The sequence below is a fragment of the Macaca thibetana genome, chromosome 12 (assembly GCF_024542745.1).
Source record: "Macaca thibetana thibetana isolate TM-01 chromosome 12, ASM2454274v1, whole genome shotgun sequence".
Taxonomy (NCBI): Eukaryota; Metazoa; Chordata; class Mammalia; order Primates; family Cercopithecidae; genus Macaca; species Macaca thibetana.
The window spans coordinates 52068923-52141011 of record NC_065589.1 but is presented as its reverse complement, the minus strand read 5'-3'; positions in this window follow the sequence as shown (position 1 = coordinate 52141011).

Below are 72089 nucleotides of genomic sequence, written 5' to 3'. Positions count from 1 at the left end.
TAAGTATTATTTCTGCTCTGGTTTCTGTCTGTAATGAGAAGGAAAAATCAGATTGTGCATTTTAAAAATACAGGTTTTCTCCAGTTCCTTGATGTGGGCCAGTGTGACGGCCCTAATGAGACAGTTGTGCAGGGACTGAGGAAGCAGCAACACAGCAGCATAGATACTGATGACTCGAGAGAAATTCAAAATTAAATATAAATATTGTATTTTACTTGTTTCTTAAATTGAGGGTCTTTTTTTTTTGTTTTTTTTGTTTGTTTGTTTTGTGTTTTTTTGTTTGTTTGTTTGTTTTGAGACAGGCTCTCACTGTCACCCAGGCTGAAGAGAGCAGTGGTGCAACCACGGCTCATTGCAACCCCAACCTCAACAGCTGGGACTGCAGGTGCTCATGCCACCATGTCTGGCTAATTTTTTCAATTTTTTTTAGAGATGGAGTCTCACTATGTTGCCCAGGCTGACCTTGAACCCCTGGCACAAGCAATCCTCCCACCTTGGCTTCCCAAATTGCTGGGATTACAGTTGGGAGCCATTGTGCCTGGCCATTAGAGGTCTGTTTTTGTTTTTGTTTTTGTTTTTGTTCTGAGACGGAGTCTCGCTCTGTCGCCCAGGCTGGAGTGCAGTGGCCGGATCTCAGCTCACTGCAAGCTCCGCCTCCCGGGTTTACGCCATTCTCCTGCCTCAGCCTCCCGAGTAGCTGGGACTACAGGCGCCTGCCACCTCGCCCGGCTAGTTTTTTCTATTTTTTAGTAGAGACGGGGTTTCACCGTGTTAGCCAGATGGTCTCGATCTCCTGACCTCATGATCCGCCCGTCTCGGCCTCCCAAAGTGCTGGGATTACAGGCTTGAGCCACCACGCCCTGCCTCTGTTTTTAAGATGGAGAAATGTTTTTAAAAACTCAAGAGTTTCCTCAACACAACAAAAAATTATCCTCATTAACATTTTTAGGCACATCTAAGGACAAGGTGACCATAAGAACCAATTAAAATATGATTGTTGAGCTTGAAACAGTTGTAATCTAAAACAGACAAGCATTATCCTGAACAAATACAAAGAATGTAATAAAGCATTATAAGCTGCTCACTACTCAGACTCATTCTCTGCTTCCACTCCAGGACATGAATGCGTACCAGGAAATGGGTGCCGTTGGGGGCCACCTGGGAGACTGCCTTCCACAGTGAGGGAGAAAATGAATTCTATTTGGGACCTGTGGAGTTTGAGAGGCCTTCAGTTTATTTCAGTGGAGCTATTTAGGATTCACTTGGAGACAAAAGTCTGGAGATCAGGAAAGCCTGGAATTCAGGTCAAGACCAGGATCTTAGATTTGATAGTCATTGGAGTCTCCTAATTGGCAGCTGAAACCATGGGAGTGAATGAGACAACAGGAAAATAAAAGAGAAGATGGGTAAGGCTAGGTGTCTGGGAAATATTAACTATATGGGATAGGTGGAACAACAACTAAAACCATCAAGGATATCAAGAAAGAGCAGTCAGAGAAATGGGAGGACAACCAAGAGAGAAAAACATCCTAGAAGAACAGACACGAAGTCACAGAATAGAGGGTATTGGGAAAGTCAAACTAGGTAAGAGTCAAGCAGGGTGAGAACAGGCTGTGGAAGTGGATTATTAAAGAGCCTACAGGTAACTTTAAGAATGTTAAGAGAGTGCTACCAAACAGGGAAACTGGGAAGAATAATTGATGCAATAGTTTAATTTACTAAAGTAAAACACAGCATACTGAGAGAAGTAAAAAGGAAGAATATGAAAATGAGTAATGGACTCAGTATATGGCATCTTTTATTCAAATGTAAGGGTTGCCTATTCCTCAATAAACACCACATTCCTCCTTTATACAGAGAAGGTTGGAGAGATGTTCTTACAGCTGTTTGACACATCCAAGCTCACTAGGCATGCCACCTTTGCACTGTCTGTACCTAAAAAGGTCAAAGAAGAATCCCATAGAACAACTGATCAGGCAACACCTAAACTTTACAGCACAGGGAATTAGAGTAAAAGGAAACATGTTTTTATTTTCTTTGTTTTTCCATAAATTTCAGTAAAATGACTTTTTAACCGCAATCTGTTAATGACTCTTGACCCATGACACCAGGAAACCTTCACTGACATCTGGCTGTTTATACTAGCCTGTGTTTCTTTGGTTTAAAACACTTTGCTCATCTTATTACTGCGTACCTGCAGTTGTTATGGCTTCAAAAATATGTAGTAAAAATCAAGGCATGAAGAGAAGTTTTAGAAGGCAACACTAACAATTCACCATTGATTGTTTAAAAAAGGACTTGAAATATGTTTAAGCCTCTAAAGTAGACTTGTTTTTCTCCTGTTAAGAGCAGGTTTGACTTATGATCAGAACACTTTAATAGCAGTAGTTCAACCTAAACATATTCTTCCTGATCTCACAGAAATGATGAATTTTTATGACATTTATTCCATGAAAGTAAACTACATCTGCTTCTAGCTTCTCCCATCAAAGAGAGTGAATGTATACATGACAAACCCTAGAAAACAGTATGTGCCCAACCACATATTTGGGGAAGAAAAAACCCACTAAAACTCAAAGAATGTTGGAATTGGAAGTAAAGAGCTATCAAATTTTAAAATTTTAGTAGCCTACGATACACTATTCTTGAACTAAGTTGCAAGGGAATTAACTCATGAAGACTCCTGAGTTAAAGAACTTAGACTGATTGTTCTCATCCTTCATAGTTTGCTACTTTTAACTTAATAAAAATGGCTTTCAAAATTCACTTCATTCTCTCAAAAATATCTCACAACGTGTCCATTTTGTTTGTTTGACTGCAGATAGGGCACCAGAATGCGAATTCTGCCACATTATCACATGGGCGATGATACACAGAAGAATCAAAAAAGCCTTTCCTATTGAAAGAGTGTAGAATGTTGAGGTCACCTGTCCCATTTCCCAAAGCAAATCCAGGCCCAGCTGTTAAGTGACTTGTCAAAGGTCTCACACAGTCAACAAGTGACACAGCCAGAGACCCCAGGTCCCTGTTTCCCTAGTACAGGTCTTGTTTCCCTGCAGCACCCTTCTTCTCCGATAGGTGAGATTTTTATTACTTAACAAACAACAACAATATAAACACAAACTTTTTACTATTAGTGGTTAGAGATAATTTAGGAAACAGGAGTTTGAGTCCTGGCTCATCTACTATTTATTTGACTGCTATCAAATCATTTTGTATCCCCATATCTACAGCTGCATTTTTCTTATCCAGAGAGGAGCACTTTGGAAGTTCAAAGCCATGTGCTACAGCTCAAAGGACAGGGAGTCAAAAAACCTTCATTTTACAAGTAGTTTTATCTTCAGATCATGAGACCTGTAAGCAAGTCATTCAAGTTTTTTGAGCTTCAGTTATCTCATTTGTAAGATGTGAATCATAAAAGATGCCCTCTAAATCCTGAGATTGTGGTGAGATCGTGGCATATACAAGACATAAAGATGCTGTAAAATTGTAACCGCCTTTTAGGGGGTGCAGATACTTTCTCATCTGATTCCATGCATATCCCCAAGAATCCATGAGATGAATCTTATAAACGTTTAAGTTGTTGCTAATATTTATTGAGGAAAACAAATTCTTGGAGTCAGCAAGCTTTGTCTTGCCATTGAAGAGCATGCTTTGCCTGCTCGTTACAATCCCACGTTAAAGAGGCTTTTATTTGAGCACTCAGTAGGCACTGCCATACAGCAGAAGAACCCTGGATAATGTTCTGGATGTGTGGATTTCAGTCTTTGACTCGGCCATTTGTATTTATGTGTGACTTATCAAGTCACATTTTTGCCGTGCCTCAGTTTTCTGTTAAAAAGAGATTGGGCTTTAACTGGTTGTTAACTCTTGTGTCACGTACCCTGTTGGTTAGGTGATGAAACACATTACTCCTTTCCTTATAACAGTGCATGCACTTAAGCCTCAACTTTTGCATAAATTTCACCCAAAACATAATAAAATCCAGGTTAAGAGGCCCTGTTTGATCTCTTCTAGCTTTAATTGTCTAGGAAAGCTACAGTCAAACTGTCTGTATCTACTTTGGACAAAGATGACATTCCATTTTCAGTTAGCTTTTTCTTCATTAAAGTTCAGCCCAACTCCTACAGTTGTCAGGAGCTTTCTGAAACACTACTAAGCACAGGGTCACTCCACAAATACCTGATATTTGTGAGAGAAAGGATCTGATGGCCTCAATATTATTTAAAATCAGAACTGCTGAATCTGTCATCCCATACTTTAAGCACTGATAATTTTTTGGTTCTCACATTTATGCCTACAACTAATATATAATGCTACTTTTTTTTCTCACTATGTCACCCAGGCTGGAGTGCAGTGGCACAATCTCAGCTCAAGGCAACCTCCATCTCCTAAGCTCAAGCGATTCTCCTGCCTCAGACTCCCTAGTAGCTGGAATTACAGGTCCACGCCACTACCACCTGGCTAATTTTTGTATTTTTAGTAGAGACGGGGTTTCACCATGTTGGCCAAGCTGGTCTTGAACTCCTGACCTCAAATGATCCACCCGCCTTGGCCTCCCAAAGTGCTGGGATTACAAGCATGAGCCACTGTGCCTGGCCATATAATACAACTTTGTAAAATGAATTCTAAAGTCTCTGTTCATATTAAAAAGGAAAGTCAGTACATCCAGATGCCATTTTCTACTCTGAAGAGATACATGGAAAGGGAAGAAATTAACTTAAATTGTGTTCTTTTTCTCTCTTTAATGTTACCTGTTTTGAGAATCACGTGAATGAGTGACAGTCACATACTCTATCAATTATAGAATGACCCCTATAGTGAGCTATTGGCAAGACTCTGTGATTGAATGGCATAGAGCCCACTCAAACGAGCTTAAGCACAGGGAAGTTTTTGAGAAGAATAGAAGGGCATCTTAAGGAACCCCAGGGCAGAAAGTACAGCCCAGCCTCAGGAGGAACTGGAGTCCAAGAAGCTGGGGAATTCAGAAGCAAAGGTCCTCTGCATACCTCTCTGAGAGGCAGAGTGGTTCCTCATTCTCCCTTCCCTTTGCACACTTGCTTTGTCTCTCTCAGACCAGCAATGTCTGTTGCAAGACACTCACGGTTGCCCAGTCCAGCCTGACAATAACTTTCTATCCAAACCCCGATCAAGACTGACCAGAGTCTCTAAAACCCAATTCCAAATTCTCTGCAGGGAGAATTTGACTGCTCCAGTTTAAGGCAGGAATAGGTTTCAGTGAGCTGGGAGAAATTTGGCTGTATCACTGCCTGCTAGCGATTAGTAGGAGCCATGGGAGCAAAATTCCCAAGAAGGAGGCTTGCACTGGTTCCCTAAAACGAAAGCGTCGGGGCAGAGTGAAAATAATAAAGAGGGAAATTACTTTCCTCCCTAGCATGTGGCAGACCTTGAATCAAAGCGAGAGAGTCAATGGCATCAGAAGCGTCATGGCGGCCGGCTAAGCACCGACCTCTGATGCTTGCTCCCGTGGTCCCAACACACAGAGGAAGACTTTACCTGGGGAAGACGTTCATACCATTTAATGGTTCAACTACCATTTAACAAGAGGGGCAGAGAGAGTCTGTCTTTGTCATAGCTCTTTCCAGGTGGATACCAACATGTAAGACTAATTACAACCACATTCTGAAATCTTCATCAGGGAAATGTTAACTAGAGGGGCAATAAATACCCACTTTTATAACAAAAGTTATAGGACCATTTAACTATTAGTGTTCATCTCTATAGCGATATTTAAAGACAGTTGGGAAAATGTAGCTTAGCTTTGCAACCATGAAACTGTATTAATTAGCACTGTTCCGGTTGCTAAAAGTATAAACTCGAGTTAGCTTAAGAAAAATTATAAATTTATTTTAAGAATAGAATGATGTTTAAGGATCTGGGGATAAAGGACAGCTCTACTTAGACTGAAGTTGGGAATTTAAAAAGTGTCAGGAACCCAGACAGTTCTCTTTCCACTGTTTCCTCTGGTTTTGCTTGTTTGTTTGTTTTTGTTTTGTTTTGTTTTGTTTTGTTTGTCTCACTCTGTCGCCTAGGCTGCAGGGTTGTGGCATGATCTCAGCTCACTGCAGCCTCGACCTCCCAGGCTCAAGGGCTCCTTCCACCTTAGCCTCCCAAGTAGCTGGGACTACAGGCACACGCCGCCATGTCTGGATGATTTTTGTATTTTTTTGTAGAGACAGGGGTCTCACCACGTTGCTGAGGCAGGTCTCGAACTCCTAAGCTCAAGCAATGTGCCCACCTCAGTCTTCCAAAGTGCTAGGATTATAGGCATGAGCCACTATTCTTGGCCTCACCATCTCCTCTGTTTGTCTTTGTGAGTCAGCTTCATGATCATCTCTGTAAACTGGCTTATACCCTCTCCCTAATTTACAAGGTGAAATATGACTGCCAACCATAGTGAGTTCACCCACATAGCGAAGTAATTTCTTAAAATATTAATGTGTGTGTGTGCATGTGTGCGCTTCTGTTTTGCATTTCCTTGTGCTCACCCAGAGCCGTCCACACTGACTTAAAGGGAATTAGAGTGGTTAGCTAGAGCTGGTATGCAAAAATAAAGAAACAGCCAATGCTTGTTTGTTGTTGTTGGCAGGCACCTGTTACAAAATAGGTTTGTTTTTTTTTTTTTCCTGAGACGAAGTCTCACTCTGTCGCCCAGGCTGGAGTGCAGTGGTGCTATCTTGGCTCACTGCAACCTCTGCCTCCTGGATTCAAGTGATTCTCCTGCCTCAGCCTCCCGAGTAGCTGGAACTACTGGTATGAACCACCAGGCCCTGCTAATTTTTGTATTTTTAGTAGAGATGGGGTTTCACCAGGCTGGTCTCAAACTCCTGACCTCAAGTGATCCACCCACCTTGGCCTCCTAACGTGCTGGGTTCACAGACGTAAGCCACTGCACACGGCCAAAACAGACTCTTTTCTAAGAACCTATCAGAAACAATAGTTCTGAAAGCCAAAGCTTTTGATTTAAAGAATGAGGTGGGTTTTGCTGAAAGGATTGTGAATTGAAAGGAAAGACCTTGAAGGAAACAAGGTATACAATTTCCGTCCTAACAATAATACATTAGAAAGAGGCTGCAAGAGGTCCCTGACTATGACCATCCTCTCCCCAGGGGGTAGGAGAGGTGAGGTCAGTGGAGTCCTGGGGATAAAGGAACAGGATCTTGGGGAAGCCATATGGATGAAGACAGAGTTGGCACCCAGAGACTATGAGTACCTCACTCCCCAGGGCTGGGAGGCACACGGGGGCGCCTAGCCAGACCTACAGATCAAGGAGCACCTGTGGAGTGAGCCCACACTGCCCCGGTCCTTTTTGCCAAAGTGTCACAGTTAGCTGGGTTTTGTTGCTTTGTGACCTATGGAAGTTATTCCACGGGCAGCAGCCAGCACATTCCCTTGGCCTATCCAGCAAAAAAGGGCTTCCTGGACTCAGGAATTAGCGGATCTCCATCTGTTCAGGCCATTGAGGACAAGCAGTCTTTTGAACAGAGCAGGACATTCCTAAGCCTTACCCAACAGAGGGCAAGTCTCATCCCAGAGTAGGGCTAGTGTTGTGGGGAAAGAGTGCCACTGCCCCGTGCTTGGATACCATTGGACAGTGGCGAATCTGACCTTGCCACTGGGTCTAGCTACATCAATTGCCACTGTCTATCTCCAAGTCTAATTCCAAATTCCCTGAGAAGGGACTCTGATTGCCTTATCCTAGGCCAGGTGTCCAGTCCAGTTCAGCCAACTGTGGAAAGTGGAATGGAGATTCATCCACTTTGGGCATGGGAAGAGGGAATTTTAAGGAAGACGCTATGAACTGGACAGATACTCCAATGCACAGTTTCTTTTCTTTTCTTGAGACAGGGTCTCACTCTGTCACCCAGGCTGGAGTGCAGTGGCACAATCATGGCTCACTGCAGCCTCAACCTCCTAGGCTCAAGTGATCCTACCACCTCAGCTTCCTGAGTAGCTGGGACTACAGGTGTGCACCACCATGCCCAGCTAATTTTTTATATTTTTTTGTAGAGAGTGGGTTTTACCATGTTACCCAGGCTGGTCTCAAACTCCTGGTCTCAAGTGGTCCACCCACCTCGGCCTCCCAAAGTACTAGAATAACAGGCATGAGCCACCGTGCCCGGCCCCAATGCAATTTCATATGGAACTCTTTTCACAGTTTTAGTTTGTAGTATCAGATCATTGCATGTCTTAGCTTTTAGACTTAGAGTATTCAATCTTTTATAAACTATGATGTAAACTTGGACACAATATTTCTGTGTCCCAGTTTCTTTACTTAAACTATAAAGATACTGGTAAAAGTATCTCTAGGATTTCTTATAACTCTATTTCAGATTCTGTGATTCTCTTCATTTCACCATATCTGTAGATGATGAAGGAGTTAAAAATATGCCACTCTCACATGTTGACTATTTTGAATTAAAGACACTTGAAAATAAGCAGGTGCAAGTAGATCATTCTGACTTCGTTTCTGTTTTTACAAAGCAGGAGATGAAATTCCCACTTGAAAGACACCCTCCTATACAAAAAGAAAAGGCAACATTCTTATCATCAAAGGTGAGAAGTTGAGACCAGAAGACCTTGTTAAAGTCACTCTTATTTTTTAAGTCTTCCCAGAAATCTAGTTGCTTCTTCACAACTTGCTTGGTCCAATCTTTTGTTCAATTCAGTATATAAGTAATTGACTCTAATTTCTTCTTTGGGTCTTCATTTCATTACAAGTTTCCCGTGCCATGTAAAACATCTGTTACATTCATTGGTATGCTTTTCTCCAGTTGATCTGTCTTGTGTGAATTTAATTCTCAGGCCCAGACAAAAAGGAACTTAAGGGGGAGCCTCCCTCCCCTACATGGCTACAGGCTGACCTAAATTCTGTTCTAAAATGACCTTTTATACCTGCAAACATGCCACACACCTCCTCACCACACAGCACGCCCCCACCCACCCATACTGTCTCCCACTCCCACCCCGACATAGATTCACATACCAGAAGTTGCTTGTCTCTACTGCTCAGGATTCAAGTCTCTGTCTTTAACTTGAGAGGAAAGAGGGTGTTTTGTAGGATGGACAGGCTGTGGTAGAGGGAGGAGAGGTTAGACAGGGCAGAATGGAGTCTTCCTTCTCCAAGTCTAGGCAGGTTTGGGGTCCTCTGTGCAGTGGGGGGTTGGAGCCTGGAGCTGGACGAGTTATTCAAAGAACTTTGTGAGGCTTGAGGACAGGCCAAGTTGATGCAGGAGCTCAGGTGACAGGTGTGGTTGGGAGCATGGCTGTGACACCCCCAGGACCAGCAACCATGAGCATGGGCCCTGCACCCTGGACAAGGACTCTGGAGGTCTTGGAGGCTGGTGGCCACAGCAAGCCTTCTTCTCCCAGCAGCTTTGTGAGGAGCTGATGCAACGAAGCGAAGCTGAAGTAAAGGTAGAAGAAAGGCTAGGGTGCATGTCGGGCAGTGCTGTTGTGATGTGGGAACACATTTAGGACTCATTTTTCCCTATAGGACAAGGTCCTGCAGTAACTCAAACAGGGACTAAAAGTGAGTAGATCTTTAAGATCCACAGAACTTTGTGTCCAGATGTTATGGGCTCAATTACGTCCCTCTCCAAATTCATATATTGAAGTCCTAACTCCAAGGACCTCAGGATGTGACTATATTTGGAGACAGGGTCTTTAAGGAGGTGATCAATTCAAAATGAGGTCATTAGGATGGGTCCTAATCCAATATGACTGATATCCTTAGAAGACGAGACAATTTGGACATAGATACATACACAGAGAAGACAATGTGAAGACACAAGGAGAAGACCATCTACAAGCCAAGGAAAGAGACCTGGAACAGACCTTTCCCTCACAGCTCTCAGAAATTACCAACACTGCTGACACCTTGATCTCAGACTTCTGGTTTCTAGAACTGTGAGAAAATAAGTTTCTGTTTAAGTCACCCAGTCTGTGGTACTTGGTTTCAGCAGTCTTAGCAAACTAACTCGCCAGAACACTGTTTTCTGAAGGAACTTTCTTGATATCTGCATTTTATGGATTTCCCAATATCAGGGACTAAAAGATTCACTGAGTTACAACTGTAGTTTTCTTAGGGACAGAGAGAAGATACTGGTTTTATCCATGTAAAGCTACAGAACAGAAGAAAAAGCTCCACCTTCAGCTCAGCTGGTGACCAGTGGCCTCACAGGTAGTGCACTGGCCACATTTTCATGTGATTTCCTAACAAAGTTATCTGAAACAAACCAACTAACTGTTTAATTTTTGAAGATTTCCCACAAAAGACATTATTTTAAACTCAGAGGTGGTTTAAAAGGTAAATAGCTTCTTTACTCTGTTGGGACCCCAGTCTTTAAGAATTCATATGGACACACCATAACAAATTGAGAATATTGTGCTAGTTAATGAATTCCTTGCATAATGGGGAAAATGTTAGCTATCCTGTTCCTTTGTGTTCTTGAGAAGAAATACCAAACAAAAATCTCTGAGGAATATCTTTCAACATATACATGCATGTTGCAGACTGCAACTATAAGTTGGGTCTCAATCACGATATATTAGTCCATTTTCACACTGCTAATAAAGACATACCGGAGACTGAGCAATTTATAAAAGAAATAAGTTTAATGGGCTTATAGTTCCACATGGCTGGGGAGTCCTCACAATCATGGCGGAAGGCAACGAGAAGCAAGTCATGTCTTACATGGATGGCAGCAGGCAAAGAGAGAGAGCTTGTGCAGGGAAACTCCCATTTTTAAAACCATCAGTCTCGTGAGACTTACTCACTACCAGAGAACAGCATGGGAAAGACCCACCCCCATGATTCAATTATCTCCTACTGAGTCCCTCTCACAACACCTGGGAATTATGGGAGCTACAAGATGAGGTTTGGGTGGGGGCACAGAGCCAAACCATATCATGTGAGATCAGCTGACAGTCTTCTGAGGTCTCAATCAGCTACAGGTATAACAGTGTGCCATATACGCAAAACAAGTAATTTGTTTCAGTCTAAAATTTAAACCTGTAATAGAACTCCCAAGAAGTTTCCTACTCAAAAAAAAAAAAAAAAAAAAAAAAAACAAAACAAAAAAAAAAACTGCAGAAGAAGACTAATGAGAGAGAGGGGAAAAATCTATAGAAAAATTAGATAATTTTTGCCTTTTTTTTTTTTTTTTTTTTTTTAGTTTTGACATTGGGCTACAGGAGTAAAGCACTAAATGAATGTATTTTTTCCTGTTTCTCCAAAAGTTTCCTTTACAGGCCAGGCATGGTGGCCCATACCTGCAATCCCAGGGCTTTGGGAGGCTGAGGTGGAAAAACTGATTGAGTCTAAGAGTTCAAGACCAGCCTTGGCAACATGACAAAATCCTGTCTCTACAAAATAAAAATAAAAATCAGCTGGGTGTGGTGGCAAGTGCCTGTAGTCTCAGTTATTTGAAAGGATCACTTGAGCCCAGGAGTTAAATGCTGCAGTGAGCCATGATTGTGCCACTGTACTCCAGCTTGGGTGACAGAGCAAGACTCTGTCTAAAAAACAAGTTTCCTATACAAAATATGTTTTATTTCCTGATTATGATATGGAAAAATCAAATAAAGCAGTGTTGGATATCTGTTGGGTCAAATAATTAATTTTACGGCTGTGTAACTGAAAGCTGATTGAAATTGGAAATGTTCTTTTCTAAAATGAAGTAAGTGCCAATTGATTCAGCCAAACAAAATTTGATTGATATTATTGACATGAGTAATGGAAAAACTGAAATGTGAAAATCTTATGCTACAGTTCAAATAACAAATCAACTCTTTTGAACATAAAAAAGTGTACAACTTTTGTTAATAAAAATTCATTTTTCCCTCTAAACATATGAAACAGTATTTAAGTAATATTGGCTTGAATGACTGATATATCTTGGTTGGGCTCCCCTTACATTATCTTCCCTATCTAGTTGGAAGAATTTTGTAATTAAGAAAAAGCTTTATTCTTTCCTTTTTCCTGCTTCAATGGTCTGATTCAAAAATTGTAAGCTTATCAACTTTCATAAAATGATCTGTTCCCACCAACATACGTTTAGAATAAACTTGAAGGAGGAGACGATAGAAACGCCAACTATTCTTACTCCTAAATGGTGCCAAGATTTTTGTCTTCACTCAGACTTGAACCCTGAGTCATCTTTGAAACTTATCTTTCTCTTCATGTTTAGTCAGATATGAAGGCCTGCTTATTCTTCATTTGTATTTTCACACACACACTCACACACACACACACACACACACCTATTTCTTTCTAGTCCCATCATCATTCCTTAGTTCAGTCCCTTTCATCTCATGCATTTTCAGCCTCTCTTTTTTTCTATTTTCCATTCCATTCTGTATATTGTTTCCAGAAAAATTTCTCTCAACACTACTTTTCTCTGCTAAAGAAAAACGAAATACAATACAACAAGCAATGTCAACAACTCTCTACTGCTAATAAAATACAATCCAAATTCCCTAGGCCAGCATGTTTTTCAGGCTAAGTCAGTTCCACTGAGTTTTCTCTTTATCCAGATTCCTGGCTCACTGGAAAAACAAGGTATATGCTTTGCCTCAGAGCATCCCCCATCTGGCACTTCAAACCTTCCGTCCTATGCTGCCTCATCCCTAGATTTTCTTTTCTTTTGTTTCTTTTTTTCCTTTCCTTTTTTTTTTTTTTTTTTTTGAAACGGAGTCTTGCTCTGTCACCCAGGCTAGAGTGCAGTGGAGTGATCTCGGCTCACTGCAACCTCCGCCTCCTGGGCTCAAGAGATTCTCAGCCAGGTGCGGTGGCTCACGCCTGTAATCCCAGCACTTTGGGAGGTCGAGGCGGGTGGATCACGAGGTCAGGAGTTTGAGACCCGCCTGACCAACATAGTGAAAACTCGTCTCTACTAAAAATACAAAAATTAACCGGACGTGGTGGCAGGCGCCTGTAATTCCAGCTACTCAGGAGACTGAGGCAGGAGAATTGCTTGAATCCGGGAGGCGGAGGTTGCAGTGAGCCAAGATTGCGCCACTGTACTCCAGCCTGAGCAACAGAGCGAGACTCTGTCTCAAAAAAAAAAAAAGAGAGAAAGATTCTCCTGCCTCAGCCTCCCGACTAGCTGAGATTACAGGTGCCCGCCACCATGCCCAGCTAAGTTTTGTATTTTTAGTAGAGACGGGGTTTCACCATCTTGGCCAGGCTGGTCTTGAACTCCTGACCTCAGGTGATCCACCCACCTGGGCCTCCCAAAGTGCTGGGATTACAGGCGTGAGTCACCGTGCCCAGCCTCCTCATCCCTAGATTTCTTATTGCCTGGCACTTTCAGATTGAGAGTGAGTTTGGGCACCTGCTTGGCTTTAAATTGAGCTTCTAAAAAGGTGCCTTTGGAATCCAGCTCCGTACAGTGTAGAATGTGACATCCCCTGGCAAACTTAACACAGCAGAGGAACAACGCTCTGGCGCTAGCCAGCTGGAAAGGGGGATCAGATGGTCTGCAGTGCTCTCTTCAATATGGCCTCCACATAGATATTTTTCGCTTTCTCTCATTACACAAATGATTTATTTCAGCAAAGAGTCTAACTGTGGCACCCTAAATCGGAATCCCTAGTCCTCCTCACCAGAGAATGATGGGGCCCCTCCTGTTAAATTGTTCAGGCTGTTCCCTGTTGACATATGGCACAATCAGGGACTCCAGCATGGCCATCTCTGTGGCTCATCATGTTCCCTGCTTCTGTTGGCCATGAGTCTCCTCATTAATGCCATTACCAGGTAGGACCCTTCTGGTAACCCACTTGGGGGCAAAGTCCCCTCCAGCTCTGTCTCTGCCCAACCTATTGGCCTGTCAGTCTCTACTTGGCCAAACGAAATGGGGCCTCAGTGACTGTGGGAACTCTTGTGTTGGTGTTGCTTTTTCTCAAGGGAGGGTCAGCTCTCAGGATCTGTCCACAAGGCAGTGTGAGAAGTGCTGGCTGTGGCTCTATCCACATTCCTTTGTTCCACCTGAGGAGAGGTCCTTCCTGACCTGGGCTTTAAACGGAATTTGTCTTCTGGAGATCCATCCTTCCGTGCTTTCTTCCCTCCATCTCTCTGCACTGCCATTAAAGCCCCATCCTGTAACTGGGGAAATTCCTTCCACGTAAGGAAGAGGAAGCTCTGTCCAGAGAAACCTTTTTTGGGTCTTGAAAGCTTGAGGTCTTCAAGCTTTGACAAATTGTTCTCTGGGGCACTGCTATTTATTCAGTCAGCTCTGGAGGGGAGGGATGGGCTCCAGGCCTCTGAATGAGGATAAAAGTGGCTGTTCAGTCTCCCCACCATGAGAGCTACAGTTGATTTCCTCACTGGTTACCTAACAAGTACTCACCTTTTTGTCAAAGAGGACACCGTCTAAACTCACATCTAAAAAAGGTTATTTCTTCCGTTAGCTTGGCTTTTCTCTTACCCTTTTGAGAAAAATGGAACTCGCTGTTTGTTGTGTCAAAAAGCACTTGTTTCTTTATTTTTTATTTTTATTTCTTTTCAGAGATAGGTTCTCACTCTGTTGTTGAGGCAGTGGCATGATGATAGCTCACTGCAGCCTCAAACTCCTGGGCTCAAGCAATCCTCCTGGCTTTGCCTCCGAACTAGCTGGGATTACAGGTGTGAGCTACCAAAATCAGCTACTTAATTTTTTTTTTTAAGAAACCATCTCTCTCTGTTGCCCAGGCTGGTCTTTGACTCCTGGGTTCAAGCAATCCTCCTGCCTTGGCCTCCCAATGTGCTGGGATTATAGGCATGAGCCACTGTACCCAATTGAACTTGCTTCTTTAATCGGTTACCACGCCAGTTGTCTGAGAGGGGTGGCTCAGGCTTCAATCAGCTTTAAAGTCCAAGTTTCCCTTTTATAGGCTTAGAACGAGATGGTCATCCCACCTCTCAGTATTGTGCTCACATAGCAATTACTCAACTTTTCCTTCACAACTTATATGCGGAAGATACCTGTGAACCTTATGGTACATACACAAAGAAATGAGATAATCTGAATTTCAGAAGTATGCAAGCTAACGAACAATGTAATTATGTAATTAACGAACAATGTAATTATGTCAGCAACTAGGCACGATGTACAAAATGAAATAACCAATAGGTTGCAAATGAGGATGGAGGAAGGTTGATTTTGATTGGAGAGGGCTAACTTTGATCAGAAAAGTTTTCTTGAATGTGATGCCATTTAATATCCTTCAGTGTGAGTAGGGTTTTGATTGGGGACAATGACATTAGGGTCAGATGAAATTACATAAGAAAGGCCTAGAGTGTTGGGGAATATGGCATTGCTGGGGAAACAGTATAGATAAAGAATCATGCTAGGAATTTAAGAACAAAAATGCATTCCAGTTTTTGAGCAGAATAATATTCTCACCTAAATTTTGATTGAGAAATACAACTCTAGTATCAGTGAGAAAACCAGATTGGAAAGGTGTACATATCAAATGCCTCTTGACAGGGCTGGTGAGCTTTGCTTGGACATATCAAATTTCCATAAGGCCACCTGCAGCAAGTAGAAATTCAACTCTACCGTTCTTATGCCTTGGAGAGTCTTCTTTGTTGCTTGCGGCCTTGTGTCTCCACATCAGTGCCATTAACTGGTCTCAACTACTCCCAGCAATCTACAGAGGGGGGCAAAATATCTCTTTGTTTTGTATTACACTAGAAATACCCTTGGAAGTACATAGTAGAAACATAGTTAGTTGTTTACAGACCAAAAGGAAAAATCAGTAAAGCAAATGTATAATGTGCTAATACCACTTTAATATTTAACTTTTCTATTTATGATGGTTATTATATATGTTTGAAGATCCATAAAATTGATTTTCTACCCACTAAGGAATAAATGGGCTATTTAAAACCATAGGCCCACAAACAAATCCCCTGAGGTGCATGAGAGCACATTTCCCTTCTGATAATCACCCACAATTAGAGCAGATTCTTTCAGATACATAAATTAAAGCAATAAAATGAGATAGCTATAAATAGCATTGCCGTTCACACTAAAGGAATTGAGCTGTAAACCACAAATCCTCACCCAAAATAACTTGGTTCTCTAGTTGCAAGCACTGATAAGAATAGGTTATGGAATCACCATATGGGAAGAAATTCTAGTCTAGTGCAAATCTTTTCTTCTAAACTAGATTGGATCAAACCTCACAGAGGGACAAGAATCTGTCTTGTTCTAATCATTCATATCAATGAGTAATTTACAGATTAGTCTGAAAAGAATTGAGAATGCTGGTGAGCATTCTTTACAGGTCACACCTACACAGTATCCCTCCCCTAAAAGGAGAGAATTGGGCAAAGACTGGCAGATTTCAGGTACTGTGGCAAGTGCTCAGGGACAAATCTCTTCTCATCCCTGGTTAGGATGCTTGAGGCTGGACAGAGTACCTGAGACCATTTCTTGGAGATGCTTCTGAGGTGCTAAGTCTGAAATCAGGATGCCTAACCAGGGGCTTGAGGGGAGACTGAGGCTCAAGGTAGAGAACCAAAATAGGATGAATAGTCACAATCAGAGGCTCTGAAAGGCTTGGGAGGATGGGCTGCATCATCTTAAAAGATTTAGAATGAGGTGAACCACACTTCCATTTATTGGTATTAAGTACAGACAATTCTTCCTCAGAACAAGTTTTCTTAACATGAATTGCTTGAAAGACAATTGGCTAATTAGGGAGCATGTTTTGCATAACACAGATATCTTTGATCATAACAATTACAATCAAGAACTACACCAAAATAAGAAAAATGAAAAAGCTGTGGCTAGCACAGTCTGGGAATACATCACTTCTTTGCTGTGTGGCAGGCTGCTCATTTAACTCTGATTTATTTTGTTTATCTCTCCCTTATACCAATTTTGTGTTTTGTCTATAATAACAATGAAGGTGATAGAATTGTGTTAGAAACCCTCCAGATCCTAACCCCATCACCCATGGAAGCAATTATGTTTATAATACATTTTTGATCATGTGAGCTGTCCAGAGAGTATCAATTATTGCACTATGGCAGAATAGGCATTTTCATGTACATTTCTTGGCTTTAAATTTAGTACTACTTATTTCAAAAATATAGAAAATGACAAAAAGTGTGCTTGGAAAGACACACCCTCAAGGAATTTATAATCCAGTTTAGATGAGACCTGCTCATTTCTCTAGCCATTCAATGAACTGCACTTTTCTCAAGAAGCTAAAATTTTTGATCAAGTAAAATGTAGGGCAGTTATTGTGTGTTTAATGAATGAACTGGGTGATCCCAAAATAGAAGACAAGAAACAGTCACCAGTCACATCACATTCAAACATGAGTTATCACAGATCATGCTGTCCTTATATCTCTCTGTTTTGAGGACCCCTTTATAAGAATGGTATAAAAATAGGACCTGAGTTACTAAGGAGGACACTTTTCATATTACCTTCTTGAATATTATTACAGTCATTTTCCCTGAGTGTTTAAAGTTTCATTTTCATTGCCTCTTCTAATTGGCTAATAGTGCCTGCCTGGATCACTGAGTTGAGGAGGATGCCAAAGTCATGACTTGGCTCAGAACAATTCAGTGCCTGATTGATTAGTACTGTCTAGCATGATTGTGGGAAGGAAGTATGCAGGTGTGGACACTGAGAATTGGCCTTCTTGGGTTTTAGACTATTTTTTTTTTTTGGATATGGAATCTCACTCCGTTGCCTAGGCTGATGCGATCTCGGCTCACTACAACCTCCGCCTCCCATCTTCAAGCAATTCTTGTGCCTCAGTCTCCCGAGTAGCTGGGAATACAGGCACCTGCCACCATGCCCAGCTAATTTTTTTATTTTTAGTAGAGACAGTTTTCACCATATTGGCCAAGCTGGTCTCGAACTCCTGACCTCAGGTGATCCGCCCACCTCGGCCTTCCAAAGTGCTGGGATTACAGGTGTGAGCTACCATGCCCAGCCAATGTGTTTGTTTTATAACTAATGAGGATATTCAGGAAGACCCTTCCAGAAAGGCAGAGGCCAGGGGGAAGGTTGCCTAAAAGGATGGCCAAAAAGAGTTTGAGAGAGTGAACAAAGCTGGTGGCTGGAGTCAGGAAGAACCCGATTATTCCATGGTCTCAGAGTAAGCCACTCACTACTGCCCTGAAAATTCATGGAGAACTAGAATCTCTCTCCACCCAGAGAGTAGGAGGCATTTCAAGAGGGGCGCTGAAGTAGAATATGCTTGAGGTCCACTGTGGAAATTGGGTGAGACTGCACAGGCTTTCAGAATAGACCCCCATCATAAGTGCCACACAGCTGTGGTGGGATGAGACAAGGAAGCTGAATTTCATTTAAAGCTGTACCTCAGATACACTGGCTGCATCTTAGATTCACTTGGGGAGCTTCACAAACCTATATCTGCCTGGGGGCTATCCTAGACAAATTAAATTATTATCTTTTGGGGGCAAGCCCAGGCATTTTATTAAAAAAAAAAAAAAAAAAAAAAAGATTGTAGGCCGCTGGCCTAGAGGAGGAAGAGCCAGAGAGCCGATATGGTGGTATTCCCAGTTAATGAGTAGGCTCAGCAAACTCATTCTGGAAAAGAAGGATCAGAAATGAATCATGGTGAAAACATTTGAGAAGCCCTCCATGCTCACCTCCAAATAGTAGTCCACTGACCTCCATCTTGGGCTGCGTCTGAAAGCTTGGAGGCCTGAAAGAAGGATTTCATTCAAGGTCTTTGGCACCAAGTCTGAGCTGAATAGAGAGGGTAGGAAGAAAATAGGAGTTGAAGGTAGGACAGGGAGAAGGGAAAAGGAAACTTGAGGAAATAGCAAGAGCTATGGAAAGGCAAGGGCTCTCTCTGTCTTTAAAGGTGTTTGTAAAATATTGCTTAGGATCTGGAAGCATGAGAAAATCAGATGAAGGAGATGGTGAAGCTTAACTGGGGAGAAGAAACCACAGGGACAGTAACTGTCTTCAATATCTGAATGGAAAGCCAGAATGACCTAATCTCCTAATAATGCCAGCCACATGCCAAATTCTAGAACAAACAATATCCAAAACTCTTGGCCAGTACAATGCATTAAACTTCTTTAGTGCTACTCTAGAGACAGAATTAGGACTGGGATGTTTAAAGTTCCAAGAGTGCAGAATTCAACTCAACCACAAGAGGAAATTTCTATGAGAGACAGTTGAGAGGGGTGGAAGGTCTTTACAGTCCAATACACTGGGTCAAAGTCCTGGGCCTACCACTATTAACTGTGTGATTGAGAAATGTACTTGAATTATCTGAATTACTATTTCCTAACCAACAAAATTAAGGTAATAATATAAGGTTTTAAAGACCCTACTACAATGTCCAGGGTTTGGTAGTGACAACATAACACTGGTAGGCATTTTTCTTGTTGCTCTGGAATTGACAACAGGAATCCAAAGCTGAGGCAAAGAAGTGTCAAGGAGCAAACAATAAAAAAAAAAAAAGTGAATGAATGGGGGTCAGGAATCCCTTTCGGGGCTTGTTAAGAAGTGGCTGAACTTTCTCTGCTTCCCTAACCTTCATCTCTACCACCTGCTTCCAGTCCGTATAAACAGATCGGGGGCGAGAGGAGAGACTCCTGGGAAGTCATCTGCTTCCTTGGGGGACTGCAGAGTGAGGAGGTGCTTTTCCTGCTCCCTCCTCACTCACGGGTTTGCTGTCTGCTTATACGTAGATGGCCTGGCCCACCTCTGTCCAATGTGACAAGTAGAAAAGAGAATTGGAAGGAGGTGGAGAGAAAGGGTAGAGTGCTGCAGTTCCCATGCCTACCATTTAGCATTTGGTGATGGAGATGTGATTTCACAGATCAGAGGGACGCATAGAAGGCAGCCAGACTTGAGCCCGTCTCACCCATATCCTACCCAAGAGAACTGGCTGCCGGGAAAGTGGACCCTGGTAACAACGACAACAACAAAAACCAATGGGGTGAATCGCCAAGCGTAGGAGCAGATGGTGGAGATTGCAAAGTGGGAGGCATCTATGGGGCTTCTGGAAAATTCATGTCAGCATCAATGAGGAAGCCAGTATTTGGATGTCTGCCACCAGCTGCCAGCCCTGGCCAGGCAGGTGAGAAACACTTTTCTGTCTCTCCTGTTCCTCCTCCCTCGTTCGCACAGAGGGAAGGACTGCACAGAATAGAGGAGGATGGCGCGGGAGCAGGTGTGCTCCTCCACACTCTGAGTCCCTCCGGTGGGGGCCGGCCAGGGCTGGCGGAGTGGACGTTGGTCATTGCATTGGACCCAGATGGAAGCTTTAAATTGGACTTGCTAAAGGAAAATATCTTGGGCTTCCAAAATCACTAAGGAAAACTCAAGCTGGAAACTGCTGAGGTCAATCGTGTCTCGCATTCTATTCTCAGTCTCCCCTCTGCTCACTGAGATAGATTCATATCTGACTTGCCTCCTTTGGAAAGGCTAATCAGAAATCCAAAAGAATGTAACTGTTTGTGTATCACCTATCTGTGACCTGGAAGCTCCCTCCCTCAACTCATCCCACCTTTCCAAATGGAACCAATGTACTTCTTACATATATTGATTGATGTCTCATGTCTCCCTAAAATGTATAAACCAAGTTGTGCCCCTACCCCCTTGGGCACGTGTCCTCCGGACTTCCTGAGACTGTGTCACAGGTGCATCCTCAACCTTGGCAAAATAAACTTTCTAAATTAACTGAGGCCTGTCTCAGACTTTCAGGATTCACAGACTATACCAAGTGGGGCTTTTAATCTTTGAAAGTGACTGGAACCCTAGAGATCTAACCAAGATGTTGTCAGGGAACTCAGCAGAGAGATCGTGAACATGGCAGAACTGAAGGCAAGTGATTGTAGAAAACTAAATTATCTCATGCCCGTACTTCCTACGAACAAGGATTTGTTTAGTAAACTAGATGTGGTAGCCACCATTTTCATGATCAACAGAGTGGCAACAGGCAAGACTGAACCATGGGGCTTTGAGGAAACGCACTGGCGATGAATCACCCTGAGATTATGCGGGTGGGGTTTCCCCTGAAGGGCCTGGAACTGCTCACTGCCAGCTGTCCTCAGAAGAGGTCAGTCATGGGGCAGGAAATCAGAATGCTGGGACCAGAGTCAGTCTGACTGGATTTCCCAGGAAAGGTGACTCTCGAGTCCCCAAGGCACTTCCTCCTGGAGGGGGAAGGGGGAAGGACTTATGCCTGGCACTGACTTATTCTCTGTTTTTTGTTTCCTTTCCATTGTCCCTGAACCTTTACTGTGATCTGATCAGTGTCTCAAATATTTTGACTTCTGATGTCCTGAGAGGAATTAAGGGGAAAGGTCCACGCCCACCCCTGGGGCAAAGCAGAGGAGGGATATGACTTCTGTCCTCAGGCCACAGCAGTGGTGGCAGCCACAGGCACCAGCTGAGAATAGCTTTGCCCCAGAGGGACCGGTTTCTGAATACACATGACAGAGTACCCTGAGAGAGTCTCAAGATTCTTTAGCAGAACAGGGGACACTGGGAGTAGGGGCAAAGGGAGCTCATTTATGTCAATATAACTAGTGTGAGTCAAACCACGATGGCTTTGGTTACACTATAATTAGAATTATCCAACAAGGGGACAAGCTCCTTGTCACTACAAGCACTTAAAGGATAAACATTTTTCTTTTAAGGAGTTTTCTAATGGTGTTCCTCTGACATTTAATTATTAAACATATAACAACTTTGCACTTACTGTATATCAAGCATTGTGCTAGGTTCCTTAAATACAATTTCTATTAATAACCTGGTTTTATAGTTGAGGAAACAGAAGCTTACAAAGTGAAGTAAGTTGCCTTAGGTCTTGCAAATAATCGGTAGTAGAGACCCCCAAAGGTGAGCACACTAGAATACACCAGCCTAGTCGGGGAGGATGACCATCATGGAAAACGACTCACTGATGCAGATGTGCACGGATTGTTTTGGGGGCTATGACTTAGTGTGACGGGAAAGGGCAGAATAGAGGGAGTGGTCAGAGAAGGTGTCTTTTTTTTTTTTTTTTTTTTTTCTTGAGAGATCTTGCTCTGTTGCCCAGGCTGGAGAGCAGTGGTGCACAATCTTGGCTCACTGCAGCTCCCCCAGATTCAAGCGATTCTCGTACCTCAGCCTCCCGAGTAGCTGGGATTACAGGTGGGTGCCATCATACCCAGCTAATTTTTGTGTTTTTAGTAGAGACGGGCTTTCACCATGTTGGCCAGGCTGGTCTTGAACTCCTGGCCTCAAGTGATCCTCCCACTTCAGCCTCTCAAGGTGCTGGGATTACAGTCATGAGCCACTTCACAGGCCCATTCAAGGCTTTTTAAAAGACGTGCCTCCAAGGCTGAGTCTTAAAGATGTGCAGGAGTTAAAAAAAAAAGAAGGAGGAATCCACCTGGGGGCAGGTGACAGGAGGCTGACACTCCAGACAAAAGGGCCAGCCAAGTGATTCTCTCAGAGATGGCTCAATAAATATTAAGTTGAATGATGACATGGGCAAAGTCACCTAATCAAGACACTACATAGCTTTGGGGTGGCAGGGGGAGACTCCATGCCTGTCAGGATGAAGTGCAGAGGGCAAGGCCAGGGAGTGCCAGCGAGGTTGCAGAGAGCACAGGTGGCCGTGTACCAGAGGGAGAAGCAGCAACTGTGTGGACGGCAGAAATGTCTGGAGGTTGTTTTCTGAGAGTGGATATTGGAATCTAAGATTTCTGAAGTGGAGCTCTTCCAGGTGAGAGGATCCACGGAGTGATGGCTGGCAATGTTGGCTGAAATGAACAAGTGCTAAGGGTCATTGGAATTAGAGGAATGTCCCAACATTTTGAGGCTATATAGTTTCCTTTCAACCCTAAGAATCTATAATTCTATTAATTACCTGGCTTTTCTTGAAGTGAATGGGTTTGTAAAATGCTTTGGTGTTATACAAAAGCTGGTTGCCTAATTAAAAGTTGCTATTTTACTCAGCTTTTCACAAATACACTGCCAGGGTGTTACAATCAAAGCCTGTGATTTTTATAATAGTGCCAATTAAGCTTTTCAGCTTTGTGATGTGTGGACAGAGTATTTATTTGTGATTCTAATACCCCGTGGACCAGTTCACTGGTTTGCATGCAACTGATCAAGCTCAGAGATGTATTACTTGTAAGAAACAAAGGTCCACTCAGCTTCGAGGATATAGGTAAGCAGCTTAACGAGAAGCCTCTGAGAGCCTGCCTTATCAGCCACCGAAGACGTATTTAGTGTTTGTAGAAATATTGACACACTTGCACCAGTCCCATGCATCCTCTCTTTAGACGTCTTCCTGGTGCTTCAGTGTGATGTTATTATACGTGTGTGTGTTATTATCCATATATATTGGTTTTCGCCCATAGTTCCTGGCTTCTAACTCCCATAGCCCTCATTACAATGCTGGGCACTTCTGGCCTCAGATTCAGGCTTCAGAAAATAGAACCTCTCTCTCTGACATTGTATTTTTAGTAGAGATGGGGTTTCACCATGTTGGTCAGGCTGGTCTCGAACCCCTGACCTCGTGATCCATCTGCCTCAGCCTCCCAAAGTGCTGGGATTACAGGTGTGAACTGTGCACCCAGCCTTTCCTGCACTCCTTTCACCTGCTTTTTTCTCTCCCCAAGGCAGGAGTCTTTTCTCTCCTTCCTGTCTTGCAGCTGACCATCAAGAAATCATGTGACCTACCTTGTCTGATTGTGGGCCACAAGATCCCCTTTTCAGATGGAGTCTACCCCACACCCTGGAGGAAGAAATGCTGCACAGAGAGGCCAAGAAGAATCTGAACAGACAGGCGTTGCTGAGTTTCCCTTCTCAGCCTATTAGTATTGGATCATACCCCTTTTGTCCAATTACATTTCCACAAGGTTGTCAATCATGCCTATCCAAATGAAGTCTCCATGAAAGGCCCACAGTGATAAAATTCAGGGGGCTTCCTGAGAGCTGAACACATGGAGGTTCCCTGAGGGTGGCTGCCCAGGGAGGACATGGGAGCTCTGCACCCATTCACCTATGCCCCACCCTATGCATCTCTTCATTTTTATTATTTGTAATATCCTTTATAATAAATCAGTAAACGTCAGTATTTCCCTGAGTTCTGTGAGCAGCTCTAGCAAATTAATCAAATCTAAAGAGGGGGTTGTGGGAACCCCAACTTGAAGTCGGTCATCAGAAGTTTCGGAGGCCCAGACTTGTGACCTGGAACTGAGCTCTCCACCTGTGAGATCTGACGTTATCTCCGGGTAGAGAGTGTCAGAATTGAATTGGAGGATGGTGTCTGCTGCGGGATTGATTGCTTACTTGGTGTATGGGGGGAAAAACCCACTCATTTGGTCATAGAAGTCTACTGTGTTGATGGTTGCTGTTGAGGGAGAGAATAGAAAAAGCAGTTTGAGGTTTCTTCCCACTCAGAGTGAGATGCAGATGAGTATCAATATAAAAAGGCACATCTGAACATAGTCATATTAGAGAGAGCACATCTGAGCACTTAGGTTCTACCTTTGAACAACTGCCACTGTGGAGGTCATGACCTTAACCCTATGATTAACCCTATGATTCAGCCCATTGTTCTTTTGTTCAAAAAGAAATAAGGATACCACATTGTCTAACACACTTGCTTAAAATGGGCCACTGCTAAATGTAATGAGTACAGCTGAACTTTTTGCCTTCTCCCCAATAAGAAGCTAGCATAGAAATACCAAATAGATAATTTGAGTCAAACTGAAAAGGCAAATTTTGATCATCAGCAAAGGCAATGTGACAGACTGGAGACTGTCTTTGACAACTAACTTCAGGACTGTCTTTATCAATTGTTACCTGCTTCTACACAGCTCCGTAAGTTTTGGGGGAAAAAAAATTGTTCTGGGTTCTACAGAATCTCCATAATTTTTTATATCTTCTGGGTGAAACTCAGAGAGACAGTTCTAAGAGACACAGTGCCAACCTAGGTTCAGTCTTGGAGCTAGAATCCTGCATTGTGTCCCACGTCTCACCGCCACACTCTTTCCCTCCTGCTGCCTGGGGATGGTCCTCTGCTGTCAACTCTATCATTTGAGAAAAACGTTCCCAGCCTTAAAAAAAAAAAAAAATCAGCCGCTAGTTTCAACTTGTGGTGAATTTTTATGGTTGAATTACAAAAGGCTAACAGACTGAGGGGGAACATGAGAGGTTTAGGATGGAAATACTGACTGCTTTCTGGCTTTACCGGTGCTGACAAGCATCTACTCTACAAATCTCACAGATGCAAACACATATCTTGCACTTTTGAGTTTCTTGTGGGCTTCTCGATGAGAAAGGCAGCAGAAGTGCTGACTTCACTGGAAATTCCCTGATGAAAAGACCCTTACTACAGTTTTAAAAATTGGGTCTCCAGGCCGGGCGCGGTGGCTCACGCCTGTAATCCCAGCACTTTGGGAGGCCGAGGCGGGCGGATCACAAGGTCAGGAGATCGAGACCACGGTGAAACCCCGTTTCTACTAAAAATACAAAAAATTAGCCGGGCGCGGTGGCGGGCGCCTGTAGTCCCAGCTACTCAGGAGGCTGAGGCAGGAGAATGGCGTGAACCCGGGAGGCGGAGCTTGCAGTGAGCCGAGATTGCGCCACTGCACTCCAGCCTGGGCGACAGAGCGAGACTCTGTCTCAAAAAAAAAAAAAAAAAAAAAATTGGGTCTCCAGGCTCTGATATCTCTCATTGATCATCAAAGTAATGCATTCCCAACTAATGTAACCTACCTACTAAAATGCACAAAGAGAAATGAGCCTTCTCGCTCAACTGCACGACCACTTAGGAGGCAGCACCTGCCGGGGCATACGTGCTTCTCCAATAGTTGTCCAGTGTTTAAGAGGAAGGGTCCAATCCTGACCAGGGCACAGTAACGGCCTCTACACATAGCCTGGTATTCCCAAGAGTCTTCTGCCTTTAGACAACATTTCTTGGAAACTTGGAATAAAAAGCCTCCATTATTTTGTTCTTTCAGAAAATGATTCACGGTATTTCCAAAATCAACAGAATCTCTCTCATACAGCAGAATACTTGAATTCCCAAAGCAGGAATTGCTCTTTGCAGACCTTCATAATCTCCTTGTTCATTAAGTTTACGTCTGTTAGTCTCTCATTTGCTAGTGATTCTGGCACTTCTGTCGCAAGTATAACAACATAGAATTTTTTTAAAAAATTAATTTCTTAAATTAAAAACAAAAATAGAATTTCCAGTTTCCCTGAAGCACACCCAGGGCCCTGATTCTGTCTTCTAGGAGAGGGATTTGACAGTGACTCAGAGAGACGTTTGCAGGGGAGTGGGAAGAACGCTGGAGATTAGAGTCCAAAACTCAGTCCTGGATCTGCTGCTTACTGGCAGAGGGTCCCTGTGTTCATCCTGTAACCTTTAAATCTAAATTTTCTCAATTATAAGAATTCTAGGCCAGGTGCAGTGGCTCATGCCTCTAATCCCAGCACTTTGGGAGGCCAAGGCAGTAGGATCCTGTGAGGCCAGGAATTTGAGACCAGCCTGGGCAACATAGCGAGACTCCATCTCTAGAAAAAATTTTTAAAACTTAGCTGGGTGTCATGGTGCATGTCTGTAGTCCCAGTTATGTGGGAGGCGGAGGCAGAAGGATGGCTTGAGCTCAGGAGCTTGAGGCTGCAGTAAGCTATGATTGTACCACTTCAGCCTGAGTGACAGAGTGAGATTATGTCTCTAAAACAATAAATTTAATTTAAATTAAAAAAAATTTTTAACACAGACTGTGGGAGTTTCCATGTGATCATAAGACCTAATCTTTTTAAAAGAGATGTGAAAACCAAGGTGTCAAACAGAATATCATTGTATGCACAATTACTTGCAAATAGGATAGGATGCTACCTTTACCTGGCAGTGGGGCAGATTCCTTTGTGCTTGGCAAAGCATTTCAATGCAGAATTCCTCTAAGTGGCAAGTGGGATTGGAAAAAGGATTTAGGCAGATGTTTGTGAAGAGTGGTGCTCTCATATGGCCTTTTGGAGAAAATTTAGGGTTGTTATCGGGGCCCTTAGGTGCCAAGATGCTTCAGAAATTTTCTGTTCTATATACCCTTATTGCTTGTATTTAGACCCCATGGAATTTGAATTTTTAATTAGAATTCCAACATCTTCAATGCGGTTGGATCTCATTAGCAAAGAAGCAATGGAGATATTGATATAACCAGCAACACTCAGTTGATCATGCCCTCTGAAGAGGAAGCTGGGGTATGAAGACCACAGGACCGAAATGCTTATTGGCCCAGTTTTCTGGAAGGTTGCTCTATTCCTTCTTCCTTTCCCAGGAAATGTTCAAGGAGTTGCTTCTCTTAGTTTCAGGGATCTACGAATATCTGGTCAATGTTGGGGTAGGAAGGCCTAAGCCCCTGGCCTCAGTTTAGGACATCTTTGAGAGCCATTTAGCTCCAGAGCTGTCTGTGCAATTGGCTGAGACCTTTGTTGCAACTGCTTTATGGTTCAGTTGAATCATTTTCTCTTGGCCCTGTCCTATTTCCCTTTCTTCCACGTAGGTACTGTTCCTAGGAGCACGCCCATGCTATGAGTTACCACGGCTGCCCAGGACTGCCTTTCTTTGAAACAGAAGCTTACGAGTTTGGCCCTTGGCTGGCATCTAGGAACTTGGATTTCAGTAGCGTTCATACCATTCCCAGAATTGATAAAAGCAGCTCACCGTGCCTAAATTGTTTGTTAAAACAATGTGGTTTATGGCAAACACCTGCTTTTCTTAAAGGAGTCTGGAATTTTGTTACATGCTAGGCCAAGGATACTTACAGGGGCAGCCCTGAATAAAAGCCCTGGGCATAGAGTCTCAGCTGAGCTTCCCTGGTAGACAGCATTTCAAATGTGTTGCCACACATGTCCTGGGTGACTCCACTGGGAAAGAACTCTTGGATGCTTGTGCTTGATTTCCTCTGGACTTCATCTCATGCACCTTTTCCCTTTGCTGTTTCTCTCAAAATCCTTTTGCTATAATAAATTATAGCTGTGAGTACAACTATATGCCGAGTCCTCTGAGTCCTCCTACAGAATCATCAAATTCCCCAACAAACTCCCTGCACGCAAATCTCCATCGTCTCAGAAAACCTGACCTAAGTCACTCTCTTCCTCACCTCTTACCCAACACTTTGTCTTTCTTACAACTCAATTTTAATTAATAGTGCCACCATTCTTCCAGTCTCTCAACCTTAGAATCTTAGACTCAAAACCTTCCCATCCAATTGAGAATGTGTCTCTATCATGTCTTCTGAATGCATGCTCTCCATTCTTGCCATCTCATTGCTATAATTCAGGCCATTGTATTTTCCATCTAGACAATTGCATCAGTGCCCCAATTGTTCTTCTCCCAGTTACACTGATACACAATGCTGCCAAATTAATCTTTCTAGTGTAAACCTTGGAAAAAGTGAGTTTCTTGTTTTAAAACCAAAACAAACCCAAAATCTTCAAGTTTTTTCCCCCACTGCTTTCTAAATAATGTTAAAGTTAGCAAGGCATTCAAGGGCTCCATAAACTGGCCTCAGCCGCTCTGCCAGTCTTTTCCCTTCTACCTTCTACCTATTGTACTATACCTTTTAGCCATATGGAACCTCACGCTATTCACCAAACAAGCCCTGCATTTTTGCCTCCTTTTTCCTTTACTTATGCTATTTCTTTCTTTTCAAAATGTCCCTTACCCATCTTCTCTTATCAAGAGTTTATCAGTGCTTTCCATGCCACGCTTATTTTAGGAAATCTTTTCTATAAAACCTTCCCACTCCATCTCCTCTGGAAGAATTTGAGTCTTGGCCTCCACTCTTCCACAGTAAAAATAGGTTACTGTGTCTCCTATGCCCTTTGAATGTGTGTCTCTGAAAATAATAACAAGGTTTCCTCTCCTTTCTCCTTTCAACTGGAGCAATAGGTTTGGCTAGACAAGAGCTAGAGGAAATTCCTGGGCAAGAATTTTTCTTCCCATGGGATAGGGAACCAGCTGTAGTTTATAAACTGTGTACTCTGGATCAGTGGTCTTCAATCATTCTGGGTTATGTTCCCCTAAAAAAATTGAACATGAGTCTCCAACTTTATATGTATTTATTTATATATTATATACATGTACATTATACTGGCATTTTAGGTACACTATAGAACACATACATACATGGTAATTTTCAAAGGATGAGATAAAAAATAGATATAGAAAATTCTAATATTTTTCATCCCACACCTCAGTGAATCCCCTTATACTGAGATGTGTGCACTCTTTTGTGGAGAATTCTGCTTCTGACTTTGAAGACTCTGTATCCGGTTTTCCCCCTTTGTGACCTTCCTGTCTCAAAGCAAAAGACTCTTCTCAGTTGTGCTATGAGCAAAACTAGGAAATATTAACTTCTTTGTGGCCAGAGTGCAAAAAGAGGTCATCGTTTTCAAGGGAAAGGTGAATTTCACAAACCAAGCAAGGTCCTTGGGTTTAACTGCTCCATTCTTATAGCCAGAGATTGTCCAAAAGGAATCTGAGTCTTATTTTTATTAAAGAAGTTGGGCTATTCAGGCAGTCCCTAAAGACTTTGATTATTGTTGTTGCTGTTGTTGGGTGGTTATGTGTTTAAATCACACCCTCTGATATGCTCCATGATTAGGAAGACTTTTCAAGGTCTGTTCTGGGCTGTAGCCAGGTTGAGGCAAAATATTTCTTCCCTAGTAACGACAGATCCAGCTTGATAATGGAGAACTTTTAAGTGGAAATGACCTTTAAAAATGTGAAGCTCTCAGCTCACTTCTGCTGTCACAACAGATTCTTGAACACATCAAGCAGAAAAACAAGGGTACAAGAAATACATAAAGGAGGGTGGTATAAAAATAACTACAGAAAGGTTTTTGGGAAATATGGTCAAATGCCTATTAGTGTCAAGCATAAACTTGAAAATATGACATAGGGTGAGGCACAGAAAGAAGGCATATTGCAAAAGAACATGTGCACAACTTTGGATTTAATGAGATCCTTGAGTTGCAGTATTAAGGAAAGATAGCCCAGAAAGACAGAAAATTGCTGTTGTACAATAAATTGTTGGGTATTATTCTGGAACCCTTCTCCCACTGGCTTTCATGTCATTATATTTATGATTAATATCAATTTCTACTTCTGCAGCACACTTATCAAACAAGTATTACTGGAACCCACTACATTGAAAGTCATTAAAAACAGATAGATACCACAGTGACCCTGAAAGGCAAGCTGGGCATCAATTGCCATTTCACACACCCCACACAAATGGAGGTTAAGATGGGCTACAATTCACATTTTGGCTCTGAGTAGCATGTTTCAAACCCAACCAGTAGCCCGCTGTTAAGAATGGACAGTTTGAGGTTTAAAGTAAAATACTCTCTTTTCAGGGGGAAATTTCACTTATTTCAGTGAAGGTCAAAATAAGTGGGAGAGAAAGGGCATAAAATTGCTATCTTCTCTCCAGTGGTGCTGGTATTGTCTATGGCTACCTGGGTTCTCCAGGCATAAGTGTTTGCCTTGCACACTGCTCCATTTTCATATGGTTCCTGGGGAGGTAGAGGCAGAGAGGAAGTGGAGAGAAGCCTGTCAAACTCTTAACAATCACTCCAGTTGATTATGTAGCAGATGCAGTCCATGGGGGGTACAAGGAAAGCTGCTGGTTTGCAGTGTTCTCGTACAGAACAATTTGGTGCACATAAACAAACGTACATCAAGTTGTACAGGTAATTAACTTAGGCATATTTGCCTTTTCTGCCACTATTTGAAGAATTTAATATAAACTGTAGGATATTTTATCCAATAGTTGACTTCCCTGGAAATGGTACAGACATCTTGGAATGCAATTAGTCAGTTAATACAGAAACAGTGTCTAAAAAAGAAGCTATTTTTATGTCTCTCTAGAGTAAATGCATAGTGAGCATTTTAATCTTTTTTTCTGTTCATCTTAGGTCAAATATGGGATGCAGAAAGCACTTCTCTTATTCAATAGCCAGTGAGCTAAGAAAAGGAACACACCAGGATTTACGAGTTTTCCTCTAGTTCTAGGGAAATAGTAATACTTGATCTTTGTCATTGAGGCTAGGTGTCTGGATAAATGGATTAAGTATGCTGTTCAGATATAATAATTTTTCAATGGGAGGCAAAGCTGCTAATAATACCAAGTAAGGAAATACCAAACGGAAGTATAGATGGTAACTAGAAGATGAAAATGCAACTAAAAGAGATCGACAATAAAGGAATATTTTTTTCTGACACTAAGGTAAATTTTGAAGCAGGAGTCCTCATTCAGTCAATCAGGATTTTCCAGTGGCATTTAAAGGCTCTCTTAGTAGATTTGTAAGACATTTGCTGCTACTGTGGTTTTTTCTTCATCCACTCCATCTTCAGTGCCCTCTCTGTAATTTACTGGGCTTCTTCTCAGGAAAGAGAGGACCCCCTGGAAGTGGCTCCTCTTCACATGCTCCTGATGTGGTTTAGGCCTGTGTCCCTGCCCAAATCTTAGGCCAAGTTGTAATCCCCAATGCTGGAAGGGTGGCCTGGTGGGAGGTGATTGGATCATGGGGCTAGATTTCCCCTTTTGTGCTGTTCTTCTGATAGTGAGTGAGTTGTCACAAGATCGGTTGTTTAAAAGTATGTAGCACATCTCCCCTGTCTCTCTTCCTCCTGCTCTGGCCATGTGAAGACGTCTGCTTCCCGTTTGCTTTCTGCCATGACTGTAAGTTTCCTGAGGCCTCACCAGCCTCGCTTCCTGTACAGCCTGAGGAACTGTGAGCCAATGAAACCTCTTTTGTTTATAAATTATGCAGTCTCAGGTATTTCTTTATAGAAGTGCAAGAATGGACTGATACACTCCCCATGGACCTAGACTGGTTGAACCCAGTTTACATGTGTCCTTTCCTAGGGGATGTCTGGCTCTTTGGGAATAGAAAAATAATTCCTTCTCATATAAAAGTCAATATGTTATTCTGTATTGAGTCAGGAAATCTGAAACCATGGTAGATATTTCAAACACAAAGGATTTAATACAGGGAATTGTTTACAAAGGTGTTGGAAGAGCTGAAGGAGCAAAAGGAAGAAAGGGTGACACACATAGAAAACTCCTCATGCTCCTAGGCTATCATGCATGAGCCTACTCTTGGTACTGGGAAGTTATGGATGCTGCACTTTAGGGACTGGAACTGTCAAAATTGTCCTTCCGTGGCTCAGGTTGTAATCAAGAAAGAGACTGTGCTGCTGCCTGGGCTGCCAGAGTCTGCAGTTACACTAGCCCCTCTGCTGCTACAGTAGCTCTGGTTGAATTTAGAAATAAAAAGTTTTTCCCCTTTTTCCGACTTTCTGATCTTTCCCAATGCCTGCCTGCCATTGACAGATTGGCTAGATATGAACAGGAAGTCAGTGTCAAGGAGTCTAAGAAAGGGAATCTGCAGAATTCCAGTCCTAAGCAATATAGAGAAAATTATAAATGGTTAAGTATAAAGCCGAGAAACAATAGATATATAATCAACACAGTCAGACATTTGCTCTAAAGCAAAGCTTCCTAAACTTGTTTTTAGGTCATAGCATGTATTCTAATTGGGATAAGCTGGGAGGAATGTGGGGCTTGGTAAAACCATATGTCTTAGTCTATTTGTGCTGCTATAACAAAATATCAGAGACTGGGTAATTTATAAAGAACAGAAATTTATTTCTCACAATTTTGGAGATCAGTGTGTCAGCAGGTTCAGTGTCTGGTGAGGGCCTTGTCTGTGCTTCCAAGGGGGCATCTTCATGCTACATCCTGCAGAGGAGAGGAACGCTGTGTTCTCACACGGTAGAAGGGACCAAAGGGAAAGACGGTGCTCCTTTCTTTTTTTTTTTTTTTTTGACACGGAGTCTCGCTCTGTCGTCCAGGCTGGAGTGCAGTGGCCGGATCTCAGCTCACTGCAAGCTCCGCCTCCCGGGTTTACGCCATTCTCCTTCCTCAGCCTCCCGAGTAGCTGGGACTACAGGCGCCCGCCACCTCGCCTGGCTAGTTTTTGTACTTTTTTTTTAGTAGAGACGGGGTTTCACCGTGTTAGCCAGGATGGTCTCGATCTCCTGACCTCGTGATCCACCCGTCTCGGCCTCCCAAAGGGCTGGGATTACAGGGTTGAGCCACCGCGCCCGGCCCAGGGTGTTCCTTTCAACCTCAAGCCCTCTTCAAAAAGTGCTAATCCCATTGATGAGGATGGAGCCCTCATGGCTTAATCCCATACTGAAGGCCCCACTTCTTAATACTGTTACATCAAGGATTAAGTTTCAACATGAATTTTGGAGGGGACGCCATCATTTAAACTACAGCACCATCAACTGCATTTTATTTATAACTGTAATCAATGAATATAATACAGAGAGGAAGACATTTGATATAAAATTTGTCTGAAATTTCTAAATAAAATATTTTGAAATTTTAATAATAAATTTCAGCTTGCTCCCATAAACCTAACTTTTTATGTTGTGATTTGTACTTGAAATGGCTATGTGTCATTCTTATATGTTCTTCAATGAAGAGTTCCTCAAATTCTTGATAGTCACTATGGGTGAGAGATGGTTTACAAGTGGTGGTAGAAAAAGTAAAATCTTTAAAAAATAACACTTTAAAAATTATTGCCATTTAAATTGTATTTAAAGATGAATAGCCCTTCTTTTCTTCTTTGACAAACATAATGTTCACATTTCTTGTGGTTAATATGAACGATTTTTAAATTCCGTGAAAATTTTCAAATCCAGTTACTGTGCTTGTATCATATACACATTGTCAGCATAGTTACCCTGCAGTTAGCTTAGGTATTCCTAAAAGGACCCACTGGCTGCAAATAGATGGACAGATTGAATAAATGTGAAAGTAGAGGTTAAGGGCTAATGCTGGGTCAGAAGCTACAACAGTCAGCCGTCCTCGCTTAGGCTCCCCAATCCCACTCTCTCTACCCTTTGGGAACCCAGAGCACAAACTCCCCCAGCAGAACACAGACTCCCTCTTCATGTTGAGTCCCTGTTGGCATGCTCTAAGTGGCCTGCTGACGGAAGTGCCAGGTAGTAAAGCACCTTCTTGACTGCAATCCTTGCAGCATGGCAGATTAGGGGTAAAGGATCTTGCTCTGCTTGCCATCTGCAAGTATCTTGTGGCACATTATCACACCTCATTCCACTAAGGCATCCGTACCCCACAATACAATAACATCCATTTGTGGCACACAAATAGTGAGTGAGTTATCACAAGATCTGGTTGTTTAAAAGTAGGTAGCACGGCCGGGCACGGTGGCTCAAGCCTGTAATCCCAGCACTTTGGGAGGCTGAGGCGGGTGGATCACGAGGTCAGGAAATCGAGACCATCCTGGCTAACATGGTGAAACCCCGTCTCTACTAAAAATACAAAAAAACTAGCCGGGTGAGGTGGCGGGCGCCTGTAGTCCCAGCTACTCGGAGGCTGAGGCGGGAGAATGGCGTGAACCCGGGAGGCGGAGCCGAGATCGCGCCACTGCACTCCAGCCTGGGCGACACAGCGAGACTCCGTCTCAAACAAAAACAAAAAAAAAAGTATGTAGCACATCCCCCCTGTCTCTCTTCCTCCTGCTCTGACCATGTAAAGACATGTCTGCTTCCCATTTGCCTTTGGCCATGATTGTAAGTTTCCTGAGGCCTCACAAGTCACACTTCCTGTATAGCCAGAGGAACTGTGAGCCAATGAAACCTCTTTTCTTTATAAATTACTTTATAAATTTGGGGAGCTCTACCCTCAAAACCAGCAAGAACTATATAATTTTGCCTACCGTGGGTTTCAAAAGTTTATTTGAGTCTAGTTCTGCTTAAAACTCTTTTCACAGGCCAGGCACACTGGCCCATGCCTGTAATCCTAGCACTTTGGGAGGCTGGAGCAGGAGAATCACTTGAGGCCAGGAGTTCAAAACCAACCTGAGCAACTAGCAAGAGCCTATTTCTAAAAAAAAAAAAAAAAAAAAAAAAAGCCAGGTGTGGTGATGTTGATGTGTGCTTATAGTTCTAGCTACTCAGGAGGCTGAGGCAGGAAGATCACTTGGGCCCATGAGTTTGAGGCTGTAGTTTGAGGCAAAGAAGCAAACAAGAAACAAACAAAAAATTCCCCCCAAAACCTCCTTTCACTGATTTGGAAAAGCTCGTATTCATTCTCATGATACAGAGATGTGCCTTGACAGAAATTCTGAACAGATTTCTATATCTCTCTAGCAGAACTTTGTATTGCGGCTTTGAGTAAGAATGCTGAAAAACTCTCCTTTGATCAGCATAGTCAGCAGCTCTAAGGTGACTCCCAGTGATCCTCATCTTCTGGTATCCGTGCTCCTGCATGTCAGTTGATCTTACTGGTCTGGTTCTAATGAATACAATATGGCACACAGTGATGAGAAGTCACAGCCAAGATTAGGCAACAAAAGGACTCTAGCTTCCAACTTGCTTAACCTTTCTTGGTCTCTCACTGGCTCACTGACCAAAGCCAGTTGTCATGTTTTGAATTACTCTATGGTGAGGCCTTCATGGTAAGACACTGAGAGAGGTTTCCAGCCAACAGCCAGAGAAGAATTGCAATCCTTAGGCCAAAAGTTTGGGAAGAACTAAATCCTTCTCCAGTGGAACCTGGAATGACTGCAGCCCAGTTGACACCTTGATTACAACCTTGTAGGAAACCCTAGTCCAAGAATCGTAGCAAAGCTGTATCCAGGTTCCCGACACAGTAGTTGTGAGATAAAGCTTGCTGTTTTAAACTGCCAAGTTTTAGGCTAATTTGTTATTCAGCAATAGATAATGATACGCTCAATTTTCTTCAATGGGCAGAATTAAATTCATAAAGCATTTGATACCCGCTCACAGTATACCAGTAGCTCATTAATTGTACAAATTTTGAGATCACTTGAAGAACGCCAAGTTTGAGAGTCAGGAGAGCAACCAGTAGTGACTATCATAACGTGACTCTTTCTTCTATTTTATTTATAGACTTACAACCCTGTTTGACAATTCATAAATAAAAATGCCTTACAATAGATTGCTGACAAATAACCAAACAAATGCAGTCTTAGGAAAAAAATACTCAGGCACTTCATGTTGGTTTGCTACAAAAAAGATAGCTAGGTTTTATCTTAGAATGCTCCCTTATTAAAACAGAACTAACAATTTTTAAATAAAATTCAAGGCATTTAGGCTGGGCATGGTGGCTCACACCTGTAATCTCAACACTTTGGGAGGCCGAGGTGGGTGGATCACCTGAGCTTAAGAGTTTGAGACCACTCTGGCCAACAACGTGGTGAAGCCCCGTCTGTACTAAAAAAAAAATACAAAAATTAGTCAGGCGTGGTGGTACATACCTATAGTCTCAACTACTCAGGAAGCTAGGGCAGGAGAATCGCTTGAACCCAGGAGACGGGAAGGTTGCAATGAGCCGAGATCGCAGTACTGCGCTCCAGACTGGGTGACAGAGCGAAACTCTATTGCAAAAAAAAAAAAACAAAAAAAAATTCAAGGCATTTGGTTACTCAAAAACAAAAGCGATATTTATCATTTGAACACTGGAAAATACAGAGCAGCCCAGAAAGAAAACAAATTTAAATTTCCTATTATCCTACCTCCTAAAGACAATCACTATCAACATTTTGGTGTATAGCTGGTAGGTGAAATTTTCAGGTCCTCCTTTTCCTGAAATATGTGCAAACTGGATGGCTAGAGCTTTGGGAATCATCTCAAGGTGTAAAAATGAGGGTCTCATTGTAAGGATGGTGTGAAAGCTGGGTAAAAAGTAGAAGGGCTGTGGTTCTCAGGCAACATCTTAAATCAGCCAGCCTGAACTACCTTCCTCCAGACTTTTATGTGTCAGAAAAACTCCTAATTTGCTTAAGTCTTTGTTTTAGGTTCCTATTATTTGCAGTCAAACATAATTCCTCACTGACACAATGTCTAAGATAACAATATGGTGATTCCTTATTCATGAGATAGCTGTTTTGATGAGATTGTGTCAGGTTCATATTGACAGCCATTGCCACCATTCTCATACCAAACAATGAACAAACACATGTTGTGTAACTGATACCTTGTCGGGTTCTGTTTTGAGCACACAAAATGAATCAGGTGCAGATCACACCTTCAAAGGTCTTATATACTACCTGTTAAAGTGAGGTTTTGGACCTACTGGAAAGAATGACAATCTCAAGATACATTAATGGAGAAGAAATAAATCATTCTCTAGGGAACAGATCAAATATGATTCAAGGAGCCGTGGAAAACAGACATGAAAAAAATCTAACCTTAAAAACAAATTAAGCATATTTAGAAATGTGAAATGGCATTTTCCTGCCTAAATTAGACACCAAATTATACTTTCATTTGGATCATTGTTTGTGTTGTAAATGTTATCTGTGTCTTTTGCCCATATATTGGGAGTAATTTCTAATAGGAATAGATTAAGTGAAAACTTGCATGATAGTCTGAATTATCTTTAAAATCCCCTAAAATAGCCATAACATATAGTCTACAGTCTGTTTATCATCCAGGTTTGGAATGGATCATTGATCATTGCCAACTGGGGACCTCAATTGGCATTGGAGCCATATTAAACAAGAAAGATGTATCTTTAAGTACTAGGATCACACTTAGTTTAGCTTACACTTGAACTTTGCCCACACTAAAACAACTTGTGAAAACAGAAACACTCTGAAGCATAGCTCAAATCATTTCTTACATCATGGTCACTCCAGTGCATAAGCATATGGAGAAGGGTGGAGAGAGGAATTGTTCTCACTGTGCAAATTGTTCTTTCTCTCTCTCTTTTATTCTCTCATGTGTAGCTAAATTTAGTGCGCATATGATGTAACTCCTCTGTATTTATGTAAGTCCTAATCCTCTATCTGAAACCACTTCAGAAAGCCAATACTTTTTTTAATCAAAGAAAAGGCATACAAATTTATTTAATGTGTATACGTGGGGAGAATCACAAAGTGATTACCCCAGAAAGCCAACAGTTTTTATTATATACCTATATGACAAAAGTCTTCTTTAAAGGCATTACAAATCACCAAAGGCCAATGGTAACTTGGTAATTTGCATGATGGACTGACGAGTTAAGGGTATTTTTTTTTTTTTGGCGTTTTCTAAAGCATATGTACTTAAGTGTGCTGGGTAGTGAAAGGAAGAGGAGTGAGGGGGTCTCCTAATTGCCAGTGGACCTATTCATCCTTGAAATTGACTATTGGCTTAGGTCCATGGCTGGGTTAGTTCAGCTATGATAATGTGACCCAGCCATTATGTGAGCCAGATTGCCCAGGTGCATTCTGACACCTTGAGCAAATTGAAGAGGTACAGAAAGGTACTTAAGCATAAAGGGACTATTTAGGTGGGACAAGAAATATCTCCTGAAGCATGAGACCATAAGGAAAGATGACCCAGTCTCAACTCAAAGTTGGGGATAGAGCCATACAATGTTATAACTCAAAGGCATCACTGAGAGAGTCCAGAGGTAAGAAAACCCTAAGTGCCAATTAAAGGAATATAAATGTGTTTATAGGTTTCAGTTTCACCCCTTCCAACTGGAAAATAATTATATAGGTCTCATGGAGAACTGTAAAGTCTTAGGACTGACATTATCCAATTCACTGAATTGAAAAACATCAATAAAACAAATGGCTTGGCTTTTTAGCCACCAAAATGTTAATACAGTCAGGTATTGGTTAACAGTGGGAATATGGTCTCAGAACTGCATCTTCAGGCAATTTTGTTGTTGTGCAAACATCAGAGTGCACTTACACAAACCTAGATGAAATAGTCTATTATACATCTAGGCTATCCAGTATGGGCTAGTGCTCCTACCCTACAAACCTGTACAGCATGTTACTGTAGTGAATACTGTAGGCAATTGTAACACAATGATAAATATTTGCATATCTAAACATATCTAAATATAGAAAAGGTACAGTAAAAATACAGTATAAAAAATGATACACTGAATAGGGCAGCTTCATCATAATCTTATGGGACCACCGTCATATACGTGATCTGTCAGTAACTGAAACGTCATTATGCAGGGCATGACTGTATATGGGTATGTTTATGAAGCAGATTACAAAAGGCAGCATTATAATTTTTTATTCTGGAATTACACTTTAAACTATATTGCAAAGTCAAGTGATGGATCCCAGGCTGGGGCTGATGAGCACTGATGATCATTATTTTACAGGTAGGAAAACTGGGGATGAGAGAAGGAGGGAAATTCACCCTGAGTTACAGTGCTGATCTGTCTCTAGACCTGGAATCCAAGTTTCTTGACTCCCAGTTCAGACCCTCCCTGAACTCATTAAGGAAATTCAGGATGGGAGTCAGGGTAGAGTGGTTTGGGACTTCAGTGAATACTATTTGCATATAAAATGTTCTATATTGGACAAATGTTTTCATTTAATTGTTATACCAACTACTGTTAAATCCGTTTTTAATAAATTAAGTTAAAATAAATAAAGTGGGTTTGGTTTGTCAGATTTTGATTTTCATAGTAAGTTATTTTTTAAGTAACCATTAGTACTGGGTATTTTTGAAGACATCATCTAATACTATACTATCAAAATAATGTCATGTCTGTTAATGGGAAATTGAAGCAGAAAATATGTATAAAGGTGCATGCATTAAATGAATACTAAATATCTTTCAATGCCTGCAAACATGGAGATAAGAATCATTGCAAAAGCAACTTTGTGGGCTGGTCCCATACAGACAATGACACATGAAAAAAACACAGAAGGAGGATGGTGAACACTGAGTTTTAGGTGACATATCTAGCAATAGAATTATTATAAAATGGACCAGCCCATTTAACATAGACAAATGGAGAAAAACTATTAATAGGATGTCAATTAAAAGAAGAGATCATAAAAATAGATTAAAAACAAAACAAAAACATAACCTAACTATATGCTATCTATGATATACTCAATTGAAATATAAGTCAGTTAAAGCCCAAAAGGATGGAAAAACAATGCCACAAAAACATAAATCAAAATGGAGCTGGAATGGCTGTATTAACACCAAAATCGACTTCAGTGCAAAGAAAATTAGTAGGCTAAAGAATGACATGTCATAATGAGAATTGGGTCAATTCACCAAGAAGCCATAACAATCCTAAATGTGTATTTACCTAACAACCGAGGGTCAAAGTACAGTCATGTACTGCATAACAACGTCTCCATCAACAACCAACCCCATATAAAGGAGTGGTCCCATAAGATTATAAAACCTTATTTATTTATTTAATTTTTTTTATTTTGTTTTTTGAGATAGGGTTTCACTCTTGTTGCCCAGGCTAGAGTGCAGTGGCGCAACCTTGGCTCACCACAACCTCCGTGTCCTGGGTTCAAGCGATTCTCCGGCCTCAGCCTCCTAAGTAACTGGGATTACAGGCATGTGCCACCACGCCCAGCTAATTTTGTATTTTTAGTAGAGATAGGGTTTCTCCATGTTGGTCAGGCTGGTCTTGAACTCCCAACCTCAGGTGATCTGCCCCCCTTGGCCTCCCAAAGTGCTGTGATTACAGGCAGGAGCCACTGTGCCCAGCCTATAATACCATATTTGAATGTACCTTTTCTATGTTTAGATTTGTTTAGATATACAAACACTTACCTTTTTGTTACAATTGCCTACAGTATTCAGTATAGTAACATACTGTACATGTTTGTAGCCTAGGAGCAATAGGCTAGACCATAAAGCCTAGGTGTGTAGTAGGCTATACCATCTAGGTTTGTGTAAGCACACTCTAAGATGTTCATATGATGACAAAATTGCCTTAAGGACACAGTTCTCAGAACATATTCCTGTTGTTAAGTGATGCATGACTGTACATGAAGCAAACACTAACAGAATTGAAAGGAGAAATGGCCAAATTCACAATTATAGCTGCAGATATTAACACCTCACTTTCAGTTATCTATAGGACTGATAGACAGAAAATTAGCAAGTATATACAGTATGATTGGGAAGTTTTTTTCTATAAAGTGTCAGAGAGTGAACACATTAGGCTTCCCAAGCACATATATTCTGTCACAAATTCTCCATTTTTTACAACTTTTTCTTAGCTCAAGGGCAGTACAAAAACAGGCTATGAGCCAGATTTCACCGGTAAGCTTTAGTTTGCTGACTCTGAATATAGAAGAATTGAACCACATCATCAACCCACTGGATCAAATTAACATTTATAGAAAACCACCTATGCCAAAACAGAAGATCACACATTCTCTTCAAGGGCATATAAAACAGCACCAAGATAGACTATAGCTTAGGTCACAAAACAAACCTCAACAAATTTAAAAGAATTGAAATCATACAAAGTGTGTTCTCTGAGTATAATAGCATGAAATCAGTAATAGGAAAATATCCACACACTGAGAAATTAAACAACACCCTTTTTTTTTTTCCTTTTTTTTGGTACAGAGTCTTGCTCTGTCACCCAGGCTGGAGTGCAGTGGCGTGATCTCGGCTCACTGCAACCTCCACCTCCTGGGTTTAAGCGATTCTCCTTCCTCAACCTCCTGAGTAGCTGGGACTACACGTGCGTGCCACCACGCCTGGCTAATTTTTTGTATTTTTAGTAGAGACAGGTTTTCACTGTGTTAGCCAGGATGGTCTTGATCTCCTGACCACGTGATCTGCCCGCCTCGGCCTCCCAAAGTGCTGGGATTACAGGCATGAGCCATCGCAACTGGCCCTAACCAACACACTTCTAAATAACCCAAGGATCAACAAGGCAGTTTCAAGAAAAATGAGAAAATATTTCAGACTGATCATAAATGAAAACATAACATACCAAAAATTTGCAGGATACAACTAAAGCAATGATTAGAGGGAAATTTATAGCGTCCAATGTTTATTTTAAAATGAAGTAAAGTCTCAAATCAGTAACCGAAGGTTCTACCTTAAGAAACTAAAAAAGGAGTAAAATAACCTAAAGCAAGGATAAAGAAGGCAATATTTAAAATAACAGCAGAAATCAATGAAATATAATAGAAAATAGAAAAACAAAAGAAATTCAATGAAACCAAAAGCTAGTTCTTTGGAAAAGTCAATGAAATTAATAAACTTCAAGCCAGATTGACAAAAAGAAAAAGAGAGAAATTTAAAAAATTACTAATATCAGGAAGAAAGAAGGGGATATCACTATAGACCCCATAGACATTAAAAGGATAATAAGGAAATGCTATGAACAACTCTATACACATAAATTTGACAACTGTGAGAAAAGGAATCAATTCCTCAAAACTCCCAAGCTACCAAAACTCACCCAAGATGAAACAGACAATATGAATAGTCCTATACATATTAAAGCAATTAAATTTGTAGTTTAAAAGTTTTTTGAAAACAGAAATCTCCAGGTTGAGGTGGCTTCACTTCAACCAAATGTATGATTGACAGATTCAAGCATACATTTAAAGAAATAAGAACAATGGTTTAAATGGGATAGAAATATGTTTCCCTTTCATGTAAGTAAAGTTCAAAACTAAGCAGTCTAGGGCTGGTGTGGTAACTCCATGGTCCCCATATTGTTTATGTCTTGTCACTCTGCCGTCCTCAATTTGTTACTTAAACTAATGATCAAAGGTGGCTGCTCAAACCATGTATTAGTTATCTATTGAAGTGGAACAAAAACTGAACTACTTAAGACAGCATCCATTTATTATCTCACAGTTTCTGTAGGTCAGGAGTCCTGGAATGACTTAGCTGGATGTCTTTGCCTAGAAGTCTCACATAGGGCTATGATCAAAGAATCTTCCAGTGCTACATTCTCATCTCTCAATTAGGAAAGGATCTACTTCCAAGAGCAACCATTCTCTAAAGACATCTCTCATTATCATGAAAGGTAGAATGTGTTTGCAACTGAGTGGTCTTTCAGCATGCTCCCTGCCAATAGAATACAGGGGTCCAATGGCCTCATCATTTTGTACTATTTTTGTCTCTTTCACTCCAAACTGGCAGTGTCTTAGCAGAAATAAATCTCCTGAAAACTTCGTAGATCTTTTGTGAATTTCTGGAGTTCATGCCATTAGATAAAAGCCACACCTACAAAATCTCTTCTCTACCTTGTGCTCCTGCAGAGACTGCTGAGGGACACATTCTTAAATTTCTTTGAGGCTTTAGTATTTGATCAAAAGGATCTGTGAGACCTACTCTTAATTCTTTAAAAGGGCCAATTATGTGACTGAATAGTATTCCAAAGAACCACTTTTTATCTTGGAAGATACTAACAAAGGAGTTTACAATTATACTCTTGGCTTCATCTTTAGATTTTCTCTCCTGGCAGTGCTCTGGATTTAAACTTTGTTCAAAATCATGTCTTAATTTTATCATCTTTTGCTGCCTAGAGAGGCTGAGAGTTTTCAAAATCATCAACTTAACATTTTTTCTCTCAACTTCTCTCTTTTCTTTCAAATCTTACTATAAGCAGCAAGACAGAACTGGGTTGCACCTTCAACACGTTGCTTGGAAATCTCCTTAGATAGATTATCAAATTAATTAAGCATATTCTCTGCTTTTTGCCTAACTGCAGAAAATACTGTTGCTAAGATTTTTGCAACAGCATAACAAAGATCTCCATTCCTCCAAGGTTCCTCACTTCCTTTTGAGTCTTTACCAACAGCATCCTCAAAGTCCAGATTTCTACTAACAGTCTATTCATGGAAATCTAGGTTTTTCTGTAACATTTCTTCTCAAAATCCTTCTAGCTTCCACCCACTGCTTGGTTCCAAAATCAAGTCTACATTTTTAGGCATTTGTTATGGCAGCACTCCATTTCAGCACAGGGTTCAATCAGAGAAGAAGAAATACTACACACACACACACACACACACACACACACAGGGTGGGGGGCAGAGGGGTGTTGATTGTCCTTAATTGTAGGAGCTAGTTAAACAGTATCTATGAGTCTCTTGTCTTCACATCTGATGCTGGAGTTTTAAGTCCACAAGGCAGGCAGAATCAGAAAGAGATGATAAAGATCAAGAACAAATAAGAACCTATAAGCATGAGGTTGAAGACTGCTATGATTTGAATGTTTGCTCTCTCCACAACTCATGGTGAAATTTAGTTGCCATTGTGACAGTATCGTGAAGTGGGACTTTTAAGAGATGTTTAGGTCATAAAAGCTCAACTCTCATGAATAGAATAATGCTGTTATTGCAGGAGTGGGTTAATTATCACAGGGGTGGGTTTGCCTCCCTGCTTTGCCCTTACGCCATGGGAGGATGCAGCAACAAGGTATTCACAAGATGCCAGTCCCCTGATCTTAGACTTTCCAGCCTCCAATTGTGAGCCAATAACTTTTTGTTCATTATAAATTACTTAGTCTGTAGTATTCTGTTACAGGAGCACAAAAATGAACTAATAGCCCCATGAGGACAGATTGAAACCTGTGCCAGTTATTAATGCCTCTAACCATGGTAGCATGAGTATCTTGCAGAAGCCAAGGCTCACTGTCACAGCCAAACACAATACACATGACCCAGGAGTCAGAAGCTGAAGGAAAATCCAGGAGAACATGGAGCAGTTGCTGCTTCACAGCACTGAGGTGAGTCAGCAGATCAGTGACAAGGTGTGAGAGCTACAAAATGGCTGATGTCCTCTACCTCTCCTACAAGAATCTTCCTGTGGGCTTCTCTCAGTGGAAACATACAGGAAAGAGAATTCTGGAAAAGGTGGCTCAGCCTGGCTAAATGGACATGTTATCAAGTCACCACACACCATCATACTTGTAGTTCAACCAGTGGAAAGGAAGAAGGATATGAAGATCTCACCTTCTTCTAATTAAGGACACATCATCAAAGGGATACCTGGCTCTTCTACTTTAACCCCATTGGCTGAAACTTAGTCAGTGAGTGACTACACTTAGCTACGAAGGAGGTAGAAAATATAGTCTTCATTCCTGGGCCAGGAATTGTGGGCCTAGGGAAGGAAGAAGGATGGCTATTGGGAGATGACTTGCAGTCTCTGCCGCAGTATACTTGGCTCTGCTCTGAATGTCGTTTCCTCCTTCTCTGTTTGGCAAACTCTAGTTCACCCCTATAGATTCAGCTCAATTATCATCCCTCCGGCAAAGCCTTCACTCTTTGTTTTTCCATTGGGTTTTATAAATCCCTATACCTTGGCACTTTCTAGTTTATTCATTTACCAAGTTTTAAGTCCCTCCATATGTCCAGTATTGCTCTGGGAACTGGGGATTTAGCAGTGACAAAACAAAGTCCTTTCCTGTACAAAGCTTATTGCTTCATAATTATTTATGATCCTTTGTACTCTAAGGCTGTCCCAAATTCAGAGAAAAGAAGAACAAAATTCATGGGTAATTTCTTTTTTTCTTTTTCTTTTTTTTTTTTGAGACGGAGTCTCGCTCTGTCGCCCAGGCTGGAATGCAGTGGCGCCATCTCGGCTCACTGCAAGCTCCGCCTCCCGGGTTCACGCCATTCTCCTGCCTCAGCCTCCGGAGTAGCTGGGACTACAGGCGCCCACAACCGCGCCCGGCTAATTTTTTGTATTTTTAGTAGAGACGGGGTTTCACCGTGGTCTCGATCTCCTGACCTTGTGATCCGCCCGCCTCGGCCTCCCAAAGTGCTGGGATTACAGGCGTGAGCCACCGCGCCCGGCTCATGGGTAATTTCAAGCAATTTTATTCCTGACTAAAAATGTAAATCTGTTATCTAGAATTACAGTTGAATAATTGATTAAGTCTTCAAAAGTACATCATATTTCTTCCTATTAATCACAACGGTAATATTTATGATTCATAAATCATGTCTATTTTAGGGAATCATGGACTTTGAAAAGATCTTGGAGATTATCTGATAAAACCACCTCAGTTTACATGAGAAGTCTGAGTCTTGAGTCACCGAGATTATATGCCTAGGATTTTGTGCCATGTTAGTGCCAGGGCAGGAAGTAGAACCTAAGAATATTAATTCGTACACAGATGCCCTCGATATTTTGTATTTTCATAAAACAAAAACAGAGTTTTAAAAAATTCAGTTGCGTTTATAAAATTAGTCTTTCCAAAAATTATAGCTTCAAACTTCAGATGAAAAAAATTTGTCATAAGAATAGGGGTATGTTGGGGCATATGTGTATGTGATAGTTTTAAGGACAGTTTCTAGTTCCAATGTGTGAAAAATATAAATCATTCGAACATAAACATGTTAAAGAGTGATAATATGGATGTAAAATGTTACAAGTTACATTTTAAGTGTGACAGATGAAACCTTACATCAAGCTCTATGTAGCCCTTTTCTAAAATTTCATGGACTCTATTAGAGTTCTGCTTCATGTTAATTTGATATCTGTAATAGTACTCTGTCTCTCTCTTAAAAACTGAAAAATCAGAGCTTTAGTTGAAAATTGACATTAAAAAAGAAAGCCATTTGAGCAGCAGTTTTAAGCAGCCTCTGAATTCTAACACACATCTTTGCTCTTTGAACCTTTGCTCCCACACACCAACAGATGCTGTCTTAAATACACACCCCCACATTCGCACCTCCACGCTCAGCCTCTCATCCCCCCTTACAGAGCTCTGACACATTTGTTCTACCTCCTTCATCTTGGGGAGACAGCGTGAAGGGTAAATGAAAGTCAGGAGCACAGATGCATAATGTATAAATGTGTGTACTACACAAAACCTATGGGAAAAAACCTCCTGTGAAAGAAATAGTATTAATTTATTTCATAAAAATCTAGTTTCAGTAGAATTAATGAAGATATAGCCACTTCTTTCAGGTGAAATTCATGAGATTAAAAGTGAAGATTATGACGCAGAGTTTAATTTGATCCATTTTTAATCACAATGTTTCTGAGCAAATACAATAAATCAACGATTTCTTTAAAAAGGATATAAGACAGTGCTGCTGAATTAGCTCTAATAGTCCTACAAGAAGAAATAACAGTTTCTTTTTTTTTTTTGATGTTGCAGGAAGATTAAATTTAACTCACTAAATTTTGCCTTGGAGCTTAAAGTCTTTGATTCTGCACTATATTTAGATTTAGGAGGATACAATTAGATCAAAAGTTATATTTTTAATGTACATGAATATGAAAAATCATCAATGCTACTGCTAAAAATATACCAGCCAGGAACTGTGGGAAATCCAAAGTTACTGAGTAAGATAGGTGTTATAAAGTCTCTCTGAAGCAGCAGTCATTTACTATATGTTACTGTTGCTGACAAAGCACCTTGTATTTTATATGGTAAATTTTTGTTTATCAAGAATCTTGGAGGTTCTTAAAAGCAATAAACTTATGAAAAACAGGGTAGAACAATGTATACTTTCTCCACTAATGAGTAGAAGGAGCTCGCCTCTGACACAAGCTAAGACTCTAGGGGATGAATGGGATACTTTTGGTCACAAGTAGCAGAAAACCTGACCAAAACTATCTGAAAAGGAAATTTCATGGCACAAGTGACTGAAAAGCCTAATTGTAGGGCCCAGGCTTCAAGCATAACTGGACTCAAGCTAAACAATTCAACAGTAATTGGGTTCCTTTCCATCTTATAATTCCACCTTCTGTGTGTTTTCAGTATCAGGGTCAATGTGGTCGTGCTCCAGTCCTTCCATTCTCTTAGGTTCGAGACCAACGAGCAAGAGCAAGTCAGCTTCCCCAGGAACTCAGAGTTACTGACTTAGCCTTGTACTTATCACTGAGCTAATTGCAGTGACTAAGGGAATATGATGGACTGACTGGCTTATGCTTAAGGAATATATTTTGCCTTTGAGTGGGGACAGAGGTATAGTTTTAATCATATGGACTGAGAGTCAGGGAGAATGGGTGAGGAGTAAAACTCAGTAAGAAAATCGAGAGCTGTTGCAGAGACAGAGAATGGATGGGATTGTGGAATACAAACCACATATGCCTACTATAGGAGGAATCTCAATTATGGCCATAGAGAGATGGTTTTACTGGCTCTGTCAAAATCAGTAGCCCTGGATTAAAGGCACTGATAAAAATGCATAGTAAATCTATCATTTACAAGGCAGATGTGCCCCTGAATCAATTGTATAATGACAATTATACCACTCACCATGCAGTGTTTTGGGTGAGCATTAATAAACCAATGCATGGATTAATAAACCAATGCAATAAAGGATTAATAAACCAATACAATGTCTGAATGCTTGTCTCCTCAAAATTCATATGTTGAAATCCTAACAACAAAAGTGATGGTATTAGGAGGTGGGCACTTTGAAAGGTGATTAGGTTATGAGGGTGGAGCTCTTATGATTGGGATTAGTGCCCTTATAAAAGAGGTACCAGGGCCAGGTTCAGTGGCTCATGCCTGTAATCCCAGCACTTTGGGAGGCCAAGGCAGGCAGATCACCTGAGGTCAGGAGTTTGAGACCAGCCTGGCCAACCTGGTGAAACCTCCTCTCTACTAAAAATACAAAAATTAGCCAAGCGTGGTGGCATGCGCATGTGATCCCAGCTACTTGGGAGGCTGAGGCACAAGAATCAAGGTGGCTCACACTGCAATCCAAGCACTGTGGAAGGCAAGGAGTTCAAGGCCAGCCTGGCCAACATAATGTAACCCTTTCTCTAATGAAAATACAAAAAATTAGCCATGTGTGGTGGTGCACACCTGTGGTTCCAGGTATTTGGGAGGTTGAGGCATGAGAACTGCTTGAACCCAGGAGGTGGAGGTTGCAGTGAGCTGAGATTGCACTATTGCACTCCAGCCTGGGCAACACAACACTTAATCACAAAAAATAAAAAATAAAAATAAAGAGACACCAGAGACCCCTTAGTTCCTTCTGCCATGTGAAGACACAGTAAAATGACAGCCGTCTATGAACCAGAAAGTGAACCCTCATCAGAAACACCAAATTTGCCAGCACCTTGATCTTGGACTTCCCAGTCTCTAGAATTATGAGAAGCAAATTTCTGTTGCTAATAAGCCACCCAGTCTATGACATTTTCTTATAGTAGTCCAAACAGACTAAGACAGTGTGTGAACACATAGGTGTTTAATAAATGTCAATTATCTTCCCATTTCCCTTCCAGTCAAATTTTCCTTTCTAAGGTTGGGAGTTCTTCAGAATAGGAAGTAGGTCTATGTCTAATTTATTACTTTTTTAATCTCTAGAATTGAGAACAGTATCTGAACAGTATCTAACACACAGTAGGAAGTTAATGCATGATGAACAAACAGGTGTTAGATATATTAGTTAGGTTATAAGTAAGCTGTTGCAACAAAAAGACTTCAAAATATATAATAATGGCTTAAACAAGGTAAGTGTTTCTTTCTCTTTCACGAAGCAGTCTGGAACTTCTGGGCAGTGCTTGTTAGGAAGGCACTGTGCTTCTGTAGATCACACAGCTTCCTTTAGTCTTTTTATTCCAGCTTCTCCTTGTTTTCCTCATAGGCATGATCGAAGCTTGCTGACCACCATCACAACTGCATTCCAGCCCAAAGGAAGCAGGAAGATATGCAGGGCAAGCAGCTTTCTCTTAAGAATGTGATGTTACACACTCTCTTCTATTTATATCCCCTTGGGGAAAACTTGGTCAACCGGCTACAAAAAGCTGCAAGGAATGCCTCTAACAAGGCAGTCACATGCAAGATAAAATTCCACGAACACAAGAAAGATTAGGAGACTGGAAAGGTCCACTAAAAAAAGAAACATTAGGAGACTGGAGGTAGGGGATCAATTAGCGGTCTCTGTCACATGCAGCCATGTGAAGGTCAGAGACATTGGAACCATGGAGAAAACTTTGCCTCATTTTCTCTGCATCATTGCCAGTAAAAAACCAACATGGAAGTGACCCTGAATTATATTTAAGTGTTGTATGTAAATGAGCCTCTCCATGTTAAGGCTAAAGACAGAAGATTAATGAGACTGGATGACTAGTGGATTGACTAAGAAGGATCTTACATGCATTCTAGAAAGCACCTATTTCCTTAATCTCAGCCCACCTAATTTTATGATGTCAGAACCATGAACTTAAATTTTATTTATTTGATTTCATTCTCAATGTTACTTCTCTGGGAATGATTCACCCTCATTCAAATATCTCTTCATATAAACGTGCTGAAGAATATAGGAAGCTTTATTTGAGCTAAGAATTATATTTTCAACCAAAGACATATAAAAGGATCTTAATTGATAAATATACTTACAATCTGTTCTATGTTGAAGGGAGTTGTCCCAATTCAGATATGACATGTTTAAGGCAGTTAGAGTCCCAGAAAATCTGGGGCAGTTCAATTTTAGATATCTGATATTGTCACTAATTCCTAAACATTTCTGAGCATGCATCACCAATATATGTATATTTATTTATTAATATATATGTGTGCACTAACATACATATGAGGTATTATATATGTTATTATAAAATATGTTCTATTATATATATTTTATAGTATGTATAAAACATACACTAAAACTAAAATTTTTAAATGTGTGCATTATAAAACATACACCAAAACTGAAATTTTAAAAGGATAAGCCAAAGTCATTACAAATAGAAGTTCTAATATTTAACACTACATGCTTTTGGGGTTCATGCACACAAATATGAAAACCACTGTACTAGTTAATTATAGAATCAGAACCGGAACCTAGGTCTCCTGACTTCTAGTTCACTGGTCTTTCCTCTTAACCTTAATCTTTCCATTCATTTCTCTAATACCTCATTTTAAAGTATAGGGCAGGGTCCAGTACCAAATAAGATGGAGTAAATTCATCCCATTTTAATTTTCCTGTTTAATCAACAACTGCCCTTGACAAAATACATAACTCACTTACCAGAAGATCCTGAAAGGTGGATAAAAGAAGTTGTATTGAGTATGAACTGTTTTTCTCTATACTCTCAACACTTCTGGTTACCAAAATGTGTAGTGCTTTTTTCTCACACCAACCAATTCTCTGACACCTCTGGGTATCTTATAACTCAATCTAATCTGACACTACTACCTGGAGTTAGTGCAGACCCCACAGGGTGAGGGCTCAGTTCCCACAAGACTGCCCCCACTTCAGACACCAGTTACAAGTCCAGGTTGTGACCTGTACTTCTGACCAACCAGCTATAAATCAGGCTCTTGCAACAGCCTGCTTGGGTTCAGTCATTTGGTAAAATGGCTCACAGAACTCAGCGAAACACTTATTTATGTTTACCAGTTAATTCTAAAGGATATTACAATGGACACAGATGAGCAGCCAGATGAAGAGGTACCTAGGGTAAGAACAGAAGAGCAGGAGCTTCTATCCCTGTGGAATTAGGCTGTGCCACCCTCCCCTCATGTGGATGTGCTCACCAACCCAGAATCTCTGTAAACCCCATAATTCAGGTATTGTTATGGTGGTTTCATTATATAGAGCATGATGGAGAGTGAGGCGGGGAAGTTTCAAGCCATGGCAAGGCTTCTCTGGCAACATCAAGTTGCCTCACTACAACAAAAGATGTTCCTATCACCAGGAAATTCCAAGGGGTTTAGGAGCTCTGTATCAGGAACCAGGGTTAAAGACCAAACAATAAAACAAAAGATGCTTCTACCACCTCTGTTGCTTAGGAAATAATAAAGGTTTTAAGAATTCAGTGTAAGACAACAAAAAAAGAAAATTTCAGGCCAATATCCCTGATGAACATTGATGCAAAAATCCTCAATAAAATACTGGCAAACCGAATCCAGTAGCACATCAAAAACCTTATCCACCACGATCAAGTCGTCTTCATCTCTGGCATGCAAAGTTGGTTCAATATACGCAAATCAATAAACGTAATTCATCACATAAACAGAACCAATGACAAAAACCAAACGATTATCTCAATAGATGCAGAAAAGGCCTTTGATAAAATTGAACACCCTTTCATGCTAAAAACTCTCAATAAACTAGGTATTGATGGAACGTATCTCAAAATAATAAGAGCTAATTATGACAAACCCAAAGCCAATATCATACTGAATGGACAAAAGCTGGAAGCATTCCCTTTGAAAACCGGCACAAGACAAGGATGCCCTCTCTCACCACTCCTATTCAACATAGTATTGAAAGTTCTGGCCAGGGCAATCAGGCAAGAGAAAGAAAGGGTATTCAATTAGGAAGAAAGTCAAATTGTCTCTGTTTGCAGATGACATGATTGTATATTTAGAAAACCCCATCGTCTCAGCCCAGAATCTCCTTAGGTTGATAAGCAACTTCAGAAAAGTCTCAGGATACAAAATCAATGTGCAAAAATCACAAGCGTTCCTATACACCAATAATAGACAAACAGAGAGCCAAATCATGAGTGAACTCCATTCACAATTGCTACAAAGAGAATAAAATACCTAGGAATACAACTTGAAGGACCTCTTCAAGGAGAACTACAAACCACTGCTCAAGGAAATAAGAAAGGACACAAACAAATGGAAAAACATTCCATGCTCATGGATAGGAAGAATCAATATCGTGAAAATGGCCATACTGCCCAAAGTAATTTATAGATTCATTGCTATCCCCATCAAGCTACCATTGACTTTCTTCACAGAATTAGAAAAAAATGCTTTAAATTTCATATGGAACCAAAAAATAGCTCGTTAGCCAAGACACTCCTAAGCAAAAAGAACGAAGCTGGAGGCATCATGCTACTTGACTTCAACCTATACTACAAGGCTGCAGTAACCAAAATAGCATGGTACTGGTACCAAAACAGATACATAGACTAATGGAACAGAACAGAGGCCTCAGAAATAATGCCACACATCTACAACCATCTGATCTTTGACAAACCTGACAAAAATAAGCAATGGGGAAAGGATTCCCTGCTTAATAAATGGTGTTGGGAAAACTGGCTAGCCATATGCAGAAAACTGAAATTGGGCCCCTTCCTTAAATCCTATACAAAAATTAACTCAAGATGGATTAAAGACTTAAACGTAAGATGTAAAACCGTAAAAATCCTAGAAGAAAACCTAGGTAATACCATTCAGGGCATAGGCATGGGCAAAGACTTTGTGACTAAAACACCAAAAGCAATGGCAACAAAAGTCAAAATTGACAAATGGAATCTAATTAAACTAAAGAGCTTCTGCAGAGCAAAAGAAACTATCATCAGAGTGAACAGGTAACCTACAGAATGAGAGAAAATTTTGGCAATCTATCCATCTGACTAAGGGCTAATATCCAGAATCTACAAGGGACTTAAAAAAAATTTACAAGAAAAAAAATATGAACAACCCCATCAAAAAGTGGGCAAAGGATATGGACAGACACTTCTCAAAAGAAGACTTTTATGCAGCCAACAAACATACGAAAAAAAGCTCATTATCACTGATCATTAGAGAAATGCAAATCAAAACCACAATGATATACAATCTCATGCCAGTTAGAATGGTGATCATTAAAAAGTGAGGAAACAGCAGATGCTGAAGAGGATGTGGAGAAATAGGAATGCTTTTACACTGTTGGTGGGAGTGTAAATTAGTTCAACCATTGTGGAAGGCAGTGTGGTGATTCCTCAAGGATCTAGAACCAGAAATACCATGTTACCCGGCAATCCCATTACTGGGTATATACCCAAAGGACTATAAATCATTCTATTACAAACACACATGCACATGTATGTTTTTTGCAGCACTATTTACAATAGCAAAGACTTAGAACCAACCCAAATGCCCATCTGGATAAAAAATGCCCAGACTGGATAAAGAAAATGTGGCACATATACACCATGGAATACTATGCAGCCATAAAAAAGGGATGAGTTCATGTCCTTTGCAGGGACATGGATGAAGCTGGAAAGCATCATTCTCAGCAAGCTAACATAAGAATAGAAAACTGGGCCGGGTGCAGTAGTCACGCCTGTAATCCCAGCACTTTGGGAGGCCAAGGTGGGCGGATCATGAGGTCAGGAGATCGAGACCATCTGGCTAACAAGGTGAAACCCCGTGTCTACTAAAAATACAAAAAAAGTAGCCAGGCGTGGTGGCAGGTGCCTGTAGTCCCAGCTACTCGGGAGGCTGAGGCAGGAGAATGGCGTGAACTCAGGAGGTGGAGCTTACAGTGAGCCGAGATCATGCCACTGCACCCCGGCCTGGGTGACAGAGTGAGACTCCATCTCAGAAAAAAAGGAATTCAGTATCAGAAACCAGGGGCAGAGAGTATATATAAAATATATATATGTGTGTGTATGTGTGTATATATGTATACATATGTGTGTATATATTTATTATTATTATTTATTTCTTATTATTTCACACCAGGTAACTAGGGACTTGAAGAGTCCCTATATTTTATATACTATATATATATAAAATATATATATAAAATAACGGAATATATATATATAGTATATATATAAAATACCGGAATATATATATATAAAATACCAGAATATACACACACACACACACACACACACACACACACACATATATATATATATGTATGTATATAACACCAGAACTGGGACCTGACGGTGAGTTTCTTGGTTTTTTTCTCACCTCCTAGATATCCAGGCCTGTGTGCAAGAGATGCCTGCAAACTGGAAACAACAATGGGCACAGACAAAAAAAGCCCTTCCTCCATCCCCCTTAAATCCCTCTTTCTAGCCAGAATACTGGGAAAGGTACAGCCCAACAAGACAAAAATCTTTTAACTATATTTGGTAAGCAAAAGTCTAAGATGTCTCCTAAGATTTCCCATCACTGATGTACATGCCTCGACCTGGAATCGTGAATTTGGTGGAGTTTATTCCTGTGATTAGATTACACTATATGGTATAGTTGACCTTAAGATAGGAAGATTGGCCGGGCGCGGTGGCTCAAGCCTGTAATCCCAGCACTTTGGGAGGCCGAGACGGGTGGATCACGAGGTCAGGAGATCGAGACCATCCTGGCTAACACGGTGAAATCCCCTCTCTACTAAAAAATACAAAAAACTAGCCGGGCGAGGTGGTGGGCACCTGTAGTCCCAGCTACTCCGGAGGCTGAGGCAGGAGAATGGCGTAAACCCGGGAGGCGGAGCTTGCAGTGAGCTGAGATCCGGCCACTGCACTCCAGCCTGGGCGACAGAGTGAGACTCCGTCTCAAAAAAAAAAAAAAAAAAAAGATAGGAAGATTATCCAGGTGGTCCTGGTCTAATTGCATGAGCCCTTTAAAAGCTGTTCTCTGGCTACTTGCAGAAGGGGAAGTCGGGAGATTCAAAACGAGAGATATTAGACATGAAGAAGGTTTTCTTGAGCTAAGATAGAAGGGTCCATTTGGCAAGGGCCTGAAAGTGGCCTCTAAGAGAAGAGTGGTCCCCAGCTGACAGCTAGCAAGGTACTGGGGATTTCAGTCTGCTAACTGAAAGGAAATGAATTCTGCCAACAATATGAGGGAATTTGGAAGGTAATTTGCCTGCTTTTGAGGCAAATACTGTGAAAAAAGCCATGCCCCTCCATCATTCCACTAGTACTATTGTAGTAGAGTTGGTTGGTGGGCTCTGGCTTTCACTCCTCTGTTAATTTCCTGTTGCTATTGTAACAAATTACCAAAAAGTTAGTGGCTTAAAAGAACAAAAATTTACTATTTTACAGTTCTGGAGATCCAAAGTTCAAAATGGGTCTTATGGGGCTAAAATCAAGGTGCACACAGAGCTGCATTTTTTCTGGAGGCTTGAAGGGATGATCTATTTTCTTGCCTGTTCCAGCTTCCAGAGTCTGCCTGTACTCCTTGGCCCATGGCCCCTTCCTCCATCTTCAAAGTACATCATTCCAACTGCTACTTCTATAATCACATCTCACCTTTTCTATTGACTGTCGTACCTTTCTCTTATAATGACACTTGTGATCGCATTGGGCCCACCTGAATACCTTTCCCATATGAAGATCCTTATCTTAATCACATGTGCAAAGTCCCTTTTACCAGCAAGGTAACAGATCCTTAGGTTCTAGAGATTAAGATGTATAAACTCTAGGCTGAGGGGAATTATTTTGTCTACTATAAACCCCTACAGAATGACACTGTAGAAGAAGTTTTATAAACTAAATTAACATTTGAATCACAGCCCACAAAAGTCAGCTAGGATGTGCATTCTGAACAGAGTTAACTACTTTATAAAATACGAGATCCAAATAGGAGCTAGAGTCTTATAATACCCAGAAGTCCAGGATACAGTCAAAAATTGCTCACCACATCAGGAAAACCTCAAGTCAAATGAAAAATGATCAATAGATGCCAACACCAAGATGACACAGATGAACTTTATTTAGATAATTATCAGACAGTGATTTTATTTTCTAAACTTACAAGTATTTTTATTTATACATGGTAACAACTATGCATTTTTTGTGTCAGAGCTATTTTTTGTGTATGTTTAAGGTGTACAACATGATGTTTTGACATACTTACATGTAGTGAAATGGTTACTACAGTCACCATTTAGTATATACGTCATCTCACATAGCTACTCTCAGACAAGGATTGTAAACCAACTATCATAAAAATGCTCCAATAAGCACTTATAAACACTCTTACATCAAATGAAAAAGTAGAAAAATTTAGCAAAGAAATAGAATATATCTTTATTCTTAGTTTCCCTTCATATTCATTCTTGAAAGATATTTTTACTGGATGTAGAATTCTGGGTTGACAGTTCTTTCCTTTTAGGACTTTCAAAATGTTTTGCCTCTTCCTTTTGTCCTTCACATTTCTGATTATAAATCTGCTGTCACTTAAATCATTTTTCATCAATTGATAATGTGTGGTTTCTCTCTTGCTGATTTTAAAAGTTTTTCTTTGTTGTTAGTTTTCAGAAGTTTGATTATGATGCGTTTGAGTGTGGCTTCTTTAAAGTTTATTCTGCTTGAGGAACACTCACTTTCTTGAATCTGTAAGTTTATGTCTTTCACCAAATTTGAGAAGGTTGGGCCATTATTTCTTCAATTATTTCTTCTACCCAGCATTCTTTTTACTCTCCTTCTGAAGACAATAACCTGTGAGACAATAACTGTGTTGACTGTAGTAACCATTTCACTACATGTAAGTATCTTGAGACATCATGTTGTATACCTTAAATATACACACAAATAAACTCTGACACAAATAATGCACAATTGTTACCATATATAAATAAAACACTTGTAAGTTTAGAAAAACCTAACACAGTTATTGTCTCACAGGTCCTTGGGGATTTGTTCATTTTTTAAAAATCTCTTTTCTCTCCATTGTTCATATTGGTAATTTCTATTGCTCTGTCTTTGAAGTCACTGACTCTTCTGTCATCTTTATTTTGTTATTGAGCCCATTCTCACAGCCAAAGACTCTGTTCCCATCCTGTTTTGAGGTTAGAAAGAAAGAAAGGGCCGAGGCTGGTAAACCCAGTTTTCAGGCTACTGGGAGAAAGAATAGAGAGTTCATTTGGTGTGGATGACTTTGAGGATCCAGTTTGCATAGTGGGAAACCTTGGTGTTTTAGCTAATATCAACATTCAGAGTACAGCCTTCTGACTAGGATAGAATCCCGTGGAGCAGATTTTGGCACAGGAGTGGAGCAGCAACTATTTTCTGTTAGTAAGAGGAGAGGTGGGTCAGGCAGGGCAGCCAAAACAAAAGTGATACAGTACCAAGTCTCTATTTGAGGGGCCAGAATAGAAAGACTTGGGCGATAAGGGCTGGGAGAAATGCCTCCTAACCCACTTAGGCCACATCAGGGGAAGCCATGGAGAAATAACACTCAGAAATTTGTACCCCCTGATATCTAAGTTCATTCATGACTGGAAGAAGGATACATATTCCTTCCTGATCCCAATTTACCCTGACCTCTTCTTGTGTTGAGATTGTGTTGGGTTGAAGGATATGTGTGGACCCCAAAACAGTGTTCCAGGCCAAATTTAGGAAAGGCAGAGGGAAAAGAGTTACCAACATGTATGCTCTCCAGAGATGATCTTGCACAGGACATGTTCTGAGACTTTAATAGGAATCTGTCTTATAGAAAACTCTTGGAAATCTCCATTAGAGAACCAAATGACACTTGGTTTATCTGGATGTCAGGTTTTATGTAGAAGCACACCCGAGGAAGAAGAAGGTAATATTCTCTTTGGTCCTTCATATATTCAACTTCCTTTCTTCTCTTCTTCCCTCCCTCTTTTCCGTTATTAACTTCGCCATCATTCAATGATGGAAAAAGACAAAATAAAAAGAAACCAAAGAAGAGGAGAATGGATAAGAAAGTGAGAAAACTGAGATCTGGTTCCAGTGTTGTTAATGGCATATCTTGGGCTTATGCATGCATGCTTTTATTTATGACTGTTCAGAAGTGTCTCATGAACAAGCCAGCTCTATTGCTCTATAATCATAGTTGGATGATAACCCTCATTTACTGGGTGCTGAAGAAGCACTAAGGGGTTGTCTTGAAGGTCACTCACTGTAATTCCTCCATGTCCAGCCAAAGATGGTGACATGACTCCCACTCTGTCACCTTTCAGCTGAGAACAGTAAACATTTGTTATCTCACAGTATAGGACAGGAAATTAAGAGTGGCTTAACTGGGTGATTCTGGCTCAGGGTATCTCATAAGTTTGCAGTCAAGATGCTGCCCAGGACTGCAGTCATCTGAAGGCTTTACTAGGGCTAAAGGGTCTACTTCCAAGAGGGCTGACTCAAATCGCTTTTGGCAGGAGGCCTTAGTTCTTTTCTACATGAATCTCTCCCTAGGGTTGCTTGAATGTCCTCATCATCTAATACGTGATTTCCTTCAGAGCATGTGATTCAAGAGAGAGCAAGGAAAGGAAGTTGCAGTGTCTTAGAAAAACCACATCATCACTTCTGCAATATTTTATTAATTAGAAGCAAGTCATTATGCCCAACCCACCCTCAATAGAAGGGGAATTAAGCTCCAACTCTTGAAGAAAGAAGAATCAGAAATTTCTGTGCATATTTGAAAACCATCACACATGGTATCATCAGTATAGTGGATTATGGTGTTGATGTGCAGAGTATCCAGACAGTCCAAGTCCCTTTGGGTTATATTGTGACAGAGGGCACAAGAATTAGCCTGCTCAACGCTGTAAAAGTCTGTGTCATTCCTGTGCTTTTGTTTCGCTTTCTTTACAGGAAAAGAAATTAATACATTTGCCAGTGAATGCAAGGTACCTGAGGCCAGGTTAATCAGTTTGTTCTAGCAAAGATATATCTCGCATAACAAAAGCAATTGGGGCAACTATTTGGTTGAATTTATTATCCGCCAGGATCAGAACAATTTTTGCAAGGGCCTGACAGGTGAATTAAATGAGGATGAGTGAGGGCTATCACCCTGCATCCTTTAGGTCTTAAAGAGAAGCACTAATCTCTGCCATTCTTCCCAGGATGCAATATCACTTTCTTATTTACTATCTTAGTAAGAAAGTGAATTTTGTTTCAGATATTTCTTTTGGTCTCCCCTACTAACATAGCGTTTACCCCACAGTACAAGGAATCACTGCAGATGTTCTGCCAGCTGCCAAGGATATCTATTCCAATTACACATCAGGAAACCGAGAAATGACCCTTTCCTACTTTATTTTTCTCCATAGCACTTGTCATTATCTAACCTATGTTACACTATTCATTTTATTTATTATTTGTCTCCTCAATGAATATTCTCTATAAAGGAAGGCAGTTTTGTCTTTTCTTAACTGATATTTTTCCCCATGATTACAAATTACCTAACACATCATTGCGATTTTATAGTTCTAGCACATAGCAGGTGTACAATAAATATTTGCTGAATGAAAGAATGAATATGAATGTTGCTGTCATTGAATAATATGAATGTTGTTATTATTGTTCTAATTGTCCCTAAGATTTTTCCGCCTCCCTCAGCAAATGTGAATCCAAGTGTGAAACATTCATTCTGGGGCAAATTAGGGAAAGGTTTCCACAAAGGATCACAGATTGCCATTGCACTTCAAGTCTTTCATGGTGCACCAGCACGTGTGTTGAAGAGGTAGAAGACAGACCAGGAGGGGCACCACTTCAAGGTTCTCAGCACCTTTTATATCTCTCTCTTCCCTCAATGTGGGTTAAAGTACACATATTTAACCTCCCACATTTTTCACTGGTAATTATTGGTGTTTTGGGATCACACACACACACACACACACACACACACCAAGGACATACATTAATTCTGAAAGACGCTGTGGTTTAAATCATAGATAGCAACTAGTTTGGCCTCCTAGAATCAAATTGCTTATTTTTAAAGTATTTGAATTAGTCATAAAATATTTAAATACTTTCAGGCTTCTTGTGAAAAAATAGAAAGATCTGGCTATTACCAGTTTTACTAGTTCCTAGAATTGAATGCTCATTTTTGGATGGGCATGTGCTTTCCATTTTATTACAGTCCTCACCATTCATTATTGTCTCCTTCACACTGAGGCTGAATGACAGCTGTCATTCATCAATGTATGGGTGAGACCATTTACCTTACAGTTAAGAAGAAAGTGATACCATTTTTATATCTAAGTCCTTTTCAAAGTTGGAAAAATAAAATATAGACAAAGAGGAACATATATATTAAGAGAAATGGAAAAAGAGTGTTTTGAGGATGTAAGGGGGAGCAAAGATCATGCCGAAGCATTTAATATATAACACGCGAATGAAGTATGACTGGGTCCATAGAGTGCAATTGAAGGTGTCAGGACCTTCAGTTTGCAATTCTTGCTCTAACTCAATAAAAATAAACAAATCATATAGTCTACTTACCTCATAATTTGCATGGTACTTCTTTCCCTTTTTAGGGAAAGATTACAGATTTTTAAAACTGTAATTCTCATTATTATGTAAAGCATTTTAGTTTCTTTTCTTCATATTAACTTCTTCCCCCCAACACACATATAGACCCATTCATCTCCCAAATTTTGCCCTTTGGGAATAGAAATACAGAACTCTGTATTTCTCTTCTGTGCTTTGGATGTTTCTACCCCTAAACATCATGTTGAAATTTGATCCCCAGTGTTGGAAGGGGGGCCTATGGGAGAGGTTTGGGTCACGGGGTTGGATCCCTCATGAATGGTTTAGTGCCTTCTCTTGGTAATGAGTGAGTTCTCACTCTATTCAAAGAGCCTTGCACCTCCCCAAACCCCCCTTCCTTCTCTGACCATGTGAGCTCTGCACAAGCTAGAATCCCCTTCTTCCACCAGGAGTCAAACCCACTTGAAGTTTTCACCAGAAGCAGATGCTGGTGTCATGCTTCTTGTATATCCTGCAGAATCATGTGTCAAATAAACATCTTTTCTTTATAAATTACCCAGCCTCAGGTACTCCTTTATAGCAATCCAAATGGACTAAGATAGACTCATTGCTAGTTCATACGCTTTATGACTGTTGAGTCCTTATTTATACAAAGAAAAGCTTTGCAATTCTGGCTCAGAAAAGATTTAATTAAAATCTTAGCTAAGGCCCCTCATTCTCTTTACTTTCAATATGGAGAAAAGAAAGAGAAGTATTTATTTTTCCAGTAACTTTCAGTTGATAATTTTAGGATTTAATAACTAAATTATAACAGCACAAGTAAAATTTTATGTTGGTAATGTAATTTCTGGGATGCCCTTAGCTAGTAAATACACTTGGTGATTAGAAAAATGGAACACCAGGCTGGGTGCAGTGGCTCATGCCTGTAATCCCAACACTTTGGGAGGCCGAGGCAGGTGGATCACCTGAGGTCAGGAGTTCAAAACCAGCCTGGCCAACATGGTGAAACCCCATCTCTACCAAAAATACAAAAATTAGCTGGGTGTGGTGGCACACACCTGTAATCCCAGCTATTCAGGAAGTTGAGGCAGAATTGCTCAGCTTCTGATCAATTTGCGAGATAATTGCTTGAATCTGGGAGGCAGAGGTTGCAGCGAGCTGAGGTCAGTCATGCCACTGCACTCCAGCCTGGGTGACAGAGGGAGACTCTGTCTCAAAAAAAAAAAAAAAGAAAGAAAAGAAAAGAAAAGAAAGGAAAGGAAAGGAAATGAAGGAAAGGAAAGGAAAGGAAGAAAAGGCAAGGCAAGGCAAGGCAAGAAAAAAAAAGAAAAGAAAAGAAAAATGTAACATCAGGTAGAACTATCCAAGTGTTTTTTTTTTTGTTTTTTGTTTTTTGTTTTTCAAAGCCAAACACAAATCCATCACAATTCTGGCATTGACTTTAAATGATAGGGTATTGGGTTATATTTGTCAATCTCTTGTAAATAAACCAGGGTGTTTTATATTTACCTGAATATGTCTTTCTACCTCCACCACCCTTTCCTTCTTCATTCAAGTCAATTATAAAAGTAAGGCAGTTACTGAGCCCAATATTCACTGATAACAAAGCAGGAAGCTTATGGGTATGAATCAGAGTGGGGATGACTCATCAAAAGCCAAATGTTTGTATGGAAAGCTCCCCTAAAATGGCACAAAAGCAAATATTTATAAATATGTTAAAAAAGCATTGTGGAACTCTTGGGAGGAGGGGTTAAAATATTGCCACACATTCCTAATTACACCATTACAATAAAACATTGCTTTGCTATCATGAAGTTTGACCCAGGCTCTAAACTCTTTAGAAATGGGGTTGCTATAATTGGCTATAATTAGGCCTGATCCTGACTCATAGTGCTTCTTATTTTGAGATATCACTCTATTTTGATAACTTCAGTCTCTCTCTATTTTTCCTTTTTTTTTTTTTTTTTTTCTTGAGACAGTCTCACTCTGTTGCCCAGGCTGGAGTGCAGTGGTGCAATCTTGGCTCACTGTAACCTCTGCCTCCTGGGTTCAAGCAATTCTCCTGCCTCAGCCTCCTGAGTAGCTGGGATTACAGGCATATGCCACCATAACTGGCTAACTTCTGTATTTTTAGTAGAGATGGGGTTTCGCCATGTTGGCCTGCCTGGTCTCAAACTCCTCACCTCAAATGATCCGCTCGCCTTGGCCTCCCAAAGTGCTAGGATTACAGGCATGAGCCACCATGCCCGGTCTGTTTTTCTTTCCTATTTTGAAGACAAGGTCTTGCACTGTTGCCCAGGCTGGGGTTCAGTGGTGTGATCATAGCTCACTGCAGCCTCCAATTCCTGGCCTCAAGTAATCCTCCTGAGTCAGCCTCCCAAAGTGCTGGGATTATAGGTGTAAGCCACTGCACCCGGACTATCTCTATTTTGAATGCATCAAAAATGCATGTGCTACTTATGACAATTTTAAGTTTTCTGTAGATATTCCTCTTAATTGCAATCTGTACAGAGGACACAAGAAAAGGGCGATTAAAATTGGAAATTTGTTTCTTGATGAGGAAATCTTTACTTCAAGTAATATAAGTATGTATTTAAATTCTGCACCAGAATGTTGCCTATTTTTTAAAATGACTTTCTTTATCCTGCAAGTAAATATAGAATGGCTGTTTGCTTTAATTCTAACAGATACTTTTGGCATATTCCAGGTTCTTGCTTAGACTTCTCAGGTTCTCCTTTGAAAGAGTCCGTTACCCAGACTGATCTGGGGTCTATGGTAAGTCAGCTCCTGTTAGAAGCTGCCTTCAAATAGGAGGTGATGATAGAGGTGGTGGAAAGCTAGTGTTTCTCTCTCTGGTCCACATTTGAAAAGGCATCAGATATTCGGGAGGTAATTAGGCCAAGGGGCAAGCCCTCCTGCTAAACCAAGCTTTCTGTCCCTTTTCTGTGACTTCTACTGGGGATATGGAGTTTGTTGGCATATTTTAAAAAGGACATTGAGCCATGTAAGTATCTATGATTGAACTCATCATTGAAGTAGGAAGCAGTACTCTTTCAGAATTTTATCTTGTATACAAGAAACCAGTGGAAAGTACTTAGGATGATGGCTGTAAGAGATGCAAGTAAAAAGGCTACTATCAAGGAAAGATAATGTCATCTTGGATCTGCATAGTTGGGGCTTGTGTTATCTATTTCTGTTGTAAAAACATGTGAGTCTATGCGGACCATGGTTACAGATACAACCCTGCTTCCTTCAGTCAAGATCATGAGAAAATTGGTTCTCTGGGTAACCGGATTTCCCAGATTTCTGAAGTTTTGCCTATTAAGCACAACAATGTAAATAAAATAAAATAACAAAATAAAATAACCATAGAAAGTGGAAGAATCTCTGTGGAGTATGGCAGAAAGGGTGGGGCAAAAGATTAGAAGCTTTAACTTCTGTATACTCTTCTGTATAAATACATTTTAATTTAACCAATATGTATTACTTTTACTATTTTAAAAGTTTACTGGAAACCATTTTTATATAAGTAAGTGGGTTGCACACTTTTGCCTTTCTAAACAGAGCCACAATGAGATTTAATTTGATGATTCACCATCATCATTATAAAAGTCAATTCCTCCGTGTGCCATAAAGCAATGGCAGCCTCAAACCGTCCTGGAGTATATGGAATGGTTTGTTCCTACACTAACTCTCCTCAAATTTTTTATTTGCTTCTCATAAATTTTCTGCTGTTTGCTTTGCTATGAGATGGTCAGCTGTCATTCCACATGGACAGAATTTGGCCTGTGTGTAGCAGCCTCCCTTAAGAAAAATTTTGTTTTAGAGACAGGATCTGGCTGTGTCAACCAGGCTGTATGTGGTTCAGTGATAAGAGCATAGCTCACTGCAGGTTCAAACTCCCGGGTTTAGTAATCCTCCTACCTCAGCTTCTCAAGTAGCTGGGACTATATGCATGAGCCTCAGTGCCTGGCAAGAATTTTTCTGTTTTAATTTAATGCTCCAAATTAGCTAAGTGGTTGATAAGTCACGTAAACTAACTTGTTAGAAGCGAACATAAAATAAAATTAAATGGGCAGATAGTGAATACCAAAGGGTCACTCTTGTGAGCAATGTACCAAGAATATAGCTTTCATGCATTTATTTGAAGGTCTCTCTTATTCTTTCCATCTGGATCTCAGCTATGTTTTAGATATTATATGTCACCAGATAAAAGAGTTATAGATAAAGGAAGTGATGTTCTGCTGTCATTTAATAAAATGACTTCCAACATTTCTTCCCCACTTTGTGAAAGTATTCAGTGGCAGTCCAGGTAGATGCATGCGATGTTGAATTGAAGTTTTCCTCATTCTCCAGGCTAATTGAGATGATGGACCTGGATGTGCTGCCAGTTCTAGAATAATGTCTAAATCAGAAGTAATTGCCAGCATTTGGATAACCAATGATTCATTTATAGTAAATGTTCCCTGGCTTTTATGCTCTCAGTACTCTTGAATATGTATCAGGTTTACCAAGTCCATATGAAAAAAACATACATGTAGTCTCTAGTCTACTAGGTAGATCAGACGAGACCAGCGGATTCACAGATACATGGAAATAGATCAAACACGTAGCATGTGTTTGAAAGGAATGCTTTAGTTAGACAGGGAGTGGGGATTTTTTGACAATCCTTCTGAACGTGAGTCAGACTGTAGGTTTGCATGGGTGAGTGTGTGGGTGTATACATCTGTGGGTGTCAGAAAGAGACAGCCAGAGATAGATGGCTGCAGTTCCTAGCTAGTAAAATGACTATAATAGTAAAACAAATTTAAAGGCATGGAGTTTTATGGAGCCCTTTAAAGCAATTTTGATAAACAATGTCTACAGACTTATCTGAAATACCAATCGCTTCCTGCAAAGAATTTAAATTACCCCTCCTTATACAATACCAGACAATTTTCATTTACCACTTATTTGAAATTTGGTAATAATCACAAATGAAACACTATCTTCCATTCCTAGCAGTCAACATTTTTTTAAACGAGAAAATTGAGATAAATTGCCTGTATTTCTCATCTAGAAAATGACCTTCAGCTATTTATAGGCCAAGACATGACAATAACTTGCCAAAGAAAAAAGAACTAAAATGGGTAACAGGAGAAGCAGAATTTTATCTACAGTGATAACAAGTGATTTCTGATACACTTACCAGCATCTAGTAACTGGGCAACACAAAAATATAAAAAGAGGAAATTGCCTATATAATTACTTGCCTGGTTTTACCTGGGAGAATAATGTGGATGACATGGAGTCTATGCATAGAAACTCCATTTAACAAGAAATTCCCAGATCCTCATTGTTTTTGACAATTCCATGATTGTATTGCTTGGCCCTGGCAAGTTTGAATTTATGTGCAAGTTGAGAGCTTACAAAGCTACACAGAGTATCACCTGAAACGAAAGCAAATAACCCCAGAAAGAAAAAGACGATGGATCGATATGCACAGACTGGATCATTCAATGTGCTGTTCTGAGCCCCTCTGGTGTGCCTCCTCCCCATGTTTGTTTCTAGAATTCCGGCCCTGCACCTGTCCTCAGAAATCTCAACCCTCGAATTAACAGTTAAAGAAGCTAATAGACACTGTTTGTGCTAAGTGCTGTTACACAGATGTCAACAGAGGATGCAATTATTAATTCTTCACCTACCAATGGTGGTTTTTTTTCCAAATCAGAACTATTTTTTCTAATTATAAAAATAATGCATGCTCATTATAAAAATTCAGATATGATAGAAAAGTATCATTTGCTCACGTAAGGAAAATTCACTTAAAGCCATTAGACACTAAAAGGAGAAAAGAATCAGGGCTTCCTTACATATTCCTCCTTTGTAAGCAAACCTCTCCACTCCTTGCCATACATCACTTTTCATTATTAACTGGAGGAGAAAAGGTGACACAATGTACTTGCCTAGTGGGCCAGAGACCTGGCTCACTCTTTGTTACTACTACCTTTATGGCTATGCACTATTATTAGTTTTCACATAATGTAAGTGAAATATAAATTTATTTCAGGAACTACTTTAGGCTTGGAAAAATCCAAAACAATTGCATCTGCTTCTTGTGCGTTAGTAAGATCACTCCTGCACTCATAAGAAGGAAGTTCTCGCCTCTATTCTAAAGTCCTGATTCTTTATCTGTCCTTCCCTGTCACAATTAGGAAGTCAAATCCCACTTAACTGGTATGTGGATGAGTAATGGTAGCCGTGAACCTTCACTAGGTTTGGGGCTCTTGATGTGGAGGATGAATAAGATGCAGAGAATGTGAGAGCCTTGTGCTAGTCAGAGCAGGATAGACTTACGTTGTAGTTACCCAATTAATCTGAATCTACAGCAGCTTAACACAAGAAAGGTTTGTTTCTTGCTCGTGCTACATGTTCATCATGGATGGGAGGGGCCCTCGCTCTAGGACTCAGGATGATGGAGGTTGTGCCATCGTGCAGCTGCACCTGCTCCCTATTACCAGGCCCTCCTTTTTTTTTTTTTTAAACCATTAATTCCAATTTGAGTTGGCTGAAAATAGCAACATGCCTGGATTTGTCAGGCCAATTTCTGTAACAATTAGTTGTCTCTGGTTTTTAGAATTCTGGGCAATTTTTCTTTTGTTTATCTCAATGTTATAGTTTGTCTATAATCTCAGGGGTTTAAGACAATAGAATTTAAGCCAGGTGTGGTGACTCATGTCTGTGATCCCAGCACTTTGAGAAAGCTCAGGAATTCGAGACCAGCCTGGGCAACATAGTGAAACTCCCTCTCCACAAAAAATACAAAAATTAGCTCGGCGCGGGGGCCTGCAGTCCCAGCTACTCGGGAGGCTGAGGTGAGAGGATCACTTGAGCCTGGGATACAGAGCTTGCAGTAAACTGTGTTCACATCCCTGCACTCCAACCTGGGTGACAGAGTGAGACCCTGTATCAAAAACCAAAACAAGACAATAGAACTTATTAATTGCACATGTAATAGTTCAGTGTGGCTATTCGATAAGCTGCCTTGCATAAGGTGACTCGGGGACATGGGCTCCCCCTTCCTCTGTCATCCCCCAGGCCTTTAGAGTCCTCTGCTGGTTCCTCTATATCAGGCAGACAGACACAGAAGAAAAGGATCAGGGGCCAGGGTTGGAAGCAGCATATATCATTTCCACCCACATTCTGTTGGCCAGAATTCATGATTACACTTAACCTCAAGGGAGCCTGGGAGCTGTAGTCATCTGTGTGCACAGGAAGAAAAGGAAGAGGTTTGGTGACAGTCTCAGAAGAGGAACTAAGAAATCTGACTGCAGTTAGATATGTCTGAAGAAAAGAACATTATTTCTATTGCATTGTTCTTATTTCCTTCATTTATACTTAGATATTGTTTCTCACGTTTATTTCATTTTCTTTTAAAACCAGCTTTTAAAAATGTTAATATCCTGCTTTGTTGAAAGTGTACAAAGATGAACATAATAACACTTAGCTGGTTGGCATGTACACTAACATAATCTTACTGAAGGGAAATTTGTGTATATGAATCAAAAACCTTTAAAGGACTCTAGTGACCAATTCTACTTCCAGAATTTTTTCCTGGGGAAATAAGCAGGTAATAGAAACAGATGTATGGATTTATCATAGCATTGCTTATGGTGGTGAAACACTTCCATGACATAAATGTCCAACAATTGGAAGTAAAATAATAATGCTACTTTTAATAAATATCATGTGGCCGTGAATGATACCACAGATGTCTATTTAGTGAAATTGAATGATATTCCTTACACATTAAGAGAAAATACAAGTTCACAATCTCTGTGTCTGGAATATTCCCATTGCAGTTTTTCAAAGGATGATTTTACATGTGATTTGCATGTAACTCACATGCCTACACAAAGTATCACAAGCCAGCTGCCTCTGCAGGTTTCCTACTCAGAGAAAAGAAAGCAGACCATTGTCAGAGTGAGGGAGGTGAGGAATGAACAGCAATATATATATATATATATATGTGTGTGTGTGTGTGTGTGTGTGTGTGTGTGCGCGCATGATTTTTTACCTAATTATTTTTCTCTGGGCATTCTGAATCTGGGTGAGTTTCTTTTTTTCCTTTTTTGCTCACTTGTGTTTTCCATATAAACAGGTGATGTTGTCTAAAAAAAGAAATCTTTCTTATTTTAAAGCAAAAACCCCAAACCCTTAATATTTAAAACAAAAACACAGTTTTAACTCATAGGTATCTCAAAGAAAAAACAAAACAAAATACCACCTGCTTACCCACACTGGCTTGGATAAAGGGCAACAAACGTCTCTTCCAGATGGACCTTGCCTGAACACCTGGAGGAATCTAGACTGGGGTGTGGGGTGTGTGGGGGTGGGTTACGTGCCATATTCTTGACTGGGCCCTTGTCTCTGCACCGGGCTTAAGCAGATTGTAGGGTCCATGCATAGTTGCTGTTCATTCCTCACCTCCCTCACTCTGACAATGGTCTGCTTTCTTTTCTCTGAGTAGGAAACCTGCAGAGGCAGCTGGCTTGTGACACTTTGTGTAGGCATGTGAGTTACATGCAAATCACATGCAGAGTCACTCAGAATCCTTTCTCAGATGGTCCAAGTCAAGAATATTTGTCTTGAGTCTGCAGTATTACACCTAAAAACGGGCATGCACCTATGATATTTCTCTTAATTTCTTCCAGAATAAGTCAAATTACTGTAAGAAGAGGTTTCAGCTTTTGAGTTCACTATTCTTTTTAGAGTTATCCATGCATGCATGCTTACAAAAATTAAATTATTTTCAAAGACAGAATAATTTTTCCACACAGTTAAACTCAAAGTAAGTGAAGAGCTAGAACATGATAATTTCCTCTAAGAATAGACATTCTTTATAGTTCAAATTACTTGCAATATGGATTTATAATAGCTGAAAGATGGGACAAAATTTTAATCACCTTCAGTATTAAGAATAGTGATTTTATGAACTGTAGACTTCACTCAGCAAAATCACACATCTCTGTCACCTACACATTGTTTCTTTCTTACCTTTTTTTTTTTTTTTGAGACAGAGTCTCACTCTGTCGCCCGGGCTAGAGTGCAGTGGCACGATCTTGGCTCACTGCAAGCTCTGCCTCCTGGGTTCAAGCCATTCTCCTGCCTCAGCCTCCTGAGTAGCTGGGACTACAGGTGCCCGCCACCACGCCCAGCTAATATTTTGGATTTTTAGTAGAGAGGGGATTTCACTGTGTTAGCCAGGATGGTCTTGATCTCCTGACCTTGTGATCCACCTGCCTCGGCCTCCCAAAGTGCTGGGATTACAGGCGTGTGCCACCGCACCCGGCTACAAAGTTCACATCCGTTAAAATTATATTCGTTAACAAATTAATTCAAAGAAGTGTACTATTTATTTAGAGACAAAATCTCGCTCTGCCACCCAGGCTGGAGGGCAGCAGGGCAATCATGGCTCACTGCAGCCTCGACCTCTCAGGTTTAAGTGATCCTCCTACCTCAGCCTCCTGAGTAGCTGGGACTAAAGTGTGCATGCCACCATGCCTTGCAAAAGAAGTATACTTTTTGAAAGACATTATTTATAATAAAAAAAATCAAAGCCAATCTTGGTTCTCTATATAAAAATCAACTTGTATTACATCAGTATACTCCTCAGAAAATTATTATAAAACTGAGACAAAACAGAACATACTAAAATATCCGTTTGTTTGCACCATGTCAACACCCTATACTTGCCTAGGTTGCCTTTTGGTTTTTCAAACAGGATGAAAAACAGGAAATGCTGATAATTACATGCATCTCTTGTTGATTTTATTGATTAGCAGTAAGTTAAGAATTTTATTTTTAAGATAAGATATTAAGGAAGATAAGATGTTAACTCTCATAATCACTTAAGATTTTTTTAATTTTTTTTAGAAATGAGCCCTCTATGTTACCCAGGATGGCCTCAAACCCCTGGGCTCAAGGAATCCTCCCACCTCGGCTTCCCAAGTAGCTGAGACTATAGGTGCTGGCGACTACACCTGACTCACTCGGAATTTTTACAGTGGGTAGGAGAGAATTAGTCCCTGAGGGGAGGGGAAATAAAGTGCTAGTGTTGGGGTGAAAGGTCTAGGAAAGAGACTAGTGGTGGACCCGTTGCCTCCTTCATTTTCCTGGTAGGCTCTGGCTGTATGTTTCTATAAGCTACTGTCTTGCTAAGATGCCTTTGCCACCATGAAGGATGTTGGGATCAACTAAAGGTGTCTTCTGGGGATAGCCTTGAGCTCAGTCCTCAATGTTATTCTCCTTTCTGAGACTATGTCTCCTCATCATTGGCTACTACCCTTGAGTGCCAGCTCTAAGTGCTCATCCTCTGCTCCTGATTCACCATTCCCAGCGTTTCACTTCCTCAGTTCCATCATCAACCATCAGTAAAAGACCTTGGTTATTCTGGGACTTTCATCCTCAACCACTGCCTGGGGCTGGCTGCCCAGAGGACACGGTGCTTTTCCATGGCTGAAAATAGATGTGTGGGGCAGGTTTGCTGTCACCAGCAGAAAGCAGAGAGAAAGCAGCTTGCTGATCTCACCTGAGAACGACCCTACAACCATGTAGGGATCAGTGGGAGGGGCTAACACAAGTATAAAGGTACCTGAGTGTACAATTTGCTCTCTGATAGCCAGAGACAGTAATGGGCAAGAGAAAAGAGTAAAACTTAGGGGAACTGAAACTTATTTTGTTTTGAATCTATTTGACAAATAAGCTGTCTGATGTTTTCTTATACACCCACTCATGTTCTCACTAGCCCTCAGCCATCTTCCAATCCCACCCTTTCATACAATTCTGCCTCCAGCACATATCTTTTGGCTCACTACCCTGATTCTCCCACCTGCCAATCAGTGAACCTATTTCTATACTTTTGAACTCTTCACTGTTACCCCACAGAACAGCATGATGCGTGACATGCACGTTGCTTATCTATGGGATGTCCCTCGAGCATGCAGGCATTGTTGCATCTGGAACAGGCTTTTCTATAGGTGAGCAGGTTCTTCAGTTAACCTGTGTGGCTATACTGTTACATTATGGAATGTGTAAGTGTGTGCACCTCTACTGTGTGGACAGTTGAATCCTGATGGTGCTTTAACTCAGTCATTTTATGTACACACTGCAGATTCCTTGTATGTAGGCATGAACATGCCAAGAGGTGTGCTGATCTGGGTATCTCTGCTTTAGGGACCTGGGTGGTGTTCGTGTGTGAGTCTGCATATGTGTACACCTGGATGTGTGTCTCAAGGCCCTGCTGATCGCTTCCTACAAAGTTTGACTGTATGCATCCAAATCATTCCACTTTATTAATATTACTCTTTTTTTCTTTCTGAACAATTTATTGTGGCAAAATATGTATAACATGAAGTTTGCCATTTTAACCAATT